At 32.2% G+C, this 62231-nt stretch overlaps 3 protein-coding genes and 2 non-coding genes across 5 annotated transcripts; 1 reads left to right on the top strand and 4 right to left on the bottom strand.

Annotated features, from left to right (window-relative positions):
* The first annotated feature begins 11139 nt into the window (after positions 1–11139).
* LOC144575752 (myb-related protein 308-like) lies at positions 11140–12916 on the top strand. Its single transcript, XM_078325987.1, has 3 exons — positions 11140–11448; positions 11620–11749; positions 12139–12916. The coding sequence occupies exons 1-3, from the start codon at positions 11316–11318 to the stop codon at positions 12641–12643; spliced, it is 768 nt and encodes a 255-aa protein (XP_078182113.1). The 5' UTR covers positions 11140–11315; the 3' UTR covers positions 12644–12916.
* Positions 12917–44681: 31765 nt separating this feature from the next.
* On the bottom strand, positions 44682–47675 carry LOC144575738 (large ribosomal subunit protein uL22-like). Its single transcript, XM_078325978.1, has 6 exons — positions 47589–47675; positions 47465–47501; positions 47251–47291; positions 45536–45869; positions 45218–45285; positions 44682–45040 (listed from the first exon to the last, which is right to left on the bottom strand). The coding sequence occupies exons 1-6, from the start codon at positions 47589–47591 to the stop codon at positions 44984–44986; spliced, it is 540 nt and encodes a 179-aa protein (XP_078182104.1). The 5' UTR covers positions 47592–47675; the 3' UTR covers positions 44682–44983.
* On the bottom strand, positions 46089–46196 carry LOC144576021 (small nucleolar RNA snoR74). The gene has a single exon (XR_013518585.1). It is a non-coding gene; the product is annotated as a small nucleolar RNA snoR74 (small nucleolar RNA).
* Positions 46431–46560, bottom strand: LOC144576020 (small nucleolar RNA snoR74). The gene has a single exon (XR_013518584.1). It is a non-coding gene; the product is annotated as a small nucleolar RNA snoR74 (small nucleolar RNA).
* Positions 47676–48197: 522 nt separating the features above from the next.
* On the bottom strand, positions 48198–55864 carry LOC144575500 (U3 ribonucleoprotein (Utp) family protein). Its single transcript, XM_078325664.1, has 12 exons — positions 55296–55864; positions 55040–55181; positions 54745–54950; positions 53931–54173; positions 53492–53713; positions 52037–52369; positions 51344–51715; positions 50756–50836; positions 50540–50620; positions 49616–49999; positions 48821–48952; positions 48198–48691 (listed from the first exon to the last, which is right to left on the bottom strand). The coding sequence occupies exons 1-12, from the start codon at positions 55647–55649 to the stop codon at positions 48497–48499; spliced, it is 2745 nt and encodes a 914-aa protein (XP_078181790.1). The 5' UTR covers positions 55650–55864; the 3' UTR covers positions 48198–48496.
* Between the last annotated feature and the right edge of the window lie 6367 nt (positions 55865–62231).

Below are 62231 nucleotides of genomic sequence, written 5' to 3'. Positions count from 1 at the left end.
CCTTAATATTGTAGCAATTTGGTTGGCAAAACTTAATTGAAACCAATCCTATCTCTCGTGACTCCACATAAAGGATATGATACTTAATTTTTATGTTACTTATATATAGGTCGTGGTAATTAATATAGTAACAATAATGATGGATGGTTAGTGATTATGAAAATAAATTGTGATTAAGTAGGTGAGGGTTGTTGAACCTCTAAAACTAATACTAGATTATTGGTAACTTGGAATGATAACGTATACAATTTTATTGATTAACTTAGCTTATAAATTATTGTAACAGAGAGGGAATCTTGGAATATAATTTGGCTGCAGGGATTTGAACCCTCTGGCGTGAAAATAACGGAAGATTTTTTTCAAACAAGCATCACAAAATGCATTGTTTGATTAATTTTATGGCCTTAGATATTTTTCAGTGGATGAATTCAGTTTGAAGGTATCTTGTAATAGAGTAGGAATCTTGTAAATAAACTATTTTCTATCGAGAAAGAGGAGGTAGCACAATTGGCTAGGAAAATGTCTTAGACCTTGTTATACTCAAAGATTGAGAGTTCGATTCTCCCTCATGAACCTTGGTAGCTACTACCAAGTTTTCAAAAAAAAAAAAAACTATTTTCTATCAATACAATTGTTGACTTTGCTAACCTTAAAAAAAAAAAAAAACTTTCCTAATCCGTAGTGCCAAGCAATGCAAAACTATCTAAAATACTGTATTCTTTTTTTCTTTTAAAAGTACAGTGGTGCAAATTTTAGTCGGCCTCCTTGAAACCTCTCAACGACAAATAATTATAAAGGATATAATAATGCAAATTTTAGTTTTAACAAATTATAAACCATTGGAAAGTAAAAAATAAAAATATTGGCGAAAATACAACAGCAATTACAGAAGTTGACCTCCTTCTACCAGTCAATGAATTTTCTTTTTTCGAAAATAATTTATAAATCCTTAAACCCAGATAATTCAGGATAAAGATGATTTTATTATTATGGTATCATCCTGAAAACTAAAGCAGAAGTTTTCTTACAAGTTAGACGACTGAAATTTAAAATATAGAATAATCATTTCTGTACCCGCGCTACAGTAACTGCATTTAGAGGAATAATGTATTATGGTCCCCACTAATTATATTGTGTTCACTAATTATTATTCTAAAAAGATATTATATAGTTTCAACTAATTATTATTCTAAAATCCCAGCAGCACCTTTTCAAAGTCTCGGCACTAATTCCGCATCAATATTTCTCTAACAAAAATAGTTGACCTCATAAAAATAAATATCTCAGTGCATAGATATAAATACTTTCAATACTTAGATATTAATATTTTCAGTGTCATATGTAAAAAGAGGAGGGATCCAATGACAACATTATGGCAGTTTAGGTCCCACAAGCAGTTATGTAAAAATTACAACATTGCTTACTATATAGATATAAATATTTGTGTTCTTTGAACTATATACTTCAAGATTTGACTATTAATATTAAAAAAACAAGTTATAGATATGGAACGATTGCGGTCCCCACAAGCAATTATGGCAGTTTAGGTGCGGGTACGACGTCAGAAATTTCAAAAAAAAGGTGCGGGTACGATTATTTAAAAATAATTAATTTATCATTTACATTGTTTACTATATAGATATAAATACTTGTGTTCTTTGAACTATATACTTCAAGATTTTACTATTAATATTTTAAAATAAAGTTACAGATCTGGAATAGTTGCGGTCCCCACAAGCAATTATGGCAGTTTAGGTGCGGGTATGACATCAGAAATTTCAAAAAATAGTGCGGGTACAATTATTTAAAAATAATTAATTTATCATTTACATTGTTTACTATATAGATATAAATACTTGTATTATTTGGACTACATACTTCAAGATTTGACTATTAATATTAAAAAAAAAGTTACACATCTAAATTGCAGTTATGGCAGTTTAGGTGCGGGTACTCATATCAGCTTCCTAAAATATAATGGGGCATTTTTAACCCTATTTTATTTTTGTGCACTTTCTAATAAATTGGAACTATTTTTTGTTCAAATAATAAAAAAGTTATGTAAAGCCACTTCTTTTTCAAGATATCAAGTAAATAGTGAAATATGAAAACCTTTGCAATTATGATGAAACCAAACTCAAAATGTAAATACCACAGCCTTCTAACAAACAGGTACAGTATCACTGTCATCCAGCAAATTAAATTGGATTAAGTTATTCCAAATTTTTTTGTATTGCAACCTGTGTAACATTGTCTATATGCTTTCCCTAAAGAGGCCAGGTCGGAATGTTTGTTAGGAACGAGGTCACTTATCAGAGTACAATTATTCTGGTAAGTTGTTATAATCGATACTCAAAAAAAAAAAAAAATCCAGATTAATGGTTTTTTTTGGAGCCCAGAGCAATGGATATACATTAAAGAAAGCATTATTAAAATAGATAATTATTATTTGTATGATTGCATCAACTAATTTGGTCTCTGTAATTATATTGCAACTTGTAGTGATAGTATTGAATTTGAATTATTGTTTTGCTTGTCCCAACAGGATAAAACCCACCAAGACATTACAGAGCATCTAGGCTGGTTTCAGGTTTGTTGGATGCATTTTTTTTATGAGAAAAATCATACAATCTTTGAAGTATGTTAAGATAGAATATTTTTTATGTTTAACATCATTTTAGGTTGATAATTTGTCTTAGAATTAATTTAGAAAGAGACTGACTAAAAGTACATCTTTTTTCTTTGGAAATTGTGCTATTTTCAATGTTTTAGCAAAAAAAAAAAATCTTGCAATTTTTAGCAAAACCCAGTACTAAAACATTGATCAACTAAAGAGATTATCAAGTTAATTAGAGTCCCTTCAGCTCCCTTGTTATATTTCTCCACATGAAATCTCTTAATATTTCTAGGTAAACTTTTGCCAATTGTCTACAATAGTTCATATCAACAGCACATGCATATTTAAGAGATTCAAGCAATGCCTTTGTAAAACTACTAATTTTTTAGAACTTAATTTGAAGTCAAAACCACACATGAATCATTCTGAGTGTCTTATCAAAGACATGCCAGATAAAGATACACATGAAAATTCTTGACCAGAAACAAACTACCAATTAATAACACTAAAAAAAGCAGTACCCACAGTGAGCGACTGTATTCTGGTCCCACTATCCAAGGTGACTGGTTTATATCTCTCTTTAAATTAAGTTGAAATCAGTTTGCTCATTTTCAGAGACAATATTTGATGTTCCATAGATTTATCTCATGCTTTCAATTGAAAGACTACTATTTCTATCTGCAAAAGAAAAAATAGAACCGTATCGGTACCTCCAAATTAAATGCACTCAAACTCAAGTCACCAACATAAAGAGAAGACATTTATTCATCAAACAACCACTCTCTCTTAGTTCACAGTAAGGACTAGTACAAATAGTAATGGGGCATTATTTGGATCAATCTTTCATAGAGCACATAGTCGGCAGGCACAAATCGGTTCTCTACCCTACACAGCAAACAGCATCATGGTTGACATGTCACATTGTGATTGGCCAAGAGAATATGGACCCACAACGTGCAAACACGGGAATGTTTCTGGTAAAGGCAATTCATTTGAGTACAACTAATCATAAATGCACTTATAGAAGTTGGTCATGAAGAGTTCAACATTTTGTCTCTGTTCATTTCTGTTAGGTTAGGTTCAACTCTCCTGTGAGATTTATTAGGGGGTTGGAGGTAATGGATTGACTTGGTACCAACCAAGGTTTTTGGAAGGGTATTAAATGATAGGCACAGAGCTACCAACCTGTGCTTGACTTATTACAGGTGTTTCCTCTTGGGGTCATTTATCATTCCTCACTGTAAAAGCATGCAGGAAAAATTATTCCCCAAATTTATTTGGCAAGTATATAATTCGACATTCAAATGAAATGTGAGAAATTGACAATATTATGTGAATTTATTTTTGTCTTGTATATATATAATTAAGAAACCAAAATAATCAGCTCATGAGATATAATTAATCGGGTGTCTGATTTTTGTTTCACCCCTTAAATATTGTATCAAAGGAACTTAATATTGTCAAATTCAACATACATAATATTACCAGACTGGAATCTCATTTAAAGCTCAGATTTTGAATGATTAACTATAGTTGTAATTGGTACATGTTCAGTACAAAATATATTCGATTCCTTATCAAAGTTGGCATTCCATTCTATAAAATATTCAACAGATTCTCTAATAGAATGTATAGTTAATACTTAATACTTAAAAACATTCATGTACTTTTCTTTTACAAAGTAAACAATATCGGTTATCTGGAACTCGTAATAAATATATAATAAGGGTTAATTTTGCTGGAGGCCAATAAACTTTGTTCTTTCTCACAAATTAGTAATTTAAGTTTAATTGATTTTTCATAGTCACTGAACTTTTTATTTATTTCAATCAGGGCACCCCGTTACTATTTTCGTTTAAAATAGTAACATAATATAAAGTGGTATGGATATGGGTGAACATATTCCATTAGTATATTATATAGAAATAGTAATATGATGACTTGATTGGAACAAATAAAAAGTTCAATGGCAACTGAGAAACAGAACAAACTTTAGTGGCCAATTCGTAACAAAAGACAAACTCTACTAGTCTCTAATTTATGAATTTTAGACCTCTTCTAATAATTTCAGAATGTCTAGGTTGTCAGTATGATTTGTGAACTCCACAGAAAAAAAAGAAAAAAAAAAAAAAAGCCCTTTATAGTATAGTGAAAGGAGATAAAAGGAGAAAACTTCATGTACAAAATTGATCTGGTGTAAAAATATTTAAACAGAGTATTAACTTATTAAGCGAGTAGTTCATATCCAGATGACTTTCAAATGTTCATATATATTAAGCTTTCATAGATATAATGTGGAGGAAGATTACTGACAAGTTCTCCATTAATAAAATAAAAAATGGAATCTAGTAAAGGTGTAACAAAATTAATTTGAAACTTCAAGCCGTTGATAAGAAAAGAGTACCTTCCTAGTTCCTCACCTTTTTACTCCCACCATTGCATCATTGTATTTGTTAATAATAAACATATAAAGCTTGTTTATTTGAAAACTTTAATATATCACTTCTTTCTAATGGAATATATATATATATATAGGGTCTGTCTAAATTGCTGCTGGCAGCATTTCAGCAGAGGTGCTGCCGGGGCTATATTTAGCCGTTTGATGTCCAAACAACAAATCCAAACCATTAGATATTTAATCTATATTATAATCTACTTGGAGACCAAATTTTACATTTTTTGGAATATTTTTACTATATATTAAGCTGGTTTGAAAACCGCTGATTTCAGTAAATTTCTGCAGCATTGAAATCAGCGGTTTTCAAACCAGCTTAATATATATTAAAAAAATTCCAAAAAATGTAAAATTTGGTCTCCAAGTAGATTATAATATAGATTAAACATCTAACGGTTTGGATTTGTTGTTTGGACATCACAAAACAGAAAAATGGGCGGCAGCACCGCCGGCAGCAAATTAGCCACAACCTATATTATATATATATATATATATATATATATAGAGAGATGGGCTATGGTGCATTGCAATGCATAGGCCATGGTGTGCATTGGACCATAAATCACCGATTCAAAGTCCAAATGACCGATCCAAACCGTTCATCTTGTTCTCCATATTAATATGTGCTTGGAGATCAAATTTTACATTTTTTGGAATTTTTTTACTATTTATTAAGCCACTTTGAAAATCGCTGATCCAACGGTGACTGTTTGGAACAGTAAAATCAGAAGCCACCGTTGGATCAGCGATTTTCAAAGTGGCTTAATAAATAGTAAAAAAAATCCAAAAAATGTAAAATTTGATCTCCAAGCACATATTAATATGGAGAACAAGATGAACGGTTTGGATCGGTCATTTGGACTTTGAATCGGTGATTTATGGTCCAATGCACACCATGGCCTATGCATTGCAATGCACCATAGCCCATCTCTCTCTATATATATATATATATATATATATATATATATATATATATATATTTAGAGAAAGGCGTTTAACCTGGAGATATATGATTATGGAATGGAAATTCTTAGACTGAAACTATATATGACCATATCTCATGTGCTTCTGGCTTTGTTGATTATTGATGGTCGATAAGGGATGACTTTTACTTGTGATTAACAATTGGAGTTTTAAAATAAAATGTTTGAATCCCAATAATTATTAATTGTAAGATAGCATTGTTTATTTTTGTTAGTTAGGAGTTTGTTCAAGCAAATCATGCAGTCATTTCTCTAAAGAAATAGATGACATGTTTGCATATTATATGAGGAAAAAGACAAGAAGCTAGGAACTCGTTGACATTTTTTTTATTAATAAAAAATAAATAACTCTTTGACTTGAATCAACAAATTTTAACTCAGAAACTTTTGACTTGGTGTCCCCTTGTAATAGCATAAAGAGGACAAAAAGTAATTTATGTAGGCATTTTTATGAGTGAGGCTATGTCACTTGTATAATTAACATGTCATGTATAACATATGTTAGTTTGTATTATTGATTAATAACTTTAATTCTTTATTTTTAAAGTTTGCACAATTGATCTGAATTATTTAGCATGATTTTCATATGAAGATATATTTGTACATAAAATTCATATTTTTTAGATATGTAGAAAAATACACAATCTAAAAATTATAGACTATTTAAAAATAATGATTTTCTAACTATCTAAAAAGAAAAAAAGAAATATAAAATTTAGTCTACAAGTACATTTTAATATGAAAAATCATGTATACTATTCAGATCGATTGTTAGGACTGTAAAATTGAAAATATTAATCTGTAGTACATACTAATTTGCAATATGCATAGTACCACAACCTCACTCTTTATTTGAAAAAATATTAAATCAAAATTATTAAATCAGTTTTAATATGAATACTGAATTTAAATTTTGTGACTTTTAATACGAAGGACAATGTTTCACATAAACTGATGCATAAATAGACTCGTGCATGTTCCGATAAAGAGCAAGGCCTCACGTATGCTTTAGTATGAGATGTGCAATTGACATATAAGAAGATCAAGATAGTTGTAGTTTGATATTGAAAGAATTTGACTTTGAGAGTATTTAAATACCAATTGCCACACCTAACTGCACAGCGAGAGAACATTAATTAATAATCAAACCTCTTTTTCTTTAAGTTAAACGAAACGAATCTACTTTCAACATCGGTATAATCTGTTTTCTGATACCTAACTAATTAAGACCATGATCATTAACATGGAAATACCTAACTAAACCCACCAATTAATAAAAATCTTACCCTTTTTTTTTTTTTTTTTAAGCGGTGAACAATCAAATCGTAGACTTTTCGCAATTCTAGCTTTCTATCTCATGGTTTGGTCAAACCACACAGTTTGATGCTTGTCAATTTGAACCTTTTCAATACTTTGCTTTTTTGAACAAAAGCGTGCCACTTCATTTGTTATTTTCCTGTGGTCAGAAGGTAACAATCATGTGCTATAAATTATTAAGTTTATCTTCTTTTTCCCCCCTTTTTCCTCTTTTTGGGCCACTTACTAGACTTTTTTTGTAGGTGTCAAATTGTCAATGCACTATCTATGTTATAACATCAAAGAATCATAAGCTTAATTAAAATGAGAAATGTCAAAGGTGAAAACAAGGACTGAAATTAAATAAAATAAGAATGTAGGTAGGCTATCTGTGTAATTTAAACAACGAGGAAAAAAAGAAGAAGTTAAATTAACCCTGTCAAGCAGGGCATGAATAGTTAAAAAATCTGTTGTGTTGGGTTGTTCTAGAGCAAGTGCAAAGGTAGGCCTCCTAACAGTCTCTGTCAGCTCCTTACCTAATTACCAACTTTTTTTAAGTTTTTGACTGTCAGTGAGTACATGACACCAATAAAATGCAAATGTAAGGTCTTCTAGAAACTTTTTTTTTTTTGGCAAAGGAAGCTTTTAGTTGCCACTTTGCAAATTTGTTTTGAAATTAAGTCCATATCATAAGAGATTCTGCCAATAAAGCTAGGTTAAATTTCATATCAGTGACCCAGACACTTATGGGAAGTATGCTTATGTTGTAATAATGATGTTTTGTTTGATTGAGTTGATTATTTTTCTATATTTAAAAATTCAATAATTATGTTACCTACAAGCTCATGCGGTGAATTTGAACCGGAATTTCCAGTAATAATAGGCAAATTGGGACGAAAATTCAGCACTAAATAAGATAAATTTAAATAATTCAATATTGAGCCTACTTGAGGAATTTTTTTTATAAACCATAATTAGAAAAAAGAAACCAACATGATTACTTTTTTTTTACAAAAATCATAAGAACTGAAATGTCATTTTGGTCCTGATTTTTTTTTGGATCGAAATGACAATTTAGTCCCATGTATTTTTACAATTTTTCAACGTATATTTTTCTCTCGGTTACAAAAAAAAGGACCGAAATAGCATTTCGGTTATTATGATTTTTGTAAAAAAAAATAAATAATCATGTTGGTTCCATAAAAAAAAAATTATAATTATGGTTTATAAAAAAAATTCCTACTTGAGAGGAAATATTGAGCCTCAAATACTTTAATATTTTTAGTACCAAAATAGAGTACCGAGACGCAAAATTGAGTCATTAATAAGGCAAATTTTTCACTTTAGCAAAAACCCTACAAAGACAAGAATCCATCAATTCCATTGAAACTAAAGTGTTGTTGTTAGATATTAAACTTTTGATATCTAATAAAGTTCTTTTACAACTATCAGAAAGTAACATAACAAAAATACAAACATGTTCCTAACTCCTAAGCACATCAAAATTAAAGCCTCACAGACCAGCTATATTAATCCAGCAAACAAAGGAAACAAATCTATTTAATAACCATCATAAAACCTATTCTTGTAGGCATTGCTTTTCACCCCAAATCTTGTTCCAATTGCTATCTGACCTATCTCCTCTGCCCGGTACTTGCACCAACAAACTTTTAACACCCTACGGCGAAAATAAAGTCAACTTAAAAAGTGAATCACCTCTTTATTTTAAGTTTTTAACACATACCCCCTTGCACACATAAAATATTACGTTCTTGACAATTCGTTCAAATTATTACTCCTGTAATTAACTCAATAAATAATGAGAGTTCCAATACCTCGTGCCTTCCATATATCATTGTGCCTCATATTTTATATCTATATTTTAAAAATCTAAACTGTTAATTCGAACTGCTCAACATGATATTCAAACTAAAATATAGTTAGAGATGAAATTTTGTAATTTTTGAAATTTTTTTTACTATTTTTTAATATAGGTACCAAATCACTGTTTTTGTACCGTTCAAAAACAATGATTTTCTACCTATATAAAAAAATAGTAAAATTTCTCTAAAAATTATAAAATTTCATCCTCAAATGCATTTTAGTATGGATATCAAGTTGAACGGTTCAGATCGACAGTTTGGACTTTAAAAATAAAGATATAAATTAAAATATGAGGCATTATAAAGTACAAAAAACATGAGACATTGGAACCTCCTCATAACTAATATATTTTAATAACTAACAAAAATAGAAGTAAAAGAGAATCTGTTAAACTAGCAATTTATTACCATATTACTTGTGTAACATAATAAGTAACAAAAAGATAATTAATTGATTCAATAAGACCAGATAAATGACAAAACGAATCTCCTTGCCATCCTCCTTTTAGATTTTTTTTTTTTTTTTTAGAATTTTCAAAGGAAATATTTACTTTCGAATGTTGTCAATTTTTTTGTTTGATATACACCGTACTCTGAACATTCATAAAATGATTGAACTCAAAGTTTAGACCATCTCCGAATAATCCAATCATCTAACTAAGAAAACCCTTCCATTCAACTAAATATATTCCTACTAATTATTTGGAGAAAGATATATGCAATCTATTAGATTAAAAAAAAACATTATAAACAAGTAAATCAGGTTTGAAACTTGAAACAGACCCGAATATATATGTTTTCAATAGGGGTGTCAACGAGCTGGCTCGGTCCGAGCTAAGTTCTAATTCAACTTTTTTAATTTTGGACCGAACTACAGCCAAGCGAGCTGGACCTAGGACATCTAAGTTAAAACCTTAGCTTGAAATCGTGACTAGCCAGCTCGAGCTAGATCGTGAGCTGACAAGTTGACTTGCTAGGTTTGGCTGGATTTTATTTTAAAAAGAAAATGAATTATACAATTTTTTTTGATCGAGCTGAACCGAACTAGACAGTATAAAATGCACACAAATCCATACAAAGTCACAAATTAAAGCCTAATCGAGCTAACTCACGAGCAAGCTAAACTCCAACTTGAACTCCTTAATTCTGAACCGAGCTAGTGGCGAACTAACTCGTTAACAGCTCGATCCAATTATAAACAAGCGAATCAGACGCGAGTCACGATCCAGCCACGAGTTTTTTTTATCACCTCTAGTTTACAAACACAATCATCACACCGTTTATCTAATTAAATTGAGAACTGTTTCCCACTACACAGTTAACTGTAAAATTATTATATCTGATTCATCATTTTACTAAATTGACTCTATGAATAAGATCTAGATCAATCAAATAAAATCAACAATTTTTTACCCCTACATACCACTTTCTATAACACTAAAACATAATTTCTTCTAATAGCATCACCATCAAACTATAAAAAAAAAACATTTTTTTTCTTAATTTCTCTATAGTTCAATTAAGTACATATTCAATTACTAATACCTAAAATAAATGAAATTCAAAAACTGCAACTACAAACCCGGAGCCAACTAAACCACAGCGACTAATCTACAGGCTAACAAGAAATTAGTGGCAGCTGATTAGTTGGAGGACCGAATTAAATTAGTTTAGATTAAAAAATTAAAACATAAAACATAAAATCCATCCCTATTTTTTGCAACCGCTACCCACTCGTACCACTACCAACTCGGTCAATTTGGCCTAAAGTGGATCGAGTCAACAATCTCTCTCTCTCTCTCTCTTTTTTTTTTTGATAAATCCTTGGTAGAGGCTACCAAGTTCTCTCTCTCTCTCTAACTCTCGCTCTCTCAATAAATTAATAAATTAATAAATAAATAATCAATAAAAAATAAATTAAAAAAGAAAAAAAAAAATAGAAAATCTCTCCCCCTTCTCTCTCTCTCTCAACCCCCACGTATATATGTCTGTTAACTCCCCTCAAGTCATTTAATCACAAGCTTCTCTTTCTCTCCCCCCTTCTCTCTCTCTCTCCTCTCTATTTCTCTCTCACGGCAGCCATGGGCAGGTCGCCTTGTTGCGAGAAGGCGCACACGAACAAAGGCGCATGGACAAAGGAAGAGGATCAGCGACTCATAGCTTATATCAAGGCCCATGGCGAGGGCTGCTGGCGCTCTCTACCTAAAGCAGCAGGTAAAAGAGTCTCCGCAATTGGATTTGAGCACTTAAATTCGATTTTCAGCTGTCGCAGTTTAACTTGAACATTTCGATTTGACATTAGAATTTGATGTGAAATTTTGATCATCATTTGTTGGAATTGGGACTGATGTTACCTTTTCTTTTCTATTTTGTTGGATCAATTAGGGCTTCTGAGGTGTGGAAAGAGTTGTAGGCTGAGGTGGATGAACTATCTTCGACCTGATTTAAAGCGCGGCAATTTCACTGATGAAGAAGATGAGCTTATAATCAAGCTTCATAGCTTGCTTGGCAACAAGTATGTACCCACCCCTCCTTTTCTAACACACACAGCACCTTGCATTTGTATGGAACTACTAGAATCATTCTCTTCAAAGTTGAATCATGAGCAATTGGGCATATAGTTACAAAAAAAAAAGGTTTTTTTTGGAATAGTACTTTTTGGACCTATTTTAAAAACATCCATGTAGTGTTTCTTTCCTGTAACTCAACATCATGTAAGTTACAGGTCAATTTTCAATAAGGATAGGTTCTTTTTGTATGTATTACAATATTAGTGCATTAACCATCGAATTTACAAATCAACTGATGGACCATTTATGTAATCTGACAAAGCAATTAGTTATGTTTTGCATCCTCAAAATTATCAAACTTCTAAACACTTTCTATTTTTTTTAATTTCAACAGATGGTCTCTAATTGCGGGTCAGCTACCTGGCCGAACTGACAATGAAATTAAAAATCACTGGAACACTCACATCAAAAGAAAACTCATAAGTCGTGGCATGGATCCACAAACTCACCGGCCAATCAATGGGAGCCAATTCAGCACGCCTAAAAATCCCGATCAAGAGACAATTTATAAGGCGCCACCTGTGCTGAGCCAAGCAGAGGACCAGCACAGCAGCAGCGGGACCACATCTGACGAACCTTGGCTGCCTGATCTAAATCTAGACCTCTCGATATGCCCTCCAAATCCCGCTTCAAAGACATCGGGTTCTTCGTCAGAGGTCATGACACCGCTTATCGGGTCGGAGGCTATTACGCCAACTTCAAACCCGAACCACAACAGAGTGATTTGCCTTTGTTATCATCTAGGATTTCGCAGCGGTGAAAAATGTAGCTGCCAAGCGAATCCTGACCTCCAAGGCCTTAGATATTACAGACCTTTAGAAGAAGGGCAATACTTGTAGATTGTAACTTAATCATTTTATTTATATATTAATCAAGAGAAATTTTCAGAGGAGTAATTGTTAAATCTTTCTGTAAGTTTCAAATTTAAGTTGTCGGTATTTTGGTCCGAAACAGGATTAATTAGTTAGCTATGGTCCCCTCTTTGGGTTGAGCTGTTCCTGGGATTACTGAAAACACTGCCAAAATTTGTAAGTACAAGTATGATTAGGTTGTTAAGAAAAAAGCCAAGAAAGAAAGGTGCTATGTCAAGTTCTTTTGCTGCACTAATTTTTCTCTCACTTATTTTTTTTTTTTGTTATTTATGTTAACAATTTTACTCTGCTTCAATTTGTTTATGAGCAAACAATAAGAGTCAAAATCTCATGATCCTGAGTTCAGAGTAGCAACAAATATGGATTTGCTTTCAATTTTGTGTCTTTTGTTCTTATTGTACCACAAATTTGGCTGGTTCGGCGTTTGGTACCGTCGGTGCTTTTTTATTTTTGGAACATAAACTTTGCATTTCTATGCTTCTTTTTAAATACTTCTGTCTTCTACACAGTTAAGTTCTGTTCGGTTACCACTGTATCCCTGGAAAAAAAAATTTACTCAGAGTGAATTTTTTTTTCCCACATGCATAGTGTTTCGGCCATTTAAATTGGATCCGAATTCAAGTTCATTCCCGTTCCCATATAGCAGCCAAACATGATTTATAGTTGATATTTTACAATTTTTAGTGGTCTTATTTCGTACTTTTCTTCTTCTTTTTAATCCTGTATGGAAGAACTAGAAGTCTTTGAACTTAGAACTACTACAATTATTGGCGATGAGATTATTATTTATCAAATTTAAAGAAATTGGTGGGATTTTAAGATCAATTATTAGTAAATTTAATTTCAAACCCGTTCGGTAAAACCATTTCGTTGTCATGGGTTGGAAGTTGGAACAATTTTCCATCCTCCATCTCAATCATTCACAAAATTGAGGGGAAAATAACATTCGCTCCAACCATATTATTATTTTCCCATGCATGTTGTTGACTCTCTCAAACTCATCATATCATACTGTCCATTAATTTTTAACGATGTGTCAAACTATTGTAATATAAATTTAGCTTAAATATCTTAATTTTCAATTTAATTCGTAGCAACGCTTCGATAAATACTGTAATATGACCAGAAATTTTGAGTAGAACTCGGTAGTGTGGGAAAAATGGCACGGCGGAGCCGGCTCCGTCACAGAACGGTACGGCTACGGCACGGCACATGTTATTGTTTCGTGCCGTGATTAGCGTGTCGCGTGCCGTGATCATCCCTTAACATTTTGGTCACGGCACGGCATGCGAAAAATCTGGTCACAGCACAGCACGGCACGTAATCACATGAGTCACGTATAATTGGGACCGTTAGGTCTTAATCAAATGGTGAATCTTGAAGAAACTAACTTAAATTATGAAAAAAATAGTTAAACGTGAGAAACATGACTAGTTACGTTTGGACACGGCACGAGACCAAAGTAATGGCGTGTTAGTCACGACACGACACGTTTTTTCCACTCTAGAACTAGGGTTCTTAAGTTCACAAGCATCTTTATGAACTCAACTCTAAAATCTATCAAATTGATTTTCACCAATGAATTCAAATCATTAAAATTCATTTACCTTACGAGTGATGTGTCTACATGTAAAAAAAAGAAAAAAAAAAGTTTCAAATTAATTAATTGTAAAGTTTAGCGGTCAAAATTAGAAGGCTTATATATTAATTTTCATGCATTGATTTTTTGAATATTTTTTTAACCACTCGACTCTATACAAAATTAGTTAAAAAATTCAAAATTTTCACATGTAGACACATCTGGGTATATGGATTTCGACAGTTTGGATCCGTCATTTGAAGCCAATTTGATAGGTTTTGAGTTAAGTTCACGTAGAGGCTTGGTGAACTTAAGAACACAATAATTTTACTCATAATTTTTGTAATCTAAGAACAATAAATTTAAAATAAAAGTATCAAAAAAAGAAATAAAATAGTCATTTTTTATATAAATTTATACCTTATGTAAAATAAATTGTCTTCGCCGATTTTTTTATTTTTATCCAAAATTTAAATTAAATTTCAAAAATCAACCGAACCGGCTTCGTTTTTCAAATTCTACCCAAACCGGTCAACCGTTAACCGGACCAAATTTCCGGTTAACGGTTAACCGGACTCTTTAAAATGGTCCGGTTAACCGTTAACCGGAAAATTGGTTTCGGTCCGGTTAACGGTTAACCGGTTTCATTGGTTCGGTTAACCGTTTAGCGGAAAGATTGGTTCGGTGAACCGTTAACCGGACCCGGGTTATTTTTTTTTTTTTTTTAGACGCGTGGGGGTCATGCCGATGGGGTATCGACACGTGGCAGATGGGATGGGTTCGGTGAACCGTTAACCGGACCCGGTTTTTTTTTTTTTTTTTTTTTTAGACGCGTGGGGGTCATGCGATGTGGTGTCGACACGTGGCATATCCACTGTAGACCCGTGGCTGATGATTTTATAAGGGGGTAAGGTTTGAGAATGTTTTAGCATGGTGCTCGTTTGAGAATGTTTTAGCATGGTGCTCGTTTGAGAAGCAGAGCAGAGATCATCCGACATCAGGTTTTTTTTTTTTCATAAGAAATAATTTTTTCAAATTACAGTGTACAATATACCAGGAACTAGTTTATTTAGGAAAGTGTTAAATAAGCCTTATTCCATATAAATAGAAATTAATAATTTTGTCGTTTACAAAAATGAATGATGCTTAATTGCTTATGCTGCTCATTGAATTTGCTTATCTTTTATTTATTTTATTATTAAAATAATAGTGTTGTCTAATGAATGATGTTCTTATTGTTAGTTAAAATAGATTGTGTCGGATTATATTTATGTTTTTGCACGAATATTGCTATGTTCTGAAAAGTTAATTTATGTAATTATTTATTCGGTTAATATTTTATTTAATTTTTAGTTACTAATAATAATTACTTAAGAATTTATATAATATGATATCTTTATTAATGACATCCGTCAAATTTGCAAAATCCCATCACCTGAAAAAAAAATATTAATTCAACATGATTCATCTTGTAAGAAGGTTCTTTGCTGAGCTAATGTCAAACTAATGTACAACCAATGAGCAATCAAGCCTTAAAACAATCAAGAAAGACTTTAATAATTTTGTCCTTTACAAAATAATTTTGTAAGTGCTAATATTTTAATTGTTTTGGTTCTTTTCCTAAAAATTTCATGTATTACTCCATGGAGAAATAATTAGAGATTATCATCAGATGTTGCATGTATTAAACTTGTTAGGTTGAATTTGAAAGATATTCAAAATTCAACCCAATTATCCTTAAAAATTCAACCCAATTAATGTAAAATTCCAAAATGGTGAAAAATAATTTAGAAACTTCCAAAATAGTGTAGAATAATTTAGAAAAGTTCCAAAATAGTTTAGAGTAATTTGTAAAATACCAAAATGGTAAAAAATAAATTAGGAAGTTGTAAAATAGTGTAGAATAATTTAGATAATTTTAAAGTGGTGCCCGAATAATTTAGAAAGTTCCAAAATAGTCGATAATAATTTAGAAAAGTTCAAAAACGGTCTAGAATAATTTAGAAAATTTTAAAATAGTGTAAAATAGTTTAGAAAATTTAGGTAATCCAAATTGGTTTAGAAATAATTAGAAACATCCAAAACGGTTTAGATTAGTTTAAAATTCTTGAAAATAATGAATTAACTTTGAATTAATTTTGTAGCATGGCAGACGAAATCAATGATGAAGTACCTATGGCGCGAGATACTTTTAGTGATCTGTTGTGGATACCTCATACCAGTCACAGGGTGTGTCAGGCTTCTGAGGAGGTAAGCAATTACTTATTTCTTTTTTTCTGACTTGTTCAGAAATATCATCTTGTTTTAATTTCGAATTTTTATTTTCGGTAATGTAGAAAAAGGAGGTTATAAACGTGAAGCACTACCGTTGCATGACCGCGTACCACGCTGCATACGCGCCATTCTTGATTCGATTGGGTTTATACCAGATCGCATGCATGCCTCACAAGAAAATCGATGCGGCGCTGATACACGGACTTGTGGAGCGGTGGCGTCCCGAGACACACACCTTTCATCTTCCCTTCGGAGAGATGACAGGTATTAACTTCGAAACCATTTCAAATAAATCTGTTCTTTGTGATAATTTACCGACAATTCAAATGAAGAAATTTATATTTTTTAATTTGATAAATTACAGTTACTTTGGAGGACGTCAGCTGTTTATGGGGTTTGCCCATTACGGGAGTCCCAGTGACAGGGACTACAGACGGGAGGAATGCAAAAGGCAGGCTCTTCGAATTGTTAGGAATCAAAGAGCATGAGCAGAGTGATCTTTTGAAAAAACGGGGGTCTGAGAGAAATGAAAAAAGCATGGAGTTGACTTTCCTCAAATCTAAGTTTCGTGAACGATTTGAGAATCTACCAGTAGAACGCGACGAGGATACGCTGAAGTGGTAAGTATATATATATATATAAATTTATCCGTTCTTTAGCCTATCAATAATGTACTCATCTTGTTGGATTTGCAGGAGCAGGCGGATATCGACATTGCACGACGAGTATCTATGGAGACTTTGCGGCAAGAGCACCCGAGGAATAGTTGGTTATTTGAAGGGCAACCTATCGATATTGGTGACGCAGGAGCATCCACATCCCATTCACGTCCACCTATAGATACTGTTGACGCAGAGGCATCCACATCCCATTCACGTCCATCCGATGGTACTGCAGGCGAGAGAAGTCCAGAAGAACAACTGGGAAGGGGTCGTAGGCGCCGCCGTGCGACCCGGCGCTTCACGTATGCAGATTATCCCGGCCACATGCCCGGCCTTTGATCTATTTACTTATCTTTTATCTATGTCTGTAAAAGTTATCTATTTTGGTTGTACTGCCCGTTAGATTTGGAACCAGTTGTTCAGCTTTAATTATTTTTATTTCCTTCTGTCTTTTAATTGGTATTCGAAACCATTATCTGTAACTTTAACCATTTCATCGTAACCGCCTCCTCTAAACTAAAATAGTTTTCAACACGTACAAATAAAATAGTTCTTAGCACATACAAATAAAATAGTTGAACTAAACTTAAATTGACAACCTACTTACTAACAATGCTAGCCAGTCTTTTTTATCACTCCCATAGGACGTGCTAGCCAGACCTTTTTATCTACAAAATCATCATCAGATATTTCAAAATAGTTGTTTTTCTTTTCCTCTGTCTTTTCTTTTCTTCGGTCTTGACAGTTATTTTTCTTTTCCTCGGTCTTTTCTCGATTGTTACTGTTCATCTTTATCGTCTACAATTTAAAAATCAGCAAATTAAAATAGTTCTCAACACATACAGAATGAATTAGTTCTAAACACATACAAATAAAATAACACACAAGTTAATTTCTACGACGCAGATTGAAATGTTGTCCGATGGTGCGCCAAACAGTTGTATTTGTTCTTGCCGGTTGCTCTGCCGCTGCTTGTGCCTGTCTTGTTGCATCCTCTACATGTAGTGTAGAGCATGTATTAAATTGTGAATTTAATTAAAACATGTATTTATAGTTGATTGATCAGCTATACCTGCAGCATTCCGATCAATTGTCTCACGATGAGGCTGGTGTCCGAGTCTCCGACCACGCATTCTGTCCATTTCCATCGGTATGCGGTCGTGTCGTCTCCGTCCTTTCTTGATCAGATCCGAATCAATTATAATTTTTGGGCCATTATATGCAGGCCATTCACATTGGTTGCCTTTCGGTTCCCAATGTCCGCTCCATGTTTGTAACACTATTGACATACGGTACAAGGGGTTGACGTATAAATTTTCGTCATATCTCATTTCGCGGACAACTGCCATGAAATGAGAACATGGTATGCCGGTCAGTTGAGGCTTCTGACATTCACATTCAACCTTGTTGTTGTCCATAACAACAACCCTATAACCGAAATCCCTACGAGTATACTCAAGTCTCGGTTGATTACGCCTTGCTGGTATTTTTTCACCCTTAACCATGACCTCAAAAATACCATGTCTTCCACGATAAGGAATCACAGTCATGTTCCTTCCTTTTTCGATACGCTTTTGCAATAACTGGGTTACCCTTTCGGACCACACCTGACCATGCTGAAATCTCATTTGAGCTTTGCTCCATCGGTCAAAAAACCATTTATTCAACTTATAAAACGTGTCCTCCACGACCGCTGAAACCGGTAATCGCCGACTAATTTTGAACACGGCGTTCAGTGACTCTGACCCATTTGTTGTCATTATCCCCCATCGGTGACCTCCGTCCTCTGCTTGATACAACTTCTCCGGACATGGAAGCTCGTCTTCATCATTAGGGTTCCTCTTACCCACCTTGTTAAGGTAGTCGATAGCCTTCGGACAACCAATTTCAAAGTCTTGTAACATCTCCTGCAACCTCCTAGGTTTGCATTTGTTCACTCCAGCTATGAACCTATCGCTAACCTCTCTCTTACGCCCCACGTGCTTGTAGAGATTTTCGGCAACATGTTGAGAGCAATACCGGTGCACACATTGATCGGTAGTCTCATCCCACCCGAGATTTGGATCCTGGAACACGGCTTTAATTCCCAAATGTCTATCCGATATGACACAAAAGAATCGATTATCTCCAATTACTTCCAGCCTCAACCATCTCATAAAAAAACCCCAGTTGTCAGCACTTTCTTTCTCCACAATTGCAAAAGCCACTGGAAGTAATTGGTTTTCGGCATCGTACATACATGCCATCAGCAGCCTTCCTTGGTACCGTCCCGACATGAAACATGCATCGATACTAATAACTGGTCTGAGGAACGGTATCGCTGCAATACAAGCTCCAAATGCCCATGCCGCTCTGTGGAAAAGCCTGTCAGTTTCTCCATCAATCGGGGTCGAGATCACACAATACTTGGTTCCTGGATTGTTTCTTTTGATGGCTTCTAAAAGTGGAATAAGCAAGTTGTACGAGTTCTCCCAACTCCCAAACAGATTTGCAATAGCAAGCTCACGGCCTCTCCATAATTTATTGTACTTGGGGGTTACCTTATTATATTTCTGCATGACGATATCTCGGATATGATTTATAGGAGAGCACACATCCCTTCTAATAGTCTTATCAATTGCAAGGGCAACCATCTCTGCTGTCAGCTGACAATGATCAGTACGTGTTGCTGATACTCTGCACGTATGAGGATACGCTTGTTTGGTAATAATCCAAGATTCTGAAAGACCGTTTTGCTTGGCGCATATCTTAAATTTACAAAAAACATCTCTGCACGCCACCTCGTAACGTCTGGGTTCACTTCTAAGAACCTTGCACTCACAGTTCTTATCGAGATGGAACTCATTGATTGCTATCCTTAGAGCCGTTTTTGACTCATAGACTACGCCCTTAGCCAACGGATTATCGAATGTTTTTTTTGAGCTGCCGAAAAAATCGACATCCGCAGGCCGAAAACCGGATATGTCATTGAAACTATCAACCGGATGTGTCATATTTTCTCGACCAGTTATCGGGTACTGTGATTGACGGGATTGTGTTTGACGAGACTTTGATTGCGACTGGCTGAGTGGTTCAATGTCATCGTCGGAACCCAATGACTCATCTGAGAGCATCTCATCTCCACTTTCCAAACTGTCAGAATCAATTGCATCCACAGGTACATGCGAATAATCACGTACCTGTCTACGGACCCGACTGGTATTGGGTCGGGGTCTAACTGGTAAATCCACAGAGTTTCGACTGGTACTGAGTCCAGGTATAACTGGTTGATCCACAGAGTTGCTAACGATACTGGGTCGGTGTCTCATTGGTACATCCACAGAGTGCCGACTGGTACTGGGTCGGGATCTAACTGGCATTGGGTCAGGATCCACAGGATTTCGACTTGTACTGGGTCGGGATCGAGGTTCAGGAATCTGACTGGTACAGTTCGGTTCCAATTCTACATATAACTCCAGAATTGGTAACCTTTGTGAAAAAGACGACACAACTCCTAACATGAATTCGAACGATTGTTGGTCCATTACCGGTACTAATTGATAGTCACGTTGTCCATCGGTGGACATATTAAACCTGGCTTGAATTTCCAGATTTGCTTGACTAGAATTGTACCCAACAAATTTATAAATCTCATTCTGAAGATAATCAAAATTGTGGTTCACGGTTAGCGGTACTGAGTATTTAGCTCGGGTACTGTAAAAGACCCCGTCATCATTGTATTTGATTTCCCCTCCAATAAAAATTTTCGCACAAATGGTTGTCATTTTTAGTTTCGATTGGTCTGGCAATTTAAAAAATAACAACATATAAGTAATTAAAACTTGTCTGGACCTCTAAAAATTATTCTATATCATTTTACATTATTCTAAATTATTGTAGACCATTTTGGATATTCCTAAATTATTCTACACCGTTTTGGAATGTTCTAAAAAATTATAAATTATTTCGACAATATTCTGAACCGTTTAAAATGAACTAATTAATTATATTATCAATTAAAATAAATAAAAAACAAAAAATACCTGAATCGAAGAGCCGATTGATCAGACAGTCAGAGCTCCGTAAGGATTCCTAAAACAATTCTAAATCATTTTAGAATTTTTTTGTCATATTCTAAACTATTTTGGAACCTTGGTAGCTACTACCAAGTTTTCAAAAAAAAAAGAATCCGTAATTTGTTATTAAATTAAATAATAAGTAACATTATTTCTCCATTACTTTTGATTTATATTTTTTATAACAATAATGAACAATTTGCCAATTTATTTTATTTACCACATGTTGGTCAAAAACAAAATTGCGGTACATATTGAATAACAATAATATATGCAAATATTACGGTTATAATATGTTGTATTTTGGTTGGATATTTTAATTTCTTCTTCTCCAGCAGACGAAATTTCAAAAATCGATAGTTAAAAAATAAACTTATATAATTTACAAATTAATTATAAAAAAAATTACCTTCTTTTTTCTTCTTTTCTTCGGTTCGTATCTCAAACAGCGTTTTTTTTTTTTTTTCCTTTTCTTCCGTTCGTCTCTCAAACAACAATTTTTTTTTTTTGGTTTCATCTCTCTGTCGGACTTATATTTATAGAGCCGAAGCCATACACTTGGTTCGGTTAACCGTTAACCGAACCCTTGGTCCGCTAAACGGTTAACCGAACCCAAAGCCTTGGTCCGCTAAACGGTTAACCGAACCAAGGGTTCGCTAAACGGTTAACCGAACCAAGGGTTCGCTAAACCGTTAACCGAACCCTTGGTTCGGTTAACCGTTTAGCGGTTTGGATAGATTTCAAATTTGAAATGCGGTTCGGTTGATTTTTGAAATTAAATTTAAATTTTGGATATAAATAAAAAAATCGGGTCTTCGTCTATTTGCCAATATTATGTCGAACCAAAAGAATATTCTATTTAAATTATTGAGCAGAAACGGACCTATTAACTTAGCTGCTTCTTTTTTAATTGAGTATATGTTATTTAAATCACATATTATATTTGAGTACATGTCATTTTTATTTTAAAATTAGAAAATTAGGATTGCTGAGTATATGCACAACAATAGTCGTCTGTAATAGTAGTTAGAAGATATAAGCATCACATTTCATAAAATTTTAAAAAAAAAAAAAAATCATTACCGCAATATAGGCAAACAATCATTCTTACACATTTCATGAGTGTGAAATCCTATAAACAAATTTGTGAAATATCATATTCATAAAGATCTCATCCCTTAAAATATATGTAATCTGTAGCTATCTAGCTGAGGAACTTACATGTCTGGCATCTGACAGTGGTTGTGCAACTGCAAGTGCAATGGCATAATTTGATTTGGGTCCATGATACCTTTTTGGCATGTGAGAGATGGGTTTTTTTGGATGAAGGCATGTGGGGTGTTTGGGGTAATTATTCTATAATGGGTAACAATCATTTGAACAAATATAAAGTTGAAAATTGGAGATAGAGAGATTGGTTTGTGACATGTGAGGCCAAGGTCGTTGGAGTTCCTCTGCTCTCCGGCAGTTTGGAATAATTTGCTGATCCAAGACCTATGGAAAATGGATATTGGATCAGACGGTTCGGATTGAGACTCACTTTTGTAATATTAAATACTGATAAATTAACATTTTATATTCTTTATATCCATCATAAAAGTTTTGGAATTGGATTTTGTCCAAAGGCTTTTGGTTTTGGACAAATTGGATATACCAAGTCAGCAGTTTGTGCGAATAATTTAGAATTTAATAAGTTTAGATGACCCTGTGAATCTAAATCATCCGAACGAATTTTAATATCTATTAAACTGTTTAGACCCGACTTTGAATAATGTCTTGTCCAAAACCCTTTTATATTTTTTATTATTTTTATATTAAATTAAACTGAATTTTTAAATTTTTCATTCCGGTCATAACCTAATAAAATCCGTACAAATAAAGAAGTGACCAGCCAGAGAAGGATTTACATTTGTTAAAAACTCTTTAGTACTATAGATTATAATATTAAATATAATATATTGTATGTACTTTAGAAACTCTTTAAATGGAGTCTTTTTTTTAAATGATTAAATGGAGTCAATTGACTCCAATTTAATATAAAAACTCGTTTAACTTTACTATATATTATAATATAATATTATATCATAAATAAACTTATTATATATATGCTAAATTTAACTCTCATAGATTAAAATTTTAATGTGTATAGTAACCCCCATTAATGAAAATAGATATATTTATATTTACTAGAAATTTTTATGTGCATATTGATCCTCATATATTAAAATCCTGCCTCTATCTCTATGAGACTATGACCAGTATATAAATCATTAGATTAGAGAGACGAGTTGGAAAATTGCATCTGGTACTATAATTGTGGTGGCAGCAAATCGGACTGTTAGATCTTACCGAACAACTGTTCTATATATACCTTGCCAACACTATCCAAACTTGTGAAAAAATATCTGATTTAGACATCCTAATCTGAGACGAAAGGCCCAGATAAGATCAGGATTCTACTTGAATTCCTTGCAAAGTTACGAGTATGGAGTATTGGAGACTTGGAGTAGCCTAACTTAAAAAGTGACTGTGTTGTTTGTTATATAATGTTATGTGTGGTGTGGGTAGTGGGGTCCTCTCCAGTTAGACAGAGTAGAAGACCATACCGGAGATCTCCAATTCTCCTTGCACCATGCTTGAATCTTGATCTGCCAGAAAGTACATTCAGTTCAAAAGAGCTCTCTGTTGGGTTAGGAACTTAGGATCATTCTAACTTTGTCAGACTACCTATATTATATGGAATCATATCATCTCCATTTCCTCAAAGGGGAATCTTTTACAATTAGTGGATCCGGACCGTTACTTTTAACTTAGCACGAATCTCAAAGCCCACTAATACTGCCTCTGCACTAGCCCAAATCTCATAACATCTAAAGGACAATCTTGTAACATGCATACATTATAAAAAATTTAGGGGGTGCACAAATATTATCTACTTATATTGGTAATAAATATTGATTTTTTTTTCTTTTCAAATCTATGTTAATTCCGTCTATTTTTTTTAAAAACGGTGACTAAAGAAATTCGTTTTTTTTTTTTTTTAATTCAAAAACGAAGGATAGTTTGAGAAGAAAGTGCTAATATGGTACCGTGTGTCCGTGTATTGTGATGATAGATTCACATGGCATTAATCAATTGCACCTATCTAGCCTATGATCACGAGTCCGAAGGAATTGTAGGCTGCAAATGGGTTGAACTGGAACGAACTGATTTCAATTTTTGTTTGGATTTGTTTATAAGTAAAGTAGAAACAAATTTTAGTTGAAAATCTATCGAGCTATTGAATCATGACTGATTCGAAATTAAGTTTAGCTCAAAACTCTACACGAGTTTTGTACTTATTTTTATGTTATTTTTAAGTCAACAAAGCGCAGAATATATAATTAATTGTCATTATTTATTACATAAAAAATATTTAAGTACTAATGTTATGATGATCTAATAATAAAACTTTAAAACTACAAAATGAACATTCTGTGCTTTATTACTTGTTAGATATTTGAAATTGAGTGAAGAATTGTATTTCGAGCTATGTTCAAGGCAGGCTCAAACGAATCAATCAAATAATTTTAAATTCAAATTATCTAGTAAAATAAATTGTTCAACGAGTTGAATTAACGCCTAATTCAAGTCGAATATGACTATATGAGCGAGCCCTAAAGTACAAATTAATGCCTATTACGTATGTTAATTTCCCGTTTGACACGGCATGATTAATTGATTAATTGATTAATTGAATATTGAAAACAGTTGTAAAAGCGGCACTCCGCTTTAATTTGTACGAGAATTAATTGGAAAAAAGAACCAAAAGGTACATAATTTAAGTGTAGGTAGGCAAGTTGGTCGACACAATTGAGAGTACTATACACACGCTTTGGTAGGTTTTATGGGTTTACAGGTACTTAGCTTTTTTATTAGGCATCGCCTTCCTAGCTAGATATTAATAAGGGAAGCATGAGGAACCAAAGAATGTAGGTAGGTTTACCTATATAGTGAATCTATTTGTTAGGTTTATCTTCTTCTCTGTGTTTTTCTTTTTCTTTTTCTCAAGCAATTTTATTGACGTTATATTGCTAATCTGAGCTACAATTATTTATTGAAGCAAAGATCCTAGTTTTTTTTTTAAATAGTTTTTTTTGTATCTATCTAAAAAAATAGTTTTTTTTTTCAAAATATATAAAATTTGGGCAGACACATTTTAATAAGAATCATGTCGAGCGTTTGAATTGACTGTTTGGACTTTAAAATGGAGATTAAAATGTGAGCCACATTTAAGACGTAAAATACATGAGGCATTTGAACCTAATCTTTAAATTATATATAAAATTATAATTAAGGTTTCCTCTACAATTAGACTTTTATCTCTAGAAGTGTAGGGGCAGAATTAGAAAATTTGAATAGAAAAGCTAAGTTATAAAATACATAATATTTGAAAAGACAAAAAAATTATGACCATTAGAAATTGAAATCAAGACCTTACAAACATCAAATATAACTCTTACCACTATATTACAATAACACATTTGTCATTTTATGAGGGAGGTTAAACTATAAACAAACTTTAAACAAACGAAAATTTAATTAAATTTCTATATACATATTTAAATTTTAAAATCATAGCAGTGGCTTAGCTATTTTTAGCTAAGCCTTAGATCCACCCTTGTCAAGTGTGATTATTTAAATGAAAGGGCAAACTAAAAAAAAAAAAAATTTAAAAATTTGAACTCAAAATTTCAACAACAAAAAAAGAAAGTGGAATTCCTTTTCAAACAAACAAAAACCAGTGCACATGTTAACCAATGATACAACACTTGCCATGTTTCTGTGGTCACAGCTAATAGTGTCACTGCTGCTTATAGCAGCTTGGTAAGACACCCCACTTCTCTCGTGAGAGAGTGGGTTTGATCCATGTCAAAGGCAGTATAATGAAAGATAGGACTAATCATGGGACTCTTTTATGTACATATTAGCGGATTAGCGGCAATTTTCGCAAGTTGATGTACTTAGTTTGATTACGAGATGCTATCTTTTAGCATTTAAGTTCTTGTAAATAAACTTTTTTTTTTCTTATAGATATTTATATTGGCAATAATTCACTGTCAATTCTAAAAAAAAAAATAGAATTCTAACCACTAAACTTTATACGTCATTTAATATTCTATAAAAAGGATTGGACTATATAAACATTTAAAATAAAAAAAAAAATTTCAATATATATAAAAATTACCAAGCATATCATATTCAATAATTATTTGACGACTGGATAACATCTCCCATTGTCAAACATATGGACAACATTATTTATTTATATCATTATTTATTAAAAAATTTCACAAGGCCAAATTTTGTCCTAGTGCAATTGAGAAGAAAGACGGTTAAAAAGTCTTTTACCTCTTGAGTGTTTCGGTGAGACTATATGTTTATTCTGTTTTAAAATTGACATTTTCCAGATTACACTATAAAGAAATAGACAGGTAAAATCATGTTTTGGATATGATTATGACGGAAGCGACTTTTAGAACTAGTATCTAGACAAAGCACTATATTTTCCAACTTGGTTGTCTATGGTGCTTTACTGTGCAACAAATTTATTTAGTGCACCAATGATTATCTGACTTTATTAGCCATCTATGTTAGACATTAAAAATCTAATTAAGTAGTTGGTAACAAGTTGTGATAATAAAATTCAATTAGAATTAGAATATTTCTAAGCTCATCAATTTTTTTAGTGTGCTTAATAATTAATTTCGAAACCTATCAAAATGATTTCAAAGAACTAATTAAACCGTTGATACCAATCTACTTTATAAATAAAGTGTTTAAATGTCAAATTTATAAATTTATGACTTAATTTAGCACAAATTCAAGTGGTAAAAAAAATTATAAGTTAATTTTAATGTGTTTATTTTTTAATATTTTTTACCGCTTGACTTTATATTAAACTAATTCGAAATTATATAAATTTGACATGTATACACATCGCTTGTCAAGTAGATCGGTTTTAGTAGTTTGAATTTATCGTTTGAAATCAATATGATAGATTTTGAAGTTAAACTAACAAAAGGCTTGGTGAGCGCAAGAACACCCTAAGAATTTGGTGAGCATAAGAACACGAAGCACGTGGCAAGGCAATGATACTATGTATAATGCAGATTATTAGTCCTGAATATGCATTAGTATTTTCATTTTCAAAGTTCAAACAGTTGATCTAAACTATTTAACATAATCTTCATTTGAAAATATGCTTGTAAACCAAATTTACTTTATTAGATAGGTAGAAAATCACTGCTTTGAATGGTCTAGAATCTTTAGATCAAGTGATTCAACCTCTCTAAAAAATAGTAAACAATTATAAAAAATGTAAATTTCTTCAATAAGTGCATTTTATATGAAGATCATGTTAAACGATTCAGGTCCGACTGTTTAAACTTTAAAAATAAAAACATTGCATAATTTTGTATTTTAAAAATGAAAATTTCACCGTAATTTTAGTTTTGTATTTTACACGAGATCTTTAAAAGTATCAAACAGATGTCTATAAAAGTTGAATGTTCGCTGGAACTATCCTTTAAAGATTGGACAATTCTAACGCACATCCAAATTATTATATATGTACATATGGCTAAAATTTAATATTGAAGAATGTAATAACCTTAATTTAATTAATAAAATAATATTTTAGTGAGTTTATTTCTCAGTAGATGGAAAGGAATAAACTGCATTAAAAATTGGTGATATATTTTCCTTATATAAAAGATAATCACTTTTATAAGAAAATTAATTAACATTCTATTTAATGTCAACTTTATTATCAGTAATCACAGTTTGATTAGAGAGCTGAAATATTTATATTTTCTAAAACGCGTAGAGGACCTAAAATATTAATATTTAGAAGAAAATCTATGGACGGTGGATGTCATTTTCCAATGAAGTATTACTTGATGGATGAACCACTAATGATCAAAACAAGCACGATCAGCAATTCTTCTGTTGTACCTTCCATATAACCTTATCCAATTCAATGCTATATCCCTTCTAAAACGACTAATTAACGTGTCCAGTTCCTTTGTGGCCTTCGAGTATGTGCTCCATTCTGTGGCTAGTCATTGCATCGCTGATATTTTACGAATACTACAAGTTTTTTTTTTTTTTTTCTTTTGGCTGGGTATGTTAAAATTATTTTTCAGCTTCATCTCGAGGAAAAAATTATTGAATAAAAATTGTGATACTTAAATTGAGAAAAAAAATGTGTAAAATATTTTTATTAAAAACTTTGTAGATGATTTTCTTTTTCAATTCTAAAGATATATATAAGGAGAACAATATGATCAACTGTGAAGTAATTCTTACAAATGAACATAAAAAAATGTTTGATTTTTTTCTTAAGAAATAAACATTGTTGTATGAATTATTTTATAATTTCAAAAAAATATAGACAATTGTTCGAAATTTGGGGCAAAGTTAGGAAATTATGACAGTAGAGGTAAGCACCATCTATTAAAAAATAAAAAAAAATAAAAAACTATTGCAACAGTTGTAACTTTCTAAGAATTAAATTTGCAACAATTATTTCTTTTGTGAGCGAAAGAAAGGCTCAAGACCTTAATTTTCTTTTCCATAAAGCTCAGTTGATCTTGAATTTTGAATTTATATCTTTTAAATGTTAATAGTCATGATTCCCTATATATTTGCAACAACAATTAAATAGTTTCAACTTGTTAAAAAATAGAAACAATTACAAGCAGTCAAGCACAATATATAAGCACATATATGCTAGCTTGAATTAGCATCTGCTTGGAATAGAACAAGAATTATTCCATTCGCTAATAATTGAAGTATATATGTCATTGCCTCGTATACATGTCATTAAATATAAACTTTATAGGAATTGACTTCTTAATTGGGAAACAATAATTTGAAAAAAAAATTATATGTACGTTGTTTTGAAAAGTAAACGGCAACTACCACCTGTTTCAAAATTTTCTTGGTGCTTTTATTTCTTTGCAGCCGAACATGTATTACCGATTTTTTTTTTTGCAATCTTTATAAAAAAAAAACAAATAATTATTTTTTTTTTATTTTTTTTTTATATTTATCATGTCCGCAGAACCATAGTGTATTAAATATGGCACTAAAGTAAATTAATTCGGTCTTGCATGCATTCTTTTGAAAAAATTTCGCTATATTTACTATGTCCTTAGGTTGGTCTTGTAGGTTTAAACCTACGAGACCAACCTGCAGTGTATTAAATATGACACTAAAGTGTATTAATTTGATCCCGCATGTTAAACCTAAGGGACCAACCTGCTGGTTTTGCAGGTTTAACCTATGAACCTGATAAATATGAAACATTTTAAAAACAATAGTTATTATGTTTATCTTTATTTTTTAAAGATGATGATAAAAATTTAGCATGCATTGTGATAAAAAAAAGTGTTTTTCCTCTTAAACCAATTATTGTCCATAAAAGATATATAGTTGCATTATTCATTTCTAAAAGAGACGTGATCAGTGACCAGGAGCGGAGCCAAATTTACAAATTATGTAGGTCAAACGTAAATGAAAATCAATCATATAAAATTTTCATGTTATGAATGATAATCAATTTTACTGCATCCATAATATTTTGCTCTAAATTATATAAAAACATAAGTACAAAATTTTGATAACATTCTCTCATATCAATTTCTGAAAGTGTAGGCTTGAAAAATTAAACATAAGATTGAGTGTTGAGAAATTAAATATTTTCTCTTTTTAAAATATACAAGGTGAAAAATTATATATATATATATATATATATATATATATATATATATATATATAGGGGTTGTCTAATTTGCTGCTGGCAGCACTTTAGCGAAGTGCTTACGGGATCATATTAGCGTATTTGATGTTCAAACAACAAATCCAAACCGTTAGATGTTTAATCTATATTAAAATCTACTTGGAGACCAAATTTTACATTTTTTGTCATTTTTTACTATTTATTAAGCTGGTTTGAAAACTGCTGCTTTTATTAAATTTCTGAAGCATTGAAAACAACGGTTTTCAAACCAGCTTAATAAATAGTAAAAAAATTCCAAAAATTGTAAAATTTGGTCTCCAAGCAGATTTTATAATATATTGAACATCTAACAGTTTGGATTTGTTGTTTGAACATCAAATACTAAAATATGACCCCGTAAGCACCTCGGTCGAAGTGCTTCCGGTAGCACTGTAGCCAAATCCTATATATATATATATATGAGGAGGGTTAAAATGCACCCTCTTTTTGTGCTCCTAATGTGCACCCTCCCCTCATATTTTCATTTTCAAAGTTCATATAGTCAATTCGAACCTTCCAACATGTTCTTCATATTAAAATATGCTTGGAGACCAAATTTTACATCTTTTAGAAATTTTTTATTAAACTAAACAATAATAAAAAATTCAGTAAAGTGATGATTTAAAAAAAATTCTGAAAAAATAGTAAAAAAATTTCATTTGAAAGGTGAGGAACAAAAGAGAGGGTGTATTTTAAGTTTTTAACCCTCTATATATATATATTGTGCCAGCTCCGTGTTTAATTAGGCAGAGAATGGCATGCCTAACTTTTTTTGATGTTTCCATTTGGAAGTGCTTGGTTGATGTCAAGTGGCTTTTAAGAGAACATGACATTTTCAGTTGGGCCAGAATCAGTTAAGAGGTAGGTCATGTCGTCATGACAACTTTTACATTTCCAATCGTTTTTTTCGTTGCTTCCTATGGTAACGTTGTTTCATCTCTCGCCTCAGTTTTGGCTTCTTATAAATCTCTGTACGTACTTTAGCAGAATAGATATAGACTGTCCGTGTGGCGGGTCACCATCAATTACGACTCGTCATTTATATATTTCTCAAGGCACAGAAGAAATTTTAAGTCTATATTTGAGCCCTAGTCAATGTGTATATGATATATGGTTTTCATTCTAATTATTAATCAAATATTGTTATAATTAAAAAACGGTTAATAGACATTTTGAATAATTATGTCCGCGATTCAATTTTAAAAATAATATTTAAAAGATACTGGAATGTACCTTAAAAAAATGTCTGCAATTCAGTTGTTAATAAAATTCAAGAGATTGAAAGAAAGAAAGAAAACAGGTTGCTTTCTAATCAGAGATACTTGCAAAATTATGCTTGTATGATTTGTCTTGTTATAAAAAATAATTGTACAGAGTATCTGTGAGTCAAAATAGTTAGAAAATACCCGGTGCTATTCTACGTTCTTGTTTTGTGTCTTGTATTTTCGTCAACATGTCACGTTATTAAAATTGCTTTCATTAACAGAAATTATATTTATAAACATTAATTGTGTGATCCGTTATGCTCTCATTAGTGCATTATAGAGTGTAATCGTAGTATTGAAAAGTCATTTGATTATGATAAATAGCACGGTAAATTTTTATTTTTATTTTTTTTAAAAAGGCTTATGTAGATCTCAATATCCACCTTTTTGCGATATTTTTTGCGAAAATTAATTAAACATGCGATGTTTTGCATAGAGACAAGACACATCGTAAAATTGAACATGCGACGTTTTACATGGAGACAAGACACATTGTATGTGTTAGACATATAGCTATCAGAGTTAGTTTTTAATTCAATTTTCAATGATTCATATAGAATCATATTAAAATATTTTCTATTTTCTATTAAATAATACAAAATAAATAATGGTGTCCAGTGCAAGCACATAACAGAAACAGCTAAGACGGATATAACGCAAACAAATGGTGGGGGAGACACAATCCAAAATGTGACACTTTTAGGTAAGGTGACCTATTCAGCTATTCTCTTCCCCAAATCATTCAATCAATGAGGGGTCCATTTCCAAGCGCCAACCTTCAAACCTTGTGTGGTGCCCCACTTGTGCTCCAAATAATGCCATTAGTTTGGATTGGGAAACATTTGAAAAGGCACATCAGATGAGGTTAGAATTAATTGAGGGAAGGTAGTTGGAGGTTGGTAGCTTGATGGCATCACAAACCACAACACAACTAACCTAATCATCTTTCCCTTATGGTGCTCTTTGGATCTTATGTCACTTCTCTATGTAGTCATCTGTGTAGCAGTACAGCAGTGGTTAACCAAACTTGGTTATTTTATATTATTTGTCAAATGTAATGGCAATTGGCAAGTGTGTCGTTAAAAACTAAAAGCTTACTAAGGCATGATTTGTATGCGACTTCTGTTATAATTTCTTTTATTTTAAGAGGAGGTTCAACATGCATATGTTTTTTAATTTTCTAATAATAAAAAATTAAAAATTACATGTTAAAATTAAATAATTAGTTGTAAATTATAATATATATTGTTTTCTCTATGTACACGTTAATTTAATTTTATATGAATTAATAAGTTGAAGATTCAACGTTCAAAATTTATCTACGTCAGTTTATTTTTATAAGCTCTTAATACTAATCAACACAAAATCAAAATATCATGATATTTTATGTGTGCATAAAGAAAATGGGCTGTGGCTAATTTGCTGCCGGCAGCATTTCTGTCGGCAGTGCTGCCGCGTTTTATTTATTTTGTGATATCCAAACAACAAATTCAAACCGTTAGATCTTTAATCTATACTATGATCTACTTGGAGACCAAATTTTACATTTTTTGAAATTTTTTTACTATTTATTAAGCTGGATTGAAAACCGCTGTTTTCAATGCTGCAAAAATTTACTAAAAACAGTGGTTTTCAAACCAGCTTAATAAATAGTAAAAAAATTCCAAAAAATGTAAAATTTGGTCTCCAAGTAGATTATAGTATAGATTAAACATCTAACAGTTTGGATTTGTTGTTTGGACATTACAAAATAAATAAAACGCTGCAGCACCACCGGCAGCAAATTAGCCGGACCCAAGAAAATGATATTGATCGTATTTACGTACGATTTTATTTTGACATTTAAATTTTAAATTTTATATTATTGTAGTTCTAAAATAAAAACATATATCCCTTGTGAATCAAATCAAGATAACACAGTTCGCCATAATATTAGGCCATATAATAGTGCCATAGATGAAGGAGATGATTTTCATTTTCTCCCTTCTAGCGCGAATCCTGCATGGTGTCATAGTAATTAAATAGTAATAGAGTTATGTGTTTCGATCTCAGATGTTTACGTAAAATCAGCAAATACTGTTCGAGACAAGAGTTGGAAATCTCATTTTAACAAGTCCATAATATTTTTTTAAAATTATTTTAGATAATAGTTACTAATTTTTTGGAGTAATTTTCTATTTACTCTTCATAATTAGTGGAGTTTCTTATTTGCTCTTAGAGACTTTAATTTATCTTATTCATCTCTTATATTTTGGATATCTTTCTTACTTACCCCTTGTGTAATTAGTTTCGTATTAATTTTAGTTAAATTAGTAAAAAAGAAATTTAGTTTACCTCTAATTAAGAATTACAAAATCAAAATACTTTTGATTCTTAACTGTAAAATCGGACATTTACCCATCAATACTTTCCTATTTGGATACATATATGTATAAATTTTAAAATTAATTATATTTTATGATCTGATATATTTATTAATATTACCATTTATTTTAAAAGAAAATATGTGTATTCCTCTTATTTAAAAATAATACAGTAAAAAAAGAAATAGCAAAGATAATTTTGACTTTATAATTCTTAATCTAAATTAAGGTTTTTAATAATATAATTAGAATGAACATGAGACTAATTACATGAGGAGTAAAAACGGGATTGCAAGAGTTGAAATATGAATAATATTAATTAAAATCTCTAGAGGTAAATAAAAAATGCACAGTATTCTCAATACATTATACCGACATAATTGCTCTCAGATATTAGTATGTGTTTTCAAAAAATATCACTTAAAATTTATTTTTTTAATAGTGCAACTTAGACACTAAATCTAATTATTTCTTTTATCATGATTATATGTAAGCTTATCAAGAAGTGGGGATGCCAATCATTATTCCAAATAGTAGCTCGATCGGTGGGTCAGGTTCGGGTTACTTATCCTATTATTATATTATCTGAGGTCATTATCTGTTTAATTAATTCGATATATCCAAAATGTTTGCTTTTTTTTTTCTTAGGAATTTCTTATTTTATAAATGGTTTGAAATTGAGAGGGTAACCCGGTGATTTGGAATTTTGCAACTTAAAAATAAAGCACGGGAGACTTCAACTTGAGAATAAAACTCAGTTTGCTAATTGAGGAATAATTTGCAAACTGGGTTTTATTTTTTTCTTCTTCTTTTTTTCCTTTTATTATTTTTTTCTTCTTTTTTTTTTTTTCCTTTAAGAGATATTTGATTAGACTATTCGAGCAGAGAGTAGAACTAGGGTGTTCTTAAGTTCACCAAGTTTCTTGGTAAACTCAAGTCTAAAATTCATCGAATCGGCTTCAAATGATGAATTCAAACCGTTGAAATCCACATACCTTACGAGTGATGCGTCTACGTGTGAAAATTTTAAACATTCGAATTCATTTAGTATAAAGTCAAGCAGTTAAAATTAGAGTGTTAATAAATTAAATTTAATGCATTCATTTTTTGAATTTTTTTTTACCACTTAACTCTATGCAAAATTAATATAAAAATTAAAAAAAATTACATGTAGACTCATCACTCATAAGATAGACAGATTTCAACGGTTCAGGTTCATCGTTTGAGACCGATTCGATAAGTTTTAGACTTAAATTTATCAAAAAAACTTGATGAAATAACACCCTAGTTCTACTCTTGACTATTCTTTAATTACTGCATCTCACATAAGAAATTCAGAGGTTCAAGTGACGTGTATGCATTAAATTGTTATTGTAGGTGACATGCAAACAGATAGAGAATCTAAACTGAAATACCTCAAAAGTTAGTCTTGACACGTCGTAGGACATTGTAATGCCACGTTTTTACACAATTTTAAAATTTATTAGTTTTAAATTTTTAATAGATAATTTCAAATCCTATAAAAATTGAAAACATGACAAAAAAAACATCAACACTAGTACTTCATTTTACAATATTTATGTAATTGTTTCCACGTTTTTTTTTTTCTTTTTTCCAACTTTTAAAATGATCAATTCAAAATCCGATTGTACTGGACGGGTTGACATGTCACGGTGTGACTAAATTTTACGTTTTTTTGTTTTTTTTTTCATTTTTAGCAAATCATGTCACATCGTGTAAAAGAAAATTCTCATGTCATAAAGTTTCACGTGATAGAGTCACGACATGTTTATCAATATATAATATTTATTCTAAGTAAATAAAAATAAATCATAATACAAATATATAAACAATTGTAATTTTGTAATCTTTCCGGGTGCTTTTCTGGCTTACTCTGCACATGGGAGCTCCAAATCCAGTACTGGAGGTTGGCCTTTCCAACTTGTAAAATCTGCCTAACAAAAAAATTAGGTACAAGTAGAACTGTAGAACAGTACAAAGTTCGGTCTATCATGCCACCCAGTACATCAGCCACTAGACAATAAATTTTTGCACCACTTTAAGTAGCACCTTTGTACTCGGCATTTAGACATTCCTTTTTGTGTAATGTATTAATTTAAAAGTGGTGTGGGGAAATCCACCGAAAGCAGCTTAATAAATATTTACTGCAAAAATTGTACAATTTAAACTAACTAATGATACGGAAGTGACTGTTTCAAAATCATGTCTTAATAAATAGTATGTACAAATAATACCGTTATTGCGACATAATCAAGGGCGGAACTAGAAAATTTTGATAGATGAGACTGAAAATTAAAATGTGGTGAGGTGTGATTTAAATTCAAGACCTTTTAACTACAAAATAAAGTTCTATCACTAAATTACAAGTAAACATTTATTTATTATTGAGGAGGCTGGACTATATCGAAAGTTCTGAAAAAATAAAAGTTAATTAAATTCAATATATATAACTAAAATTTTAAGATTATAAATGTGACTTAGTCACCCTTCCATACACTGAGATCTGCCTCTGAAGGCTCTGGACATAACATTTAGTCAACGTACGAAAAAAAATGCTTATGTACCTCCTCTGGTTTTTTTATCATCTAAAAGATATAAAAGTTAATTATTAACTAAATATCATTAGATAAGCGTTCTGAAAATGGGAAAATTAGTAAAATCATAAAGTAAAATACAAATTTACGTCTATAATGTTAGGTACTGTCGATTATCATATATTATTCTCTTTGACAATACCCTATAAAATAAAATATATAAATTATGGGGGGATATCGATTTTTCTTTATGAAATAGAATTAGTTTTAATTATTTTAATAGAACAAGCATCATTTAATTGATTTTTATGAAAAACCGCTCTACCGATTCTATCAGTAGAGGGAGGAATAAGTAGAAATGACCAACACAGATTTCTTAGAACAAAATTTAAATTCTCCCTCCACTGAATCCCTAAGATCATTGGATTTTTTTTTTATAAAAATCAAATCAATAGTGCTTGTTTTATTAAAATAATTAAAATTGATTTTATTTAAAAAAAAACGGAATTATCCTACAAAACCAGTAAGAATATTAACGTTAGTAGTTTTAATCTTTATGTTAATCATAATGCATTATTACATTAAGATAAGATACAGTCTATAGGCTAAGTGGCTAGGCTAATTAGATAAACGAATGTTAATCATATGGCCCTAACTTTTTCTCTGTTTTTTGAGGAAACCCCAAGGCCCTAACTAAGCTGAATTCAACTAAGATGGCCTCGGAAGAAGGGCTCCATGTCATAGGTCAGATTCAATGTGGCTCTTAAAAATACAACAAAAAATATAACGAGTTATGGCACTGCAGAGCTAGAACTGAATCACTGATCATCAGTGACTCGTCACATCATAAGTTGGATTGAACCTGCCATAAAGGATACAGTAACTGTCATGTGCGCCGTGCCACGCTAGTACGCTACTGCCTTAACCGCGGATCCATATCCTACCAGGTTCTGTAGAAGGTACTGTAGAAGATTTTGAGATTCTCTCATCTACTTTGGGATTCGAGCTAGCGCAGGGGCAGTATTATTGGGCCTTGAGATTCGTGTAAAGTTAAAAGGAATGATCCGGATCCACTAGTTATAAAAGATTCCCTCGTCAGGTACTTGGATGTGAATTTCTGCCTAACCTACGTCGAAATCAAAATCCAAGTGAACCAAAATTCTTCCGAACACGAGATAGCTTACCTTTCCCTTAAATGGAATAAATTGATCGATCACCTAATTTAATTTTAAATTATTAGTGTTTGATGGTATAATAAAATGAGTAATGATTTCATTCCCTATTAGAGTCCCCTAACAGTTCATCTGACAATTAACTACTTACGGTAACTATATCTTTCATTCTAGTTAGTCTTTCTAACTGTTTTAACTCCTCTTTTTCTTCCGATCAACAAAAAAAAAAAATTGCACTCTTCATGGCCTTCACAGCCTCCGCCTCTTCTCTTTCTCGGCGTGGTGCACTGTTGAGATCCGGCGAGGAGAGCGTAGTGTACCGTCGAGATCTAGTGGGGAGAGCGTGGTGCACCATTGGAGGGGGTCCATGCTAGCCCAGCGAAGATTGTCAGAGTGCAAGATATATGAATACTTCATTAGTTGGATATGCATACTTCATGTTGTTAGATATAAATATTTCATGTCTACATTAATTAGTTATAAATACTTCATTATTTGTTAGATATGAATATTTTATACCTTCAATATGAATAGTGTTTAATGTCAGGTGTGAATACTTACTATAAAAAAAGATTTTAAGTGAATTGAAGAGATATTAGAAGAGATGTCCCAGAAGAGGTGTCTAATTTTGAATTGTATAAATTATTTCTTATATGTATGAATACTTCATGTTGTCAACATATGAGTACTTCATTTGTTAGATATAAATACTTCATTATTTAGATATGAATATTTCATTGGTTTGATATGAATACTTCATTGTATAGATTCGTTGTAGTGGTCCCCAATTTTGGCAAATGTCACTTTCAGACGGTTGCGATCCCCAATCCAGGCTGTCAAACGTTGTCAGTGGTCCTCCTGGTCATTACTAGTCCCCAAAATTAATGGTCCCCTACAGTTTGTGTTTACATTTGACCAATATTATGGATAATAAGTAAGACTACTTAAGTCCATAGGTATGAATACTATGTCTGTCAACGATGAAAAATCGCATTAGCCCTGCAGGTTGCCGGCAGTTATCTGATGTTCAAGTCAGTTAGTGGTCCCCTGTCGCACGTTTTTTGTCTTTTAGCTCAGGGGACGTTTAGGGGACTGATATGAGGGTATTGTTAGTCGATCTCTAATAAAATAACGTGTCGTAATTAAATTAAGTAGTATTGAAATAAAATATAAAAAATGTGGTTTAAATATTAATACGATATTAGAAAACCAAAATGTTTTTTTCTGTTTATGTTGGAATGTGAAATGGATAATTAGAGTACTAACTATGTAAAAAAAATTCAGATAATCGTCTTAATTTTTTTTTAAAGTACGATATGGGAAAAAGAAAATCAACACAAAGGTAATAGTATACGAGTGAAACTAGTAATATGCATATTATGGATCCTCTGTGCTATCAATATGTATATATATTTTCAAAATTCAAACATTAAAAATGAACTCAGCATGAATATGTACTTTGAGATCAAATTTTATATTTTTTTAGATAGAGAGAAAATTATTTAATATTAAAATTTTGGACCTTTTGAAAGTTTTTTTTTGCAACCCGTCTAAGAAATTGGAAATTATAAAATTGGTCTCTAAATAAATATTTTATGGAGATCATGCTAACACAATTCGATCTATTATATACATATTACCATAGTGTCACTCATAATATATATATTTATGAAAATGCGGAACATCTTTTTTTCTCTTTTTTTTTTTTGAGAAAAAAATGAGGGTCTTATTTTTCATTTGATTTCATATGACAGCAGAAGTTTTGTAACTACATAATAGAAAAAACACATGTTTCCCTAATCAGAATTTCAGTTTGATTTGCACAAATTGCATGAACCTTACATTGGGGCGGAACTAGAAAATCTTGATAGGGAAGAGAGCTAAAAATTAAAATATAAAAATTGTAGCTAGTAGAAATTGAACTCAAGCTCTTCCTAACAATTCATAAACTCTTACCACTAAACTAAAGTAAACGTGTGTTCATTTATAAGGGGGGCTAGACTATATAAAATGTTTAAAAAAATAAAATTTAATTAAATGTTAGTATGTATAATTAATATTTTAAAATTATAAGGATAGCTTAGCCACCTTTTAATTGGCTTTAGATCGACCCTGACCTTACATTTCCTAGAACTGTTTCTTTTGTATTATTTTAGTCCCTTTGGAACAGATCAACGGAAAAGAAAAGAAAAGTGCTTGACTAATGAGAGCTCAGTTGGGAACTTTGAATTAGGTTTGGAGTAGAAAATGACTGATCTTGAACATTTTTTTGGACGATTGAAAATTTAAGCAAGTGGAAATCAAACCAGTCATATATCACTTAAAACAAAGCGAGGTCAACTCCCACTCCAATGGCAAAAGCCTACTCTTTGTGGGCCCTTTGCACAAGGAAATGGTCAAATTACTAGGTTCCATATTTATTGGTTAGAACTTGGAAACAAATACCATTTTAAAATAATGGAAGAGTTCCCCTCCGAAGAGGAAAAGGAAAAGGGAGACTTTTGGTAAAAAGGTTGAATTCATCTTTTGTTTTTTTGTGTTTTGAATTCGTCTTTTGTGTCCACAGAATTATCATGACTCAAAAAAAAATAAAAAAAAAATTGGAGTAGAGCTAGGGTATTCTTAAGCTCGCTGAGTTTTTTTCACGAGCTTAATTTAAAACCTATTAAATTGACTTTAAACGACGAATTCAAGCTATTCATATCGATATACTTCACATGCTATGCATTTATATAAAAATTTTATAATCTTGAATTAATTTAGTATAAACTTTTTCTTATTTCTTAAGATTGTACTAAATTAATTTGAAAATTTATAAATTTTACATATAAAGTAGATCGGTTTGAAATCAATCCAATAAATATTAAAGGTAAGCCCATCAAACGGCTTGATGAACTTAAGAACATACTGGTTCTACTTAGGGCTGTAAATGAGTCGTGTTTGAGCGAGTTACCTCCAACTCGTACTCAGCTCATTTAATAAACGAGTGAGTCAACTCGAGTTAGGATGGTAATAACGAGCTGTAGAGCCAACTGGAATTCAGCTCATTATCAACTTGAGTTGACTCGCAATTCGCTTATAACTCGTTTAACCAGTCAAGTTCTTAGATATTGTTATATACTAGTATGTGTTTATCTATACACAAACAATTGAAATGGCCTAGTAATAGTTTATCTAAATACAAACAATCTAACATATAGATAATATGTCAACTCAAAGCAAACAACAATTTATAATCCAACAATTTTTCATATAACAACTTAGTATAAAAGCACCAGCAATTTTTCATGCAGGAACTTAACAAAAACAATTCAACAAAAACAAACAACTTAGTATCCAACAACTTCATCTTGTCAAAATCATCATCTACTGAACCATCATATTCAGTTATGTAACTCGAGTTATAAATGAACGAGTTGGGCTATGCTCAAACTCAGCTCATTTATTAAACGAGTCAGCTAACTCGAGTTGTAAATAAGCGAGTTAAAACGAACTATTAACGAGCGAGTTGCGAGTTCGAACAATTTTGTATAGCCCTAGTTCTACTCAACACTGTACATATGTCTGACCAATGTCAATAATCAACATATATGACCTGAGAGGGCCACTGAGAAATTGGACTAAGTCTAATTAATTAGTTATGGTCTTAATCATATACATAAGTAAAACAAACTTTATTTATTGTTCTCTGAGAAGGAATTTAGCAGCCTATAGTCAACTTATCTATCATTTTCATGATGCTTGTATAAAAGAAAAGGTTTTCTTATTATTTTTGCTCCAGTAATCTTTTACAGTTTCAATCAAGCTTTGACCAATCAGTCCAAAATCAGAGCCCCTGGGCTTCTATGTTATTTCACTAGTTCAATTAATATTGGTAAACAAAGATGTTGTACTAATTAATTGTTACAAATTCAGCTAGCAAGTAGCAACAGTGCAACACACAAACTCTTTTGACGGTCAAAGTAAGACAACAAAGACTCTTCACTCTCTGTAGTTAGAATTAAGAGACTATATCTACTATCTAGGCATGATGGCTAATTTTTTTAAGTGATTTTAATTATTTTTAAATCAGGTAAAAGAATCCAAAATTTTCAAATAATCTTGATCTTGATTTTTACATACTAATCTTATGATATTTTATACAATTAAATTATCATTTAACATTCATTATTACATATATATTTTTGAAAATTTGAAATTACCTAATGAATGACAATATTTGAAAATCTCACTATTTTTTATACATGTGATACAATTGTAGTATAAATATAGATTGCATCGGAACCGTCAAATCTTAAATCTTAAATTCAAAATTTTGCTTTAGCAATCGTCAACTCCTGTCAAGTGAATGTTCAATCGAGGGATATAATTGTCTACTGAAATAACAGTATCTGATGTCGGTCGAATTTAACAAAAAATGACATGATTTTTTTTTTTTTTTTTTTTTGGGATGCGGCTCTTGAATAGATAAAATTTCTCTCGGTTCCTCTTCTTTGATCTGAGGCACTGTTTTCTTACGCCAACACCATTTATAAATGGCCCACAGAGGCAAGCTGGTTGCAATGTTCGTATTGGGACGCATTAATTGATTGGGCCTACAACCCGATGATAATTGGGCCATGAAAATCCGAAAATTATGTTGAATCATGCAATTGACGTCTGAACGACTGAACCTAATTAAGTGCAAAATTAGCCTCAACTTTAAAAATATAACAATCACGTTTTCATCATTTCGTATTTCCTGTTGACATTTTGCTATTTTTTTTATCCCTAACTAGTATCGTCTCCAAAAAGAATGGCCACATTATTAATTTCAAACTGAAGCAACAAAAAACATTTCACCAGCTTTTGGTGAGAATAAATGAGACATCCGTGATGGATCATAAAAGAGTCATTTTTTCAATCTATATTTAAGATTACACTTTAAATTTTTTTTACGGAAATAATAATAATAAATACAAATAATGGTTCTAACTTTCAACATTTTTTTTTAACATTGAGATATGGGAGAAAACTAATTTAACATTGATGATAATTGTTCCTTTTGACTGCTGATTTCGAGTTGCCTCGTAACAGCCACTCTCACTTATTTTCAAACTCTTTTGCTAAACAACAAATGCACGAGAAATTCATTTTAACTCTTCATATATGCTTGATTTATTTTGTAAGGGAATCATATATGATTTATTGTCGTAATAGAATTATATGTGAACTTAATAAATATTAAATAAATATATCAAGTACTCTTTGAGAATTGTTTATTCGTAAGAGTTTATGCAAATTTAATAAATTGATAATTATAATTCTGTATTTTTTTTTTTACCGAAGAAATAATTACAATTTTGTACTTGGTTACCCTCTCAATCTTCAGTTGTCTTTCCAGACCCAAGCAAATCCAAAGTTATGTCTAATGCTCTGGTTATTTAGTTATGATGTTTTGGTTCATGTAATTGACTTGTTAACCTCAATTAAGTGTGAAAATAGTTTTAACTTTAGAGTTCAAATGTCCTCTTTTTGTACTTTCATTATACTTTTACTTGTAAATATTTTAAAATTGATATGTTAAAGTGATCTATATTATTTTATCTACATACATAAAAAAAATATCACTTTCAGTTTTTGATTTTATATGAATGAACAATTTGAAAAAAAAAAATCAACACTTAGTAGCTTCTATCAAGATTCTCGAAAAATAAGTTGAAAAAAATCAACATTTATAATTTATTCACAATAGTGTATTTTTACAAGCTCTTGATACTAATAAAAACAAAATCAAAATACCATAATCTTTTATGTGTGAATAGAGAAAATGATATAGATCATATTTAACGATTTTTATTTTTACATTTATGTTTTAAATTTAAGTTATTGTCGTTCTAAATATAGATGCATAATCTCATTAAAAATATATATCGAGATGTATAATGAGAACAAAAAAATAGAGATATTTGAATTCTCCTCATATAACAATCATGTGCTCATGTGCGCAAGTTGGATTGATGTTAACAATATATTTTTCTTTATTTTTACTTTGAAGAATAGAAAACAGATTCTTCAATTCCTTTCTTTCTCAATGAAGAAGTCAGATACAGTGTTTATGACAATCATACTATCAATGATTATTCTCAGTTCAAATAAGCAAAATATACGAACTTCTTTAACTTCTAAACATATAAGTTTTAATGTCTATGAAATGATTACAGTACATCATAGTATTACTTGAGAGCTTGAACCAAACATATAGCTCCACTTCACTGGATGCACCAAAAAACTGAACCTCAAAACAAATAAATAATACAGCTCAACCTACATAAGAAACAAAATAAACAAAGCTGTCTTTGAGGTGGTACATAAGCAAAAGATTTTTTTTTTAACATGGTTGAGAATCCCTACAAATTAAGAAGATAATGCAATGTACGAATAGGGACATGATCCCAATTTTTAATCCAAAAAAAATTAAGAAGATAATGTTTTTTCTTTGTTCTATTTTGCTTATTTTGGAAAGAAGGGTTACAAGATTTGCTTCTTAAATTTTAAAATACTCATTCAATTATTGATAGTATTGTTTTCCATTTGGCTTGTACCAATATTTTAATCATGCAATTCATGTTATATATGTGTTGAACTGCTGATAGCATAGACCGGTATGAAGGAAAACAAATTGTGCCAGGGGCTTTTTGGAATCAACATATATAATTATTTTTAATGAGGGGGTGAATTTAAGGATTCTCAATATATTAATAAATGATACTCGATTGCCCCCATATGTTTTAATTGGTGAGCACTCCATGTATCTAACAAGACAGAAATTTATTTTCTGAATTCCAACCTTTATGAATCAACTAAAAAGATATTCTCGCTCCAAAAACCTGAAGAAAAAAGGGAGACGTCTTTTTTTTTAAAACTTGGTAGTAGCTACCAAGATTCGTGAGGGTGAATCAAACTCTCGACCTTTGGATATAATAACTCTAGGACATCTTCCTAACCAATTGTGCTACCTCCCCTTTCTCGAAAGGGAGACGTCTTTATAGTACGTTTCTCTTGCTGATTTTAATATATGATTCAACTGTGTTGTTCAAACTTCTACCATAATCAGTTCAATTTTATTAACTTTTATCAAGCTGTAGTTTATATCTGTAAATTAAATATAAATCAAATTTCTTTTGGACATAAAAAGTTGTCACCCACCACAGTTCTGTAGCTATAGGAAGTTGAAACTGGAATTCACATTTCTTTCGGGTAAAGTGTTATTTCTATAGGAACTGGAATTCATGAACTGAAACGATTTCATGCATGCCCGATGCTTTAGCAGCGTTATCAGCTTGGATGAAAAAAATTATTCATGCAACAGATGAAACCAACATGAGCATGCAGTGCCACCAAACAAAAATTATTGTAATACACTAGTTGAACTGAAAGATAAAAAATTTCTAAGCACACAAAAAACTTGCTTTGCTGTCTCTCAAAAAAAGATAAGTCAGTTTAGAACTAACAAGTCCAGCTAAAAAACTCCAAAATTACTAACAAACCCAACGAGGTACCTCTCAAAATTATGAATTTAAGCTGCTTGAACTTGAGTAGCCTTTCCTTTCCTTGGTGCAATCTGAGTCTCAGGCTGTTCATAAAAATGAATATAACAAATTATGTCATTAAATCTTCTATCAAACTATCTATTTCAAAGGAGTAATCAAGAGGGAGGGCAATCCAAAATAACTATGATATTTTCTTCATTTTTCAAGTCACTTTAAATAACACAGCAAGTTCAGTGGTAGAGGAGATTAAAGAAAAACACCTCCTTTTTGACAGCCTCTTCCTTCTCTGACAGGATCAGCTCAATGTGGCATGGTGAAGACATGTAAGCTGAAAATTAAGTTATCTTAAAGTCAGAATCTATGGCCTACCAGACCTCAATCAAATTTAATGAATACCCCTGACTTTTACAAATAAATAAGCACAGTTGATATTAACACTACTTGCTACAATCATTGATTGCCATACATCTAAAACATGCATGCATACTATAAAGCTTGGTCTGTTTCAATGGCTGTTCTTCAGGAGAAATAGCTATAATAAAAAAATAATAAGATAGAACATAAGAAGAAAACCATACGATTGATTCTTCCATGAGCACGGTATGTTCGGCGGCGCTGCTTCTGGGCCTGATTGACCTGAATGTGAGAGACGTATAGGTTATCCACATCAAGCCCCTTGACCTCAGCATTGCTCTCAGCATTCTTGAGCAGATCAAGGACAAAGCGGGCTGACTTGGCGGGCCAGCGTCCCTGACCATTGGAATGGCGGTTCTTGGCCTGTGCAGTACGGCCCACACCACGGCAGAAACGGCGGAAGGGGATTGCCTGCTTGTGTGCAATAACATCTTCAAGGTACCGCTTTGCCTTCCCCAATGGCATACGCCTAATGGAGAACGCTGTCTCCCTTGTGTTCTATAATAAAAAAAGAATACACTGTTACTGTTAGTGTAGAGTCAAGACAGCATCAACAATATTCATGGTCATCATAATTGTATTTTGTTATCATGCAAGAAATACTTAATGAATAAATCAAATGACTTGTAAAATGAATACGGACAGAAAAGTTCAAAAAAAAAAAATCAACAATACTTGAGTAACGCCCGTTGACTGAAAGAGTGCACATATGCACAAACATGTATAACTGTTTACTGAACCTTCTGCCATAGAAAAATCTAACCAAAAGGTTCACCCACTAACATTGATTTTATATCCCTAAAGTTATCAGAACCCTGCTTTTTCATTAGGTCACAATTATCTAACTAAACGTGCAATTAAATAGCCCATATTAAGGTTTTATCAAACATATTAAAAAAGTTGTAACATAATATATTCCTAAAGAGTATATTATTGCACAAATGTTTACCAGACCAGTTGAACCTATTATGAAAACAATGAACATCAACTACAATCAAAAGACCAATTTAAGAAATCAGACATACAAGCTATAACAACATAAGATAAAGTAATGTCAATAAATGTATCGTTGTTTACTGAACCAGATGGCATTGTGTGGTCCAAATGGTTCACCCAATAACATCGAATTATTTTGCCTAAAGTTTACGAGAGTACTGTTCAGTAAAACAAAACAACACCCTGCTTTTATACTTTAGGTTACACCTTGTTGAAACTAACTAATTCTATGAATTTAATTTACTGACAGTAAAACTATGAACATGACTTTCGAGGTATGCTACAGTTATTATTATAAAATACAATAATAATGTATAAGATTAGTTTTTACAAAGCTTAGGTGCATGCTAGAAACATTCAAAACAAATTAAAGAAATGTTTCAGCGATCCTGAGATCATGGTAAAGACATGGGTTATATATACATACGTAAGATACCACACTACATGGATGAAAAACCGAAACTCAGACATAAAATATCATCCTGGGTCAAAATTCTGATATGGGGATGGTCGAAAGGAGGCTAGCTTTGCATCCGTCATCTATCAAGGCCATTTATCAGGACTGAGAAAGATACAAAGGCTCATCACACATGATTTTCATTTCATTTCTTAATTTTGTACAGACCAATCCCGTATTTTCTATTTCAGATTCTACAGAACAGTTCATGTTATAAAGTCAGGGTTCTGATCCATTGAACCCGCTTTAATTACCAGAGAACCCATTTGTCAGTAAGTCATCAGCAAATGTGCCAGATAAATATTAATTTCAATGATACTGTTAAATGGAAGACGCTATACCACCTCCTAACAATAATTGAATATCACATGTTTACAAAGAAGTACAAAGAGTGACAAAATTAAAAAAATAAAAACATAATCTAACCTTGAAGTGAACCCTCAAGTCACGGCCCATAGCCTTGGCGGCTGCAAAATACAGGAGAAAAGTATAAATCAGTTAAAGCTGCAATGATAAAATCATGGAATTGACGAAATAGAAATGATGTTCTGATCCGATTAAATGGGAGAAACGACCCATTCAAACAAATGTAGAGAGAAAAAAAACCGTAAAATGAACTGTATGATGAGAGAGATCTTACACTTGGTGACATTAACGGGTTCTCTTGAGTACTTCACCTGACATCAGATAAAAACCACACAAATAATCGATCAAACATGATTTTCAATCCAGAAACAAATTGAGAAATCTGAAAGGGAAGATACCATCGCTGCAGTAGAAACGTGAGGCTGCGGCGGCGGGAAGAAAGAAATAGAGAGAGCGAGTGGTGTAAGTGTTATATAAACCCTAATGGGCTGAATTTTAAGGTTCCTCTTCTTTGATCTGAGATACTGTTTTCTTACGCCAATACATAAATACAATTACAAATGGCCCACCCACAGACGCACAACTTTCTACTCAAATTAATCATTGATGCTACTTTTTAAATTACACTTCTACAAATATCGTTGACGCAAGCTGGTTTCAATGTTCGTATTGGGACCCATTAACAGATTGGGCCCATGACCCGATCCGACCTGATTACCTTCTCAACCCTCAATCCACAATTGGGCCTTCGTCTTTTCAGGCCCAAGAAAACCCAAAGTTATGTCGAATCATGCAATTGACGTCCGAACCTCAATCAAGTACAAAATTAGCCATAACTTCAAAAAATACAACAATCACGTGCGCTAACAAACAAAAAAAAAAAATCTTCAATTCCTTTCCTTGATTTCTCGGGGAACAAGTCCGATACACTGTTTATTATAATCATACAGTGTTTTCATAATCACACTATTAGATAATACAGAGGTTCATCAATGATTATTCTCATGTCAAATAAGCAAAAAAACGAACTTCACTAACTTCTTAACATATTAATTTTAATGTTTAAATAAATGATTATAATAACATCATAGTATTTCTTGAGAGGTTGATCCAAACCATATGGTCAAAACCTGAACCTCAAAATAAATAAATAATACAACTCAACACTACCCAAAACAAACAAAATTCTCCTAGGCTCAAAACAACTGGACTATTGCCTCCACTATTCCTACCAGTGATGCTTTCCAAATTCTCACGGAAAGATTAGAACAGAAATTGCAGTAAAAACTGCACAAAATTGAGGAAATCATGTTGACTTCACCTTCTTCCCAGATGTCTTTGAGGTTTGCTTGTTAGCTTGTTTCCCTTTCTTTGATTTTTCCTTGGAACTTTGCTTTGGCTTTGCTCCTTGAATTATCCTTTTAGGTTGGTCAGGATTCTCATGTGGGTCCACCTCTTCATACTGTATCGGTTTTATTATGAGACCTGGCTTCTTAACAATCTGAAATTAGAAAAGTTACAAAAAAATTAATTAGTCCAGCTCAGCAAACCTATAGTCATGCAACTCCCAGTTCATAGTTATCAGGTTTCTCACATAAACAAAATGAAAAAAAGAAAAACAGCCAATCACCTCTGGTCGATTTAGAGCAGATATAGCACTAGCAGGGTTGAAGTCAGGGCCGATAGGCATACGCATGCTCCCTTCATATGCATCTTTTGATGTGAATGGGAATGGCAGGCTCGTTGCCATCAGCTTTTCAGCCTGAAGATTATAAAACAAAAGGCTGATCAGAATATAAATAATAAATGTACAATAAGTCAACCAATAAATAGAATAAACAAATGCAATAATCTGTACTGGACATGACTGATCTATCACATTTGAGGGGTTATTTGCCCAATGTTTAATCCTCAGATTGCACCTTGACCAATCCGATGCGAACAAAAAGATTATTCCTCGTAATAATAGCATTCCAAAGACAATGTAAAAAAAAAAATGAAGAGATGAAGCTCCTGATCGAACTTTATAGGTCACAGTGAACACTCACTTAACACCAAGAGATACCTTACAAACAGCAACTTGACATAAATAAAGAATACACCTAATGATGACATTCTCTGCTAGATAATACATTATGCCTTCTAATTAACAGAAATAAAAAAATAATAATAAAAAAAACCATTTTTTGATATGGAAAAGCATTCCTATTGGACGCTCCATAATTTTAAAACCCATGGTTTTCTCCCATCTAAAAAAGTTGCAAAAGAAATCATAAGAAATGTAGAATTTGTTATCCTACAAGGTTTCAACAAAGGTCGATTTGAGTAGCAAAGCTCGTTCGAATCTTAACGATTTGAGATTTGAAGCGTTAGCACTAGCCAAATAATGTTATGCATAGCACCTTAACTTATTCATAATAAATACCTTTTTATTGATGGTTTCTGATATAATAACATGGTCAAACTTGGCATCCTTTCTCTTCTTTAGTGCTTCTTCTCTCTTCCTTTTCTTCTCCTCATGTTCTCTCACCATCCAATCAGGCAAACCCTTTCTCCTCTGCACATGGGTCCATTGGCCCCACCCAGGCACCAGTGCAGGCTTCTCGGGCTCTGGGTTCTCCTCGTTAAGAGTCTCCAACTTGTCCATCTCAAATTCTGCTGCCACGTCATCACCCGCAAAAACGCGGCGTATTAGGTCAGCTTGTGATGGGAGTTCATAGTCAGGTTTTTTATCAGTAACTGAACTTGTAGTTAGGAATCCTTCTACCATCTCTGTGTCAGAGTCGGTGTCATAGGAGTGATCAGTTTCCTTAAAATAAATAGTAGAGATTGAGGTCAGTGCCTGAATTGGTAGTTAGCAAAGCTATAAAAATAGGTCAGTCAAAAATGTGCATATTATGGATATTACGGATGACTTGTACTATGGATCCATATCACTAACTCAAAGTTCAAACTGTTAAAACATTATCCGTATGAAAATATACTTAATGACCAAATATTTCATTTTTTAGAATAGTTTACTATTTTTTTAGATAGGTAGAAAATCACTTGATGGAAAAATTCTGGACTATCCGAAGGCAGTGATTCTCTACCTATTTTAAAAAAAAGTAAACAAATTCTGAAAAATGTAAAATTTGGTCTCCAATTACATATTCATCCAGAGATCATGTTGGATTTTGAAAATAGAGATAGGGATCCATAGCACGGGTCAATTTGTAATATGCATATTACCATAGCCTCACTCCTAACTCTTGCCTGGGCTTTGGCAAAAGGTATCCTTGATGTGCATTCTTTACTTTGTTGGTTAACTTTTATATAACAGTCAATATGTTCTTCATTTTTGTTATACCTTAATGTCTTGAGAAGTCTTAGATGCATCCTTGATCAATGAATCTGAAGACTTGTTGCTGCGTCTAGAATCACTTCTCACCTTTATTTATATAATAAATAAATAAATTTAGTATCCTTAATATACTGCAAAACTCCATGAATTCTAATTGAACAGAGTACACTAATAAATAAAGCTACAGATGAAAATTAACATCAAATGTCTAGAGTCTAAAACCTTTCTGAAGGAATCTCCAGCAAATATTGCAACTTCATATGTTGTTTTTGGGCCTACATTTTTTGCCATATCATCCAAATTCTGATAAAAGACAAGCAAAAGGAAGCAGGATTACTACACATTTAAAAATAAAAAAACATATTTTGTTTCATGAGAGGCTATTGGTACTATGCATAGCGGCATAGCGCGGATTGGTCCGTACTATGGATCAATATATCCATTTTCATAGTCCAAACAGTCAATCTGAACCATTCAAAATGAACTACATATGAAAATGTACTTCTTTTACATTTTTCTATAATGTTTTTACTATATTTTTAGATCAAGTGATTTTCTAACTAAAAAAAAAAATCTAAAAAATGTAAAATTTCTGCAAGTACATTTTCATATGGAAATCATGTTGAAATGTTCAGATCGATTATTTGACCTTTGAAAAGGAAGATATAGATCCATAGTACAAACCAATCCGCACTAATGCAAAGTACCATAGCCTCACTCATTTCATTTAGTTTATAGTGTAACATCAAAGAAAGAGAAAGCAAACAATTTCAATACCTTAAAAATAGAGAAAGCAAACAATTTCAGTACCTTAAAAATAGAATTTTGTGCCATGACTTGCTCTTCATCCAAAAGTGATGTACCAAGTCGAACCCCCTCCGCCTTGTCACTATTCACTTCAACATTTTGAGGGCCCGCCTCATCAAATTCCACATCATCGTCTTCGCTATCAGTGTTCTTTTCAAAATCACGTAATCTTCTCCTTTTGTTGGATTCTCGTGGTGCATCTTTTCTAGCCGGGCCAAAGGTTCTTTTACCGGTCATTTTTGCCGCACTAGGGTTTTGTTGCATCTCTTCTTCTTGTTCTTCATCTTGCAGTTGATTCAAGGTAGCATCATAATCTTCAAGTGCTTGACGAACCTCCTCGTAAGCCTCCTCTTGCCGCTTCTTCAAACCACGTTCCTGTAGAAAAATATAAGAGAAGTGAAATTCTAAAGGGTTGAACAGCTTCCTAAATCTGTTTTCCATGCCTGTCGGGATTAATAAATGTATTTTTCAGTTTAGCATGCTGGTATTAGTAAGAGATATTTTTATTCTGGTATCAGCTGTGCTTAAGAGGATTTCATGGATCAGCTAAACTGAATCTAATTTGTGATATGTAGTAATCATAAGAAGTTTCAAAACAATCCATGTCAAAACCAGTACCAGCAAATTCTGAGAACTCAGACTAGTAGCATCCTCTAACATCTTGGTAAAACTAATTCAATTAAATGTAAAACATACCATAAAAGGCAATGCAAAAAGGCCCTTTTTCGGCGCCTCATCTCCTTCATCCAAAACCTTAGCTGTCTTATCTTTCGCCTTGTGCAATGCCTTCACAGCCCTTTTGTTGTCATTCTCATCTTCCTCTTCATCTTCATCTTCATCATCACTACTCTCTTCGTCACTACTACTTGCATTTTCCTTCATGGATTTCATTTTTCGTTTCAATTCTTCGTGCTTTTGGAGTTGCTCCGAGATGGCAGCACGGGTAGCATCATCCTGAATGTCCAGGCCGCGCTTTAAGATCCGTTTTGCCCATTTCGAACTGTTTTTGTGCTTCAATGTAAGTCGTTCCTGTTGGGAAGTAAAAACTTGAGCAAATTAGAAGGTAGCAGATGTATTTTCCTAGTGTAATAATTAGTTGTCAAATGAGGGCTGTCATACATGATCAATTTTTTTTTTTTAATTTCAATAAAAGTTAATCACACAAGCAATGGAAAATTTGAGCAATGCACCCTTGTGCTCTCTATATAGCTGTCTAAATGCAAATAAAAGGAAATAGCGAGAGTGGTTATATATGTCTCTCAGAAAAACATTTCAACTATCTCACTCATATGTCCAAAAACATTGTGTGTTTTAGATTATCATCTGTATTCTCACCCTCTTATGTTTTTTTTCAAAGGAAAAAACCTAATGATGAGCCAAAATACTTCTCATTTGTCCCTCCTTATCTAGAATATGAGGGGAGGGAGTGAAGGACTGTTTGGATCTCTGTGGTTTGAGCTATGGGAGGAATGTTAGTTTTTCTTTGTTTTGGATGATTGTAAAGAAAGCCGCTGCAAATCAGTTAATTATCTTTATTAACTAGCATAAGTTCATCGAAATACAAAACTTACTATACCGATGAATTTAGAAATAAGTCTCCATTAGTCCATTCACCTATAAATCCATACGTATCTATTTACCCATTAAAAGAAGAAATCTCCATTCACCTATAAAGTCATCTATGTATCCAATTACCCCATTAACATTAGGATTGTTGAAAGCTTGAAACAATAAAGTCACCATTCACCTATAAAATCATCTATGCATTTAATTTCCTCTTTTATCTTAAAAAATGAATGAAAGCTAAATTAGGATTATTAAAAGCTAGGAAAAGATGGACAGTCACATACTCTAGACAGATAGCAAACTTAAAACAACAATTTGGTTTCATAGGTGAATGAATCTCTTTTGCTCAGAGCAAACATATGCCAGGGGAATTTAGCAATTTTATTCAGCAAACTCTAAACAGATACTTTAGGTACTACCATGAATTTCCTTTTGTGGGTTACATCTATTTTCTCTCTTCTTTTTCTTCTTGGGGGAGATCGGAGATTACCAAATAGCAAAGAATTAAGTACAGGTGGGAGGAAAATAGTTAAATTCCCCTAATAAAGGACAAGAAAAACTACAACGAATGAACAAGCTAATCACCTCTGCACGTTTTTGTTCATGTTTAATGGCATTTTGTTTTGCAGCCTCAGGATCCATCTCCAGTTCAGCAGATGCTACTTTCCGCTTATCCTTTTTCATTATTTTGTGGTAAGTCTTTGATTTGATCTTTTTTATTCTCTTGGCCTTCACCTCGTGCCTGAATAGGAGGCTCCGCATCTTGGCAAGACGGTTCCGACGATCTATCACATCCTCCTTTGACACCTGTACCAGCACAATTCAGCCCCATGTTTAAAATAATAAAAAAAAATGTAAGCAAGCATATCATCCTTCTTCTTACCGGATTCATGCCAGTTCTTTCATATAGCAATTGTACTGTTCTTTTAATGCTTCTACTATTCTAATGTTTTTATTCTTTCATATATACTCCTACAAAAATCTATTGTATTAAGAAACAGAGAGAAAATATAAAAGAAATTACTTTATTAAGCTCTAGCATTCTGGCACCATCATTTTTATAAGCCTCAACCAATTCCGGGTCTTGCCTCAGCTGGGCCATCTGCTTCTCAAATTCCGTGCGGGGCTCAAATCCACTAGCAATGGCCCCAACAGTTGAGTAGCCCAAATTTAGATCCTGCTCAAAGAAGAGTGTCGGGGCCTCTCTGTTTCTCTTAACTAGCCCCTCCCACTTTGTTATCTCCTTTCTCGCAAACTTATCTGACACCTATGTTGCATCAACAATAAAACATGGCTCAATTTATAAGATTCATATTATAATTTTAATAATTACTGGTGAGGTATTAATGGCTTCTTACAAACAGTAAGATACTAATTGGTGACTAATCGCACCCAGCCCATACTGGTCAAATTTTGGGTTGGAGTATCAGAAGAAAAATAAATTTTACAGGAAACGAACTCATACTTTAGGAGTACATTTTAGAGATGAACAGATGTGGTCCCAACCGTTGCAACTAGCCAGTACTCCTACCAACCAACTGGGACCACACACTATCATATGTAAGTATTCCTCAGGTAAACAGGTACGAAGTGAACTCAATGCAACAAACAAAAAACAGATAGCAAAAGCTAGCAGCAGCCACAACAGCACCGAATAATCATTATGTGGTGACCAACTAAGCAGCAGGCACCTCCTTGAAATTTTGGGTCACAAAAAAGTAGTAGTAAGTGAACTGATACTGAAATTTGATTTAAAAATGTCATCCATTATTGACATTGTAACTGAATACTATTTCCAAATCAGAGAGAGTAGCCCAGTACAACAAAACATAGCATACCTTGCGTTGAACCTTGTCGCGCTCACTCTTTGGAAGTGGTGCCAGCATAGTCATTGGTTGCTTCTCCTGGTGTTGAACCCGCTTTCTCAGGCTACTGTAACCTGACTTCCCTTGGAGTTGCGCCAGTAAGTCATGAACCGAGACATTTTTGTTTCTCACTTCAGCTTGGCTTGCTAAAACTTCTTCTCTTTTCTTCTTCTTGTCACCTTTTAATAAAAAAAAGGGAAAAATACATAAGTTTATCAAAGAAAATTAGAAACTTTTTTTAAATATTTCTGCCAAATGAGAGAATCACCATCAAATGCTTCTTTGGGAATGCCAGTAATTTCCTGAAGCATCCTCAGATGCCTGTCAGTACCCTCCTCTTCACCTTCATCTTCACCCTCGTATTCAGATTTGTCGGACAATATTTCTTCATCTGATGACACCTCTTCATCCTGTAATCCATTAAATTTGTAATGTTTCATGCAAAGAGATAAGCATTTGGTCTAACTTATAAGAAAAAAAAAACAGAGAGATGTGAGATAAAGAGGTTTTTTCTTTGGACAGACCTTAAAATCCTCAGGTAATTCATACTCGTAATTTTCAACCTCATCAAATCTCCTATTCTTTCCTAATTCCTCTTGCGCCACCTCCTCATCAAGCTCGTACAAATCCCTAACACCTTCCTCGCCTTCAGTACCCGAATCCGAGCTCGATTTGTCCTCTAGCATGCCCAGCTCCTTGCGCAGTACATTTGTAAGACGGGGCCCACCGCCTTGCCGCTTCCTCTGGCCGTCATCTCTCCCCTTTCCCTTATTCTTCTTGGTTTTGCTTGTTCTGGAAACGAAGGTGGATTCGGTTTTGTTAGCTTTCGCTTTGATGGACTTTGGTTTCTTCCTATTCTTCTCCTTCGTATCCGCCATGGCTGGAGAGGGACAGAGAGTGCTTCGTTGGCAGCACAGAACCAGAGGCGACCAGGGTTTTACTAGTTGGTGTTCTCTCAAGTCTCGACTGCCCCTAGCCTGCTATTGGAAGGAACGGCTAGGGTAGCGAACTAGCAGGGAGGAGAAGGAGAAGAGAAAGGGAGCAGTCGATTCAACGATTCCACGAGAGGTTTAGGGATTGAATTTACATTTCTATCCATAGCGAAAAGACGACAATGAAACAAGGGTTGATCTCAATGGGCCGCGAGAAAATCGCCCGGATCGGCCCGATTTCGTCGTGAATTTGAATGAGGGCCGAATTTTCAGCCCAACTCGCTTATTACTCTGTCCGTTTATTCACGGGCTGCCCTGCTCAATTAGCAGCTCAAATATTTGCCAGTAAGGATTGTGGTCTAGATTTTGTATTTTGTCTTATTAATGATACATTGTATTTTATCATTTGAAATAATTGAAATTGTTTATTGTAATAATTAACAAGCCATTAAGTTAACTATGACTAACTGACATGAGAATCTTAGTTGCAAACTTGTAATCAAGTATTTTATGCCCATAAGATGCATAACATTTACAGGTTCTGTAGTGTTGATTATTGATCTTAGCCATATCTATTAAAAATTAATCTTACCCTATCATGTCTTTACTCGTTAAAATTATCGGTATCAAAACGGTAACGGGTGAATAATGAATAATACTACTATAATAATTAGTTTTCTTATATTTTACAAATAGAATGTCAAAACTCATTTATTCGCAAACATGCCATGACATTACTAATAAAAAATAAAAATTAAATTAAATGTGCAATCAATTTCAATTAAATTGTATGTTTTATAAAACAAAGGAATTCAAAAATAGAAATATATCTTCTGACAAATTCAATTATTTAATTAAAGAACAAGACACGCAAATAAAAGTAATACGTTTAATATTGTTTTACAACAAAAAACAATACACTAAATAATAAAAGTATTCATTAATTGTTGCTCAAACAATATCATAAAAGTAATATGTTTAATATTGTTTTACAACAAAAAATAATACACTAAATAATAAAAGTATTCATTAATTGTTGCTCAAACAATATCATATTATTATTTTATATAATTATCTTATAAGGTAACGGGTACGAAATAGCATTTACATGTATCCTTATCCGTTTAGCTAACGAAAAAAACTTCTTACCCATACCTATACCTAATAAGCTAACGAAAAAGAATCATATCCATACCCGTCTTATCGAATACAGTACTGGTCGAATAAACGATTAAAAAAATATCATTGACACCCCTGGAGGTGGGATGCACAGAACACCCCTAACTGCAGGCCTACGTGGCTTCTTCGTTAAGCAATGTCACTACATAGCTTCCTTTTCAAAACATTAACCAAACAAAGAATCTTTTTCTTCATGAGAAAAAAACAAAAGGTATTTCAGCAGGGAAAAGAAGGAAATCTAAAGCATCCTCAAATGCCTATTACTACCCTCATCTTCATCTTCTATTCTTTGTCGCTATAATAGCCTCTGTGACACACTGTATATGGTCTTTGGCCCATGGGCCTTTCCTGTAAGAAAAAAGACTACATTTAGCTGTTGGATTTGCGTAACCTTTATTTTATACTGCGTAATGCCAATTGTTCGTGCAGCAGTACAAGTAAAATAATGAAATTTTTAAGTATTTAGCAAAAAAAACGGAGTTATACTTTGGAGGAAGTTATTCAAATAAATGTGATACTCTATTTAGAATTACTTCTTCTTAAATGTATGTTCTTTTGTACTGAGCGTTGAAAATAGAATTTGAGTCCAAGGCTTACAGTCTCCGTAGAATTTGGATTGTTTGATCTCTTAGGTCCTGTTCGCTGCCACTGTTTTTGTGGGGAAAGAAAAATCACTCAGAGTGATTTTTTTTATTTTTTTCACGCGTACAGTGTTTCACCCATTCAAATTGAACCATAACTCAAGTTCATTTTCATTCCCGCCTGACAGACGAACAGGCCTTTATTGGGGAATAGGCTGTCCTGAGAAATAGAAAAGAAATTTTAGAGTATTATTTTCGCACTCCCTCAAGGTCTATGTTACATTTGTGATACACAAATATTATTAAAAAAAAATATCAGTGCACAGATAATACATGCGTGTTACTTTTGATTGGTACTTGAATAATATCTGAGTACCGATTAATATTGGAATTTTCTCCATTTTCATACCAACTTTGCCGATTTTTTTCGTTAGAACTCTGCTTGGCAGGAAGGGTCACAGATTGGAGTCCACATTCCCTACATCGACCCACTGTTTGAGATTTATCGGATTGTCGGATTAGAATTCGAACCAATCAGGTTCAAATATGTATTGTACATAAACTTATTTTAAAATTCGTGCTAATATGTAACTAATGACAGAGCCACTTGTGAAGAATGGAGATCAATTACCTTCTATGTCTTTCAAAAATTTTGTATCTGCATTTATTCTATATATATTTTTAAAAATAAAATGTTGTAGATAGTGTAAAATTAATTTTTATTCGCAACAAAAAAATTATTGTACTTGTAAATCTGACTCTGCCCCGGTATGTAATGAACAGATCGAATTCCACCTTAAACAGTGCATTAAGTTAATGCAGATAAAATGAATTTTTACTGTGTAGTGATGCCATTCAAAGGGAAAGTTGTAGACATTTTCTCAGCTTTTCTGAGTTTAGCATATCAAGAAAAATCATTATAAAATTAGTTACGTACAAACAGCTCACTTTGTAGTTTACTCCGCTAGCATTCAATGCTCGTGGCATCTGACGTGTATCAACTATGAACTATCAAAGATTCAAGGGATGAAACTTGAAACATGAAAGGAACAGATGTCTCTGTCCCCACATGCCTTTCCAACTAGAATTTTCTGTCTTAAGCACACAACAAACCTGATCACATTAATTACTTCTGAACTCCCGAATCTACCCCCACCTGACCTGAGCTGTTTAAGAGCCGTTACTGAATTTTGATTTCATAAATAGAAACAGTTGAATTGCCATAATGTCTTTATTTATTACAAGTCAATTTTTCTGGTAACTTCGTGCTGCAATTGGAAATGGCAGACTATCCGTAATGATATTTGTTATTATGTATGTTGTAAGGGAGGGATCCATTAACCACAATGGTAAGTTACAACATTTTATAATAATTTATTTTTTATAATTTTTAAAGTTCAAATAGTCGATCCAACCCGTTCAACATGATATTTATATTAAATGTACTTACATATCAAATTTTACATTTTTTATTTTTTATTTACTATTAAGTATTTTACAAAACGGTTATTTTTAGAAATTTTGGAACACTGAAAAATAGTAGTTTTCTAAAATATTTAATAAATAGTAAAAATAATTCATAAAAATATAAAATTTGATCTCCAACTACATTTTAATATAGATATTATTTTGAATGATTTGAATTGACTATTTTAATTTTAAAAATCATAAAAACAAATTATTGTAAGATGTTATAACTTACAAATATTGTAACTAAATCCCTCGTGTTGCAATTATGAGGAGAAATAGATGGTAAGAAAATGCAACCGACAGCGTAGAAGATGCTTCAACTTGTTGATTAGTTTGTCCACTTTATATAATATCTAATGATCGTTCATCTTTTAATAATATGCAATTTTCAAATTGATCTTTGATCTCTTTAATGTATTTTTTTTTTAACTACTTGCTAACCGACATTATGAGACAAATAATTAAAAATGATTTATATGTACATTTTTGGGGTGTAAATAAGTAACGTTCTGTGTCACCTTGTGACTTTGTTTATGTAGCATGATGTGCCATGATTAAATTTAAAATGACGGTTATAATACACTAATTATGTTGCAATCTGTTTAAAGATGACTAGTTATATTTATCACGTTTAGTGATGTTTAACTATTTTTTTCATAACATAAGTTTGTTTATTTAAGATTCATCTTAGATCAACATTTAACAGTCTTAATCACATGTGATCTTTCGTGTAATGTGTTGTGATGTATCAAGTTTCTGAAAAATGATCACAGCACGGAACACACAAGTCACGATATGTAACTAGTACACATGCTATACCGTACCATAACGAAAACGTATCATGTGGTAACATATCTAATCACAAATTCACAATGTGACTTTTTTACACCCTTACCCCTCTCCTCGTTGAACCAATATAAATGAAAGAAGCCTTCACGAGGAAAACAATGAGATATAAATACGGGAGCAAGTTGTCACAATTTTGTTTGAATCAAAATTATTCATAAGCACATAGGCATTTTATTTTTTAAATTCTCCTTTTATACAGAGTGTATCACGTGTCAGTGTCAACTCTGATTTTCAAGCACAAACTCAAATGTTAATTTTATATAAATGTATAATTAAGTTGATCATGTAAAACTTCGAATTTTTACATAGTTAATTTTTTTTTATAAACATCTTTACTGGACAACATGACATAATTTGATTTATAAGCAACTAATAGACAAAAAAATAATAATAACATCTCACTTATATATAATGGAGAGTGATTCCATTAACAATAATATTATTGTCCAATTAAACACCGCTCTGAGAAACTTTTATAGCGCTTTAAATGATTTTTTTTTAAACAAAGCTAAAAACCGTATTGTTTATAAATTAAAAGGGGTTTGAGTTAAATTAGTTTTTCCAAATAATGATTCCCAATAAAATTTAGTATTTCGGTTGAATCGGCTAGTATGATATTGGTGATTTAGTGTCATATCATATTGACTTTAAAATTTATTAAATACAATTTAAATGGCTAATTTAAACTGATTTATTGTATGAGTGATGTGTTTACATGCAATTTTTCTATTTTTCGAGTTATTTTAGTACCAAGTCAACCAGTCAAAAATATTGAAAATAAATGTATTAAAATTAACTTAAAAACTTTCGCATTTGACCACTTGACTCGATACTAAATAAATTCAAAAAATATAAATTTTGCATGTAAACACAACTAATAAAGTAAGTCTGTTTGAATAATTTGAATTCGGCTTTTAAAGTCGGTTCGATTGGTTTTGGCATTGGTATTATAAAGGTTCAAATGACACTAATGTCATACTAGCTGAACTCATTTGTGTTTCTATTAAAATACTTTTATGAAAATTTAATCTGTATCTCTTTAAAGACGAAATCCATCATTACTTTCACTAATCGGTGATTTCCATCCATAATGAAAGGTTGGCGGGTAAAATGCTGAACAAGAAATTCAATTAGGGCCTGTTCGGCAACATGGGAATTTAGAGGGAATAGGAATTTTTCATTTGGGATTGGGAATTTCAATTTATCAAAACCAAAGTTATTTAACCTATGAGAAATTTTAGAGTACAGGTGTTCGGCAAATGCATGAAATTGTTAGGATGTTAGTTTGTTTTTGTATAGGAGATGTAATACTAAAATTAAACTATTATAAGTGTATTGATACTAATTACTGATTATAATCAATATAATTTTATATATAATATTCTCAAAATGTTTAAATGAAATTGACTATACACACTTAATATTAGCTTAATCTATTAAAATTAAGCATTGCTAGTTTAATTATGCTTGTTTAATTAATTTCTTTTATTATTATGTTGTGTTTGTTTAATTAATTTTTGTTTGTGTTTGTTTAAATTATGTTTGGTTTATTATATCATTAAATTGTGTTTGTTTAATTGTGATTGTTTATGAAAAAAAAAAAATAGCTACAAAGTAAATTTTATTTTGAAAATTATGGTTAGTATATAAAATGAATATTTTTCATGATTAAATATGATTTCAACCATTATAATAAATAATTGGAGCATTATTAATATGATTTCCACCATTGTGATAAATAATTGGAGCATTATCATTTTTTTAAGTACGTTTTTAAGTACGTTCTGTGCACGAATAAGGGTTTGATGAGCCATAATGTTTAATTACATTTCCAGTTTTTCTGCATGCTCAAAAGTTCGGAAATAAAACGGAGGTTTGATCGAAATTTTTTTTCCCATGAAAAGTGAGTCAAGAAAGAAGGAATAATATCCTTTGGTATTGAAAATTGGAATTTTAAACTTGTTACCGAACACATACATGAGAAAAATACCCATAAGTCAACTTTACCTATGAAAACCCATGGTAATTGAGTGTGCCAAACAGGCCCTTATTAAAATAAGAGAGAAAGGTCTCACATTAGCTTTGCAAACGATAACGAAAATCATTGTTAGTAATTTCCAAAGTCAAAATGTAATCATGAGGAAATAGAGAAAACAATATGGTCATTTCATGAGAGAAAACGAGTTTTTTCGGTTCTGAAAGTAAAAGAAAAGGGATTATGATAATTGTCCTCGCAACTCTGTCTTTCCATTTATCTTAGCACTGAACTTTTATAACTATTTCGGGGACTACACAAATTTCAGCACTAATTTTTTTCTTCTAAAGTATTAATCTCCATACATAAAATATTTATACCTAAAAATGAAAGTATTTATACCAAGGTGAATAATTTTTACATAAATAATTGTCTCTTCAACCAAATCTCAAATTACACGGGGGGGGGGGGGGG

Source organism: Carex rostrata, chromosome 24, assembly GCF_964058835.1.
Source record: "Carex rostrata chromosome 24, lpCarRost1.2, whole genome shotgun sequence".
Taxonomy (NCBI): Eukaryota; Viridiplantae; Streptophyta; class Magnoliopsida; order Poales; family Cyperaceae; genus Carex; species Carex rostrata.
The sequence above is the reverse complement of the archived record's forward strand: the minus strand, read 5'-3'. Positions and strand labels throughout refer to the sequence as shown.

Bases quoted from the DNA above. Each gene is read 5' to 3' on its own strand.
- LOC144575752 (XM_078325987.1), top strand. From the start codon at position 11,316: ATGGGCAGGTCGCCTTGTTGCGAGAAGGCGCACACGAACAAAGGCGCA. The intron at 11,449-11,619 runs GTAAAAGAGTCT...TGGATCAATTAG, and splicing joins CTCTCTACCTAAAGCAGCAG to GGCTTCTGAGGTGTGGAAAG. The intron at 11,750-12,138 runs GTATGTACCCAC...TAATTTCAACAG, and splicing joins CATAGCTTGCTTGGCAACAA to ATGGTCTCTAATTGCGGGTC.
- LOC144575738 (XM_078325978.1), bottom strand. The intron at 45,870-47,250 runs GTTAGATTATGT...TTTTTATTATAG, and splicing joins ACTTGAGGGTTCACTTCAAG to AACACAAGGGAGACAGCGTT. The intron at 45,286-45,535 runs GTATGGTTTTCT...CTTAATTTTCAG, and splicing joins TGCTCATGGAAGAATCAATC to CTTACATGTCTTCACCATGC.
- LOC144575500 (XM_078325664.1), bottom strand. From the start codon at position 55,649: ATGGCGGATACGAAGGAGAAGAATAGGAAGAAACCAAAGTCCATCAAA. The intron at 54,951-55,039 runs GTGATTCTCTCA...TTTTATTAAAAG, and splicing joins TCCCAAAGAAGCATTTGATG to GTGACAAGAAGAAGAAAAGA. The intron at 50,837-51,343 runs GTACTGAAATTG...GTCTTTTATCAG, and splicing joins CACAAAATTCTATTTTTAAG to AATTTGGATGATATGGCAAA.